Source organism: Cajanus cajan, chromosome 11 (assembly GCF_000230855.2).
Source record: "Cajanus cajan strain Asha chromosome 11, NIPB_CcT2T_4, whole genome shotgun sequence".
In the NCBI taxonomy this organism is placed as follows: Eukaryota; Viridiplantae; Streptophyta; class Magnoliopsida; order Fabales; family Fabaceae; genus Cajanus; species Cajanus cajan.
Window position 1 is genome coordinate 5,520,616 of NC_138527.1, and position 72,089 is coordinate 5,592,704.

Below are 72,089 nucleotides of genomic sequence, written 5' to 3' on the forward strand. Positions count from 1 at the left end.
AACAATTATAAAATTATTAAAAACTCTACAAGAACTATTCTCCACCCATTCCCTCATATGACTCTACACATAAATCTCCCTTTTTCTCCCGTACCTTGATAAGCAGTAGTTGAAACTAAGCATGATCTGGTTGGTCTCCTTCGCTAGGTTTCCCTCGGTCTTCAGAGAGTGTAGAAGAAAAGAAGAGAATGTAGAAGAAAAGAAGTCAGAAGTGAAAAGTGTGCTTTTTAGGAGTGCTAAAGCGCTCTATTTATAGGCATCAGGAGTCACCGAAATGACCTGTTTCAAATCCAGAACGGGCCGTTCTAGACTCTTACGTCATGTGTAAAATTCACATCTAGAACGGCCCGTTCTCAAACCAGAACGGCCCGTTTGAGAACAGCCCGTTCTGGGGTTGCATTTAACCCATAACAGCTATATTTGGAACGGCCCGTTCCTAATTAGGGTTATAGGCCTTTTTAGTAGTTTGGAACAGGCCGTTCCAGTTTGGGAACGGCCCGTTCTAGGCTACTAAATCAACCTCGTTTTAGTAGTTTGGAACGGCCCGTTCCAATTTGGGAACGACCCATTTTGGGCTACTAAATCACCCCTATAAATTTATGAAAATTACTAAATTACCCTCAATAAATGGTATGAAAATTGGGGTGTTACATCTCACATTGATAAAATGAGAGAAGAAATACCAACTTATAAAGTACACACATACTCCAATGATTGAGAGGCCTTTTGAGTGATGACCAAAAAGCAAAATCATGAGGGCTTAGGCCCAAAACGGACAATATCTCATCATTATGGAGTTGTGTGTGAAATAACCTTATAAAAATAACTCTTACAACGCTCGCAAACCTCAAAACTTGAATCAGATTGATTGGGTGGTGGTAAGCTTCCATCAATAAACTTGTATTTATTCTTCGATATAATTTCCCTTTTCATTAGTCTTATCCAAGAATGATAGTTTCCTCCATTAAGTGGTGGACAAACCAAAACAGCAGCGAGATTTTCTCTAGGACGAATATAATTAGCAAGGACTAGAGGAGTTTTGAGCTAGATCCATTGGTGGATTGTTGTTTAGATTATTTCCTAGAATGATTCAGAGTCGCACAACAGAACTCTCTATTTTAGAGAGCTTTGGTACCATAATGTGAAAACATGGGTATAAAGGAAAAAAGAAAAAGTATTTCTGAATATTGATCTCTATTCATATTATCAAGAGAGGGAGATATACAATGGTTGGAAAAGATGCAATATATACTATAGCTTCCATGGATAGTAGCACCTACTAAGGGGAAATAATAATTAACCACCTCTAGACAACTCAACATAACAAACTAAGTAAAGGAAATACTATTCCACTCAAAAAAACACCCATCATATTTCACATACACTAATAATTAATTACATGAAATATATTTATTTCTTGATAAAGATTCATCGTTAATTTCTAAGAAAAAAAAAAGAGAATTTCAATATATAAGATGTGATCGAGATTAAGGTTTTGATTACATACTAGCATGTCTAGATTTGTTATTCTAAAATTAGGTTGGTCCTCAGGTTTTGTGGATATGCAATGAAATAATAAATATGGATATATATATATATATATATATATATATATATATATATTGATAATACTGTATTATTAAAAAAATATTTATCAATTTTATTAATGATTAATTTTTGTCGGAGAGTCTTACGAGTTATCTTGATATCTTGTTTAAGAAGATCAAGTCTTATGCCATTCAAACTACTGACTTGTTAGTATGAATCCTTATATATAATCATTTTAAAATATTCAAATTTATATCATAAAAATAGATACATTATTTAATTAAAAATGACATATTTTATTACATTAAATTTACTTCTATATAATTATTTATTATAAAACACTATATATATATATATATATATATATATATATATATATCTTTAGATAGATAGATAAATATAAACAACATTAAGGATCAAAAATTGTGCATCTCCAAATTAGAAAAATCAAAATAGGACAAATTTTTTTTACAGATTAAAATCAAACTTGAAAATTTCTAGAGATCAAGAATATATTTTACTCTTCTACGAATATAAAAATAAAAAAAATTCACAATAAAAGTAATATGAATATATAATCATATCACAATTTTATATTTCAGATATAAAAAAATTATAAGTGATAACTTTTTCTTTTAAAATAATATAACAAATTTATATCACAAATACAATTTTATTTTAAAATTTTGGGTCCCTTTTAATCATGAACTAGGGGTCTAACCTCTAAATAACTTTTAAAGATAATATTGCCTAACATAAAGTTTCAAATTTGAATCTACATGAATCTTGTAGATGATAAAAAAAACTTGAGTAAAACGAGAATTTTATTAAATCAGTTGGATAGATTTTTCGATTAAAATTAATTATCAATGAAGTTAATAAATATTTCTCATATAATAAAACAATATTCAACTACATAATTATTTATCAATAATATCAAATCATATTGCAACATATAAATACTTTATTTATTCCTCACATGCTATTTTACCACTTAGAATAGTTATTGGTAAGTCCGGGTGGTAAATGCACTGAGACAAGAGTTCAAAAGAGTGAAACAAAGATGTATTTTGGATCTAATGTCTGCGGCTCAGTATTTGAATCTATGTAGTGAATGGTGTTGCTAGTGATGAGTGCAACAAAGAACTAATTAGTAACATATTTGTGTGTATTTATATGAAGGGGATCAATGGGTTTAACTCAAGGAATTTACGTTTAACTCGTCAAAATGAATAGGATTGTATTGTATTTTTTTAACTCATCCACATAACATAATTTTCATAACTCAACAACTTAGAGAATAGAAGATGGTTGAGTTAGATTGACACGTTAAATTATATTTGTGTGATTTAATCTATGCAACTAATCAATATAAAATGAACATTATAAAATTGATATTTAATGATAAATATGTATTTATAAGATATAATTTATTGATCAAATATTACTTTAACAATATCTTTGTATTAATTCTATAACATTTATTCTGTTTTAAATTATATTTCATCATAGAATTTGAAAAAAGATTAAGATAAATAAAATAAAAATGATTTATATTTGTTTTATAAAGTGACAGTTGAATCTATACCAAATTAAATTAGATTTTTAGAGTCAATGAAAAAAAAAATCTCAATCCAACTTAACTCATTTTTCATCGGATTCACATGGGGTTGTGTTAATCGTTTAATACCCTTTGCAGGCAACTCAACATACGCCAAAAACTATACCTACCCTTCAAACTCCGCTTCTGCTCTATATCCATCACATAAAAAATATTATTGTTTAATTTTTCTTTCTACCTTGGTTCATAACAATTCTTTGGTTAATGATATACCCATATCAACATTTAGGGTGAATGGAATCAATTCAATGATGTAAGATTTAAACTTCAAATTACCAACAACACCATGCATTCTTTAGAGCTAATGAAGGGAACATACATTTCTCTTCTCAAAAGCTGCAAATCCATGTCCCAATTGAAGCAAATTCAGGCCCATGTATTCTGCATTGGCCTGCAACAAGATAGAGACACCCTCAACAAGCTCATGGCCTTTTCCATGGACTCATCATTAGGGGATTTTAACTATGCAAACAGAATCTTCAACCACATTCATGACCCCTCGTTATTTATCTACAATCTCATGATCAAGGCCTTTGTGAAAAGGGGTAGTTTTTGTAGTGCCATTTCTCTGTTTCACCAATTGCGGGAACATGGGTTGTGGCCTGATAACTACACCTACCCTTATGTTTTGAAGGGTATTGGTTGCACTGGGGAGGTTAGGAAAGGGGAAAAGATTCATGCTTTTGTGGTTAAGACTGGCCTTGAGTTTGACCCTTATGTGTGTAACTCATTGATGGATATGTATGCTGAGTTGGGTCTAGTTGAGGGGTTCTGTCAGGTGTTCGAGGAAATGCCTGAGAGGGATAGTGTTTCTTGGAACATCATGATTTCAGGTTATGTCAAATGCAGGAGGTTCCAAGAGGCTGTTGATGTTTACCGGCGAATGCGAATGGAGAGCAACAAGAAGCCCAATGAAGCAACGGTTGTGAGCACCCTGTCGGCGTGCTCAGTGTTGAGGAATTTGGAGCTTGGGAAGGAAATTCACAGTTACATTGTGAATGAACTGGATTTTACTACTATAATGGGAAATGCTTTGTTGGACATGTATTGTAAGTGTGGACACGTGAGTGTGGCAAGGGAGATTTTCGATGCGATGACTGTGAAGAATGTGAATTGTTGGACCAGCATGGTAACTGGGTATGTGATCTGTGGTCAGTTGGATCAAGCTTTGGATTTGTTTGAGAAGAGTCCAAGTAGGGACATTGTTCTTTGGACAGCTATGATTAATGGGTATGTACAGTTTAATCGTTTTGAAGAGGCAATTGCGTTATTTGGAGAGATGCAGATCAGAGGTGTGAAACCAGATAAGTTTATTGTGGTTACTCTCCTTACTGGTTGTGCTCAATCGGGAGCACTAGAGCAAGGCAAGTGGATTCATAATTACATTGACGAAAACAGAATCACAGTGGATGCTGTGGTTGGTACTGCCCTTATTGAAATGTATGCCAAGTGTGGTTGCATAGAGATATCTTTGGAGATTTTTCATGGATTGAAGGAAAAGGATACTGCCTCATGGACTTCAATTATTTGTGGGCTGGCCATGAATAGAACGAGCGAAGCACTTGAGTTGTTTGAAGCAATGCAAACATGTGGGTTAAAACCTGATGATGTTACCTTCATTGCTGTTTTGAGTGCTTGTAGTCATGCAGGATTGGTTGAAGAAGGCCGCAAGTTATTTCATTCCATGTCAAGTATATATCATATTGAGCCAAATTTAGAGCACTATGGATGTTTCATCGACCTTCTTGGTCGAGCTGGACTGTTACAAGAGGCAGAGGAGTTGGTAAAGAAGTTACTAGATCAAAAGGATGAAGTAATAGTTCCACTCTATGGAGCTTTGCTAAGTGCCTGCAGAATTTATGGCAATATTGATATGGGTGAAAGGCTTGCTACAATGCTAGCAAAAGTAAAATCCAGCGATTCAAGTCTTCATTCACTTCTTGCTAGCATTTATGCTTCAGCTGACAGATGGGAAGATGTGAGAAAGGTTAGAAGTAACATGAAAAATTTGGGAATCAAAAAGGTGCCAGGATATAGTGCCATTGGCATTGAGGTATATGGAAAGGGTGGCAACAGTGGTGGAGTGGGAAACCTTTCCCATTTTGGGACCAAAATTGCCCTTCCTACACCGCATAGGTAATGAACAACAATTTCATAATCTTTTAATTTGAATCATGAAGTTTTTAAAGGATAAATGCAATATGGCAGTTTCGCGTTGAACATTTTATTTGGGTCATGCAACTCTTCAATTGCATAAAATTTTCCTACAATCCCTGAATGATGTGAAGTTGCATGTTTATGAACTAAGGAGGAAAATGAATGGCTGCTGACTATTGGGGGTGGATGGAGAACTCAAATAATCGCTCCTGTATTCCTAGGAGAATCTGATATTGTAAAGATAAGTGTCAGATTTGAACATTGACTCCAATTGATTTATACTTACTCTTCTTGCATGGAGGAAGCTTATCTCCAATTGTTGGCTTGTAGACTCACCAAATATCATCTTCAGTTCACTTTGGCATTGTAACACAGGCCCTGGTAATGAGAACTTTTTGCTAATGTATTTTTCACATGTAGTAGGCAGGATAACTTTTCAAATCTACTGCTAGTTATAGGCCTTCTAATATACATCATATTGTCAATTGTGAAATATAATTCTAATGATCGGTGGAGGCAAGTAAATAATTCAATTAGAAAAAGTTCTTTTTTAAGTTTTCTTTCAATGCTTAATATTAGCACAGGATTTTTCTTTTGTGTGTGCTTCTCATTGATATCATTTTACTTGAATGAGTTTGTATTTGAAGTGTATGTCAAGCACTAGAAAAAAATTAAACTCTGATAATGGTGGTGACTAGTAACAAGGAAAAGGTGTTTCAGGAGGTGTTAGCTTACAATATAAGCATACCCACTGCTGCAGATTTTCTTTAAATGCTATATAGTTTATGACGACAAACCAATTAAACTGTGTGCAAGCATTTTGTTGAAACCCAAAAGTTGTTACTCTACCTTTACTGCTTTACTACTACACTGCCTCATATTGGTCTCAACCTACCACTTATAGGCCTTGCATTTTATCATTTGTTTATGATTTTTTGATTATACTTTTCAAGAATTTGGGAGATTTGCATTGTTATCCATGAACTTGCCGCATGAATCTTTTTATAGGTTTTTAATTTAATATTTAATGATACATTTTACTTGGCTACATGCTCACGTGGCATTATATTCTCTATGCAGTGTTTTTTTGATACACCAGGGCTCATGTTGAATTGCGGTGGATTTCCTTATAGGGATGTCAAGGCCCGTGTTGAAAGTGCTTGGAGTTCAGTCAATCTCTATGAAGTGCTCATAGTCATTTTTGACGTTCATAGACATATTACCAGGTCATAGTCATTTGTTCCTTTGCGAACTTCAAATGCAAGGGTAAGACACACCACAGCTTTGGCATTTCACATACTGCATACCATGGTCCGGCAAAGAAGGTACACTTCATCAATTCTATTTTCCTGATTCATTGTTTATGCCTAACTTGGAGAATTAGATGCACTTGCTTTTTGAAAATGGACCTTAGCTCTTCATTTTCTTCCATTCCTATTCTCCAGTATTAAAGAAAATGTCAAAAATCATAAGATCGCAGCCTTAACATAATTAAACCCAAATTAGTGTTCATCTGAAGGAAGCCAGGAAGAAAAAATGAATTCAAAGCATGCACACTGCCTCACAGGAGATGGATAAAGGCATGCAGGTGGAAGGTAGATTCAAACATCGAACAGAAATAAAATTGGAGGCCTGTTGTCCCAACACTTAAGATGAAAAGACAATATTCTACAGAAAATGGAAATTTTCATGCACAAGAATCTTAATGATTATATTCTCGAGTTCAGAGAACCATCATCACGAACCTATCTAAATACTCATAATTTCAGATGGAAGGTGGGCAGAACTATACTTGAAAATCTCAAATATATAGCACAAAAGATGAAGGTATCCCCAGTTCTTCCCATATGCTTTGATTGAACTTACAACATTCCAATCTTGTCATATCATATTCAAAACAGGAGAAACTGCTAAAATAATAATAGCAAAATCTGTTAAGCCACATAATGGATAGGCTGAAAATACTAGTTACACAATTTTTGAGCCATTCTTCCCCACAAGAATCTTGCGTTGGCTTAATTTGTTAGTGATGAAATGTTGCTCAATCCTAAGAGAACCATCTCGTAACTCTTTCCAGTCAATCAATCGCTGTTCAACATCATATGGAATTTCCTGAATTGATAAACTTGCTGGTCAACATATAATATTTAAACAATATTAGCCAAATCCTACAACATATTTCTTACAAATTCTAGCTAGGTATTAGAAGAATGAATGGATTCAACAACTACCTGATGTACATAGTCCAATAACCTTTAACGCACAACTTCTAATGCTATCATCTTCATAACTTCCTCACTCATGGTAAATGGATCTTCTTCCCAGGGTCGTTGAACTGCCTATGCATAAGAAAAAATTAAAAATCCTGAATTAAGATGGTGAATATATAAATCAAAGATATCTAAACAAACTATAAAAGTTGTACAGTAAAAGAAAATATATGTAAATATGCATAGTAAAAAATGAAGCAATTATGGTAAAGAATGCATGGTAAACTAAGTCTTATCCCACCAGGCAGGGCAGTCTCATCCTACAACCTAAAAAACACATTGTTGATTCCTTAGAGAAACTATTAAATCATTTGTTTACACCTAGTAGACAGCAGAAGTAGAAAGACCCATGCCTGGTTCATCAAGTATTGAGTCAGATATTTAATTACTAGGTCAAAAAGTTAAAACATGTGTATGTCAGAAAAAGTACATTACTTTTTCAGATAAAGATGACGTCTCTGCAGCTATGATGACCGGTAAAGGACAAAAAATTCCTAGGTCGCAGTTAAAGTCAGTCACTGCAGCTACCAAAAACGTAGAAGACTTCACGCAATGTCTATAAACAGGAAGCAACATTTAATGCAAGATCTAGTGCATTAAATGAGAAATCGAACTAGTCATGAACGACTACATTCTGCTTCAACAGACACTTGCAAAGGGCAGATTTTACAGAGACTATAAATGTCATGACTGCAAACCTGGAAAGGTTGGCGAAGAGTGATTCCAAGCCCAAGAAGCAAAGAATACTTTTATGTGTAACTTAGGAACTTAAACCTTAGTGAGTGTAGTAAACCTTTGTATCCTCTCTGTGAGAGTAAACCACATACTCAAAATAAATTATCTATCATTTGTAAAGCCTGAAGAGGATAGGGAAAGAATACTTTTATAAGACTAGAGAGGCTTGTCGATAATCTTCACTAAGAGCCTGAAGAGACTGAACAAAGAATACTAGCGCTAATGAGTGAAATTAGTAGGCCAAGAGTGGTCGATAATCCTCACTGAGAGCCTGAAGAGGCTAAACAAAGAATACTAGCGCTAATAAGTGAAATTAGCAAACCAGGAGTGGTTGATAATACTCTGGAACTAGAAGTGGTTGAGAATACTCACTAAGAGCCTGAAGAGGCTGAACAAAGAATACTAGCGCCGACGAGTGAAGTTGGCGGGCCAAAAGTGGTCGACAATACTCGACAAACCAGAAGTGGTGATAATAATTGTACTTGATTGAAAATCTAGTGGAACCCTTTAATTGAAGGAGACTGGATGTAGCTCAGTCTGAGCGAGTCAGTATAACAATCTTTGCACTATCTTTCTCTTCTTAGACGCAAATTTATTTACTTGATATTTTATACTAAAAATCTTACTCACGGCTTATTTCAAACTACAACAGCTTTTGGACGGAAAACATCTCTTGTTTAACTTATTACTGCAAGAAACACTCTCGTGCAGATGATAAAACTTGCAGACGCAAAACACTTTTAAATGTTATCTTAAAAGTAAACAAGATATGCATCTTGAATTTGAAAACGTCAGTATGAAACATGAAAAATCCTTTTATGCAAAAAGATTTCCTTAAACCTTCGCACACATATTCAACTCCCCTTCTATGTATTTTTCCTCTAACTTCAAAAACAATAATGTTGCTACAATTATTAGTTGTTATATGTACATATATACATACATACCTATATATTTATATATACATATTTGAACTTTCCGACCTTTTAAATATTGAAGATTCCATATTAATTGTAAAAAAAATTATTAGTAGTACTTCACGCCCAACGTCAAGAGGTGTGGGACATAATGTTTTTCTTTTCTTAAAATAAGTGATATGTCAGGTTTTTAGAGCCTAAACTTATTCCTAGGTAGCACCTTACTAGCAAACCACTTAACCCATTTCTTATAAATTATTAAAAATGCACATTATATTATTTTAAAATTTCCATTTTTTTTTAGAATTAACTTAAGCTATGAGAATGATTTATTTATTCTGGAATTTCAAGATGTTATGCATGATAACAAATTATCTGATAAATATAGCATTTTAATTTATTTATTTATTCTTGATTTTTATTTATGAACATTATATTATCTATTTTAATTTTCTTTTCTGTGCTTGGTAGATAATATGCAGGCTTTGGGTTCCGACCAAGTTGGTATGTCTTTGCGTTATAGAGATGCCTAATTGTACCTTGGTGTATTATTAAAAAAGATATTCGATTTGTTGTCATGGTGTGCCCCAATTAATATATATGATTAAATTTTTAAATTATCTTAGCATATCCTACTCTTTTCTTGATCTACTCTCAAATCATATCATATCTTATCCAAACCACCAAATAAGTCTTAAGTGTGTATGGTAATTTCTATTTTGTAATTGTATAAAATTATGATTATATTAATAAATAGCTTTCGTATAAATATTTAAAGTGATGGGATTTTCACATTCTAAGTAATGTAAACGTAATTACAATAATACTTGGAGTATTACACAAACAAATTAAAACAACTAATATAAACTTTTATGTGAGGTGTTGTGATAATTGAAATTATTAATTAAATTGAAAAACACATGTATGCCACATACAAAAGACACCATCTCATGAAAATAATACACAAGACAATATACGACTTTAAATTTTAACCTTATTATTTTAATACACTCATAAATTCATTTTTTTTTTATTACTTTTGTTGATCAAATGATAAAAGTAAAATTATTATTTGTAAGTTGTTATGAAATATCAAAAGACACATTAAAAAGGATATAGACAAACAAATATGGTTCCAACATTTTGTTTTATTTTTCTATTTGAAGATAAAACTCGATAACTAATTTACATATCCTTTCAGTAAATTGTGGAGATCATTGGTACGTTTTCCACCACATGAAAATGTACATGCATCGAAACATAATGAATATGCCGGAAGACCAATAAATTTGTCGCAATTAACTTTGATACAATTCCGAAAACAATTCGGATCAAGCGCGTTGGTTGGCTTAATTTGCACGAATGGAGAACTCTCAGCATGTGTAAGGTTAAACATAATCATGCTTACAATGACAACAACAATAATCCTTATCTCATTTTTTGCCATAACTTTTTCTAATGTCTTTGTAGGTCAATGATTTCTAAAGAAAAAAATAAACGCCAATTTATAAACAAAATAAGAGGGATGCAATAGTTAATTGTATAGTAATTTTTTGGTCAAAATTGAATAATTAATTATTATTAAATATAAGAAAAAAAAATTCTTCGAGGTCAAAACTATATTGTTGCTACAATTATTAGTTTCTATATGTATATATATACATACATACCTATATATTTATATATACATATTTAAACTTTTCAACCTTTTCAAATTAAAAGGTTTCATATTAATTGTAAAAGAAATTTATCAATAGTACTTTACGCCCAACGTCAAGAGATGTGGGACATATTTTTTTTTTTCCTAAAATAAATGATATGTAATGTTTTTTAATGTTTTTTAAGCCTAAATTTATTCCTAGGTAGCAATTTACCAGCAAATCACTTAACCCATTTCTTATTCAATTATTATAAACACACATTATAATATTTTAAAATTCCCATCTTTTTTTTTTATAGAATTAACTTAAGTTATTAGAAAGATTTATTTATTTATTCTAGAATTTCGAGATGTTATACATAATAAAAAAAATATAATTATGATGGCAAATACTAGGAGAAGTGGTAGGTATTCTTCTCCTCGGATTCACCAAAGCTTGGACCTCTTCAATGGAGCTTGAAATCCGAATGTAAGACACTTGAAGGAGTGAAGATTTTCGGACTTAGGGTTCCTAGACTATGGATGGAAGCATCCAAGCTTAAGGAACAAAGGAAAGCTCACTTCAAAAGGTAGGAAACCTAGCTAGGGTTCCTAAAAAGTGATGGCTCTCTCTTGATGACTTTTGGAAGAAACTTGGCAGAATATTTGCTCTCAAATTTCATATATCAAAAGTTATTACAATGTGTGAAGGAGGTAGCTTAAATCCAGAATTAGGGACACTTGGCGCCAATGTGGAGGCTTCACATGTGGCGCCAAGTTTTGAATTCAAATTTTGAATTTTGAATTCAAAACTTAACTCACATGTACAAGTCCGGTTCACATTGATGCTAGGTGTATTTAGATTTGATTTAGTGTGCATTTAGGGTTGAATTTGAGTCACACATGTTCAGCCAAGGTGGCACCATCCATGTGACTCAAAATGCAACTTAAATGCATGCTAAATTAAACCTAGTTTTGAATTTTGAATTCAAAACTTAACTCACATGTACAAGTCCGGTTCACATTGATGCTAGGTGTTTTTAGATTTGATTTAGTGTGCATTTAGGGTTGAATTTGAGTCACACATGTTCAGCCAAGGTGGCACCATCCATGTGACTCAAAATGCAACTTAAATGCATTCTAAATTAAACCTAGTTTTGCCTAATTCACTTAAACTAATAATCCTCCTTAAATCCTAATCTAATGCCCTAAATACAATGGCCAAACATATACAAACATTAGGAAATAATAAAAGAAACAAAATGAGCCCAATATTGGGTACCAAAAGCCCAAAGGCCCATGAAGCCCAAAACTAGGCCCAATAAGCCTATGGCCCAAAAAATGCTATTCTATGTGGTCCAAAATACAAGACCAAAATATGTGAAACCTATACTAATATAATATGTACAAAATATAAGAAAAATGGATTTATCAAGAGATGGCCCATGTGAAGCTCAAAGGCCCATCAGGGCCATTGGGCCTTGATTGGCCCAAAACTTCATGTCTAGCCAACTCCTCTTGGCTCCTTCAATGTGTCACCCCTTGCCTTCCTAGGCATGATTCCATCAAATTAATGTATCATTTTAATTAATAAAATGTATAGAAATATATATTGATAAATATTAATTAATATGGTAGGATATATATATATATATATATATATATATATATATATATATATATAATATTATACATTATAATTTCATATACAGTATCTTATGTAGCATACTACCATTCTAATTTTAATGTGTAGATTTGAAATATATTATTAAATAAATAAAAAATAACCATAATTTATGTTATAAAACTTGTCTAATATATTGGATCGATATGTATTTGAACTTCAAAACATTACTAGATGAAGAAATATATAATATTTTAAAATATTTACAAATTTTGCTTTGTGTAGGTGTTGAACAAAGAAAGATTAACCACTAAACCACCATAACTGTAACGACTCGCAGTGGTCCCTACACTTAGTGAAATCGCACTAATAAACTAGTGAACTAAGAAAAGATATTAAAATTGGATAACTTATACATACAAGTATATATATAAATAATAATAACTAAGTTTCTATGAACAAAGCATAACCTCATATATGTACAGTCATCCCAAAAATAATATCACCTTAGTGTTGATCAAGCACAGAAAAAACAATTACTCAAAATGGTAACTCTAATATGAGGATAAAACTCCACGTCCCGCAATGGTCACCTCAACTCCAAGCTAGCCCTGATCTGCTCCTATACACAGTATGATCATCGCAGTCCATCCACATGGAAACAGATGGGTAAGCTAGAGTTCAATAGACAACCATACAAGTATAAAACAATAATCTATACTACACAATCATCCAATCATGAATTCAAACACCATATACTTCATCATAATAGCAATCATGCAATAAAATGCAACTCATGACAGATATCAATGCATATCAATCATCTAATGTGTCGTCACGCATACACCTAGGAGATCTCCCTAACAGTAGAGTAGTATAAGTGACATCTCAATCCTACTGAAACCAACCCAACCGTTTTCACGCCCCATACGCCTACTCGGTCACATCTAATAGGATATAAATTCTCACTCGAGTTTACTCGGATGATGTCATTTACACACTTGGAAGTCTGGTTCCACCGTCAAGTATAGCACAGCTGGGTACAGGCGTACCACAACCTTGGCATGCATTACCAAGTAACTTGTGGAGTTCGCCTACTGACTATCTACAAGGAACCACGCACCTTCCCCAGTACTTGGTTAAGGGAATAACCCTCGACCTCATACCCCGCTCCAACACTAGCTAAGGACTTAGAGGAGACTCACCCAAAGTAGTGGCTTATCCAAGCACCACTCTCACCCCAAAACCAGTGGTCTATCTAAGCACCACTCTCATTTATATCAGTGGCATATCCAAGCAACACTCTCAAGAGACTCTATGTGAGTTCTTCCAGTTCGAAAACATTTTTCCCTCTCCTCAAGTTCTAGGCTAGACACATTCCATAAGGCATCACATGCAATAATGCATCATACATCATACATGGTCAATCCACCATCATGATCAATATCATTCTCATATGAACATACACATATGTCATATCATGCTTAAACATTCATATATATCATTACAAAGCATACATATGAATAAAGTGTAAAACTAATATTCTAAAAGATCTAAACATGGCAAAAATCAAAAGCAAACACGTTCAGATCATTCTCATAATTGGGAAAATTAAAGGACCAACCTCCAGCCATTGTTGTTCGCTTGTTTCTTCAGGTTTCTGAACCCTTGCTCTCAATACGCGATGGTGTAGTATACTGAAGAGGAGAGTAGGCTCAGTGACCCAAAACAGAGATACGCGTCCAATTTTATAAAACTCTAAATCCATCGTAGAGCCTCTTTGAACGTTGGAAAAAATGTGCGGGAATCACGATACCATATCCGCAAGTTATTTGATAATGGGTTGAAAAATGGACCACATTCATGATATGTTAACCACAACAAGTAGAAGAATCAGGAACGCAACGTGAAAATCGAAAGCACGTTGTTTCCTTTTACGCGGCTGTTGCAAACGTGCTACTGTTGCAAAAACAGTTTTTCAAAACGATGTATATGCCAACATTCTCCCACTTGGTCCATTTATCCAATTATCAATCAAATAGGAAACCAAATATATGAATCATGGTGATAGGTCCTCTGATAATGAGTATTATCTCCCATGTATCACAATATATTAAGTCTCTCATCCTAAGCTCTTAACTCAAATGAATAAACCATACGTTTATTCCAGGTCACAATTAATGAGTTTTCTCAAAGTAAATAGGTATGTGCACAAGATAAATGAGAAAACATCAAACTAAATAAGAGTTTTAACAAGTAATTACAATGATTGTCACATCATGGAACCAAGTCCAATTCGATTTACATGATCCTTAAAATTCTTTGGTGGCATGCCTTTAGTTAAAGGATCAGCAATCATTAACTCAGTGCTAACGTGCTCAATGACAACTTTCTTTTCCTTAACACGTTCTCTTATGGCTAGATATTTAATGTCGATATGCTTACTTCGACTTCCACTTTTATTATTCTTAGCCATTGTAGACACCCAATTTCGTCTGGGGGGCATACAAATAACAATATAGGACATCAGAGGGCCTAAAGGCCCAAATCAACTTTTTTTAGTGGCCCGGAACGGGCCGTTCCAAAATCGGAACAGGCCGTTCCCAAGTCCGGAACGGGCTGTTCTCAAATTGGAAAGGGCCGTTCTCAAATTGGAACGGGCCGTTCCGAGGCTTCTAAAAGGCCTCAAAAATATAGGTTGGAACAGGCCGTTCTAGACCAGAATGGGCCGTTCTGAACCAATCAAAGGGGCTAAATTTTTTACCCCAGAACGGGCCATTCTCACTTCAAAACGGGCCGTTCTGGTTCCCCAGAACGGGCCGTTCTGGTTCCCGTTCTACGAAAAAGCCACATAACGTTCGGATTCGGAACGAGCCGTTCCAAATCCAGAACGGGTCGTTCCGGCCCACGTCTGATGCCTATAAATAAGAAATCTCGGGCACAGTTCAAGGGACCTCCAAAATTTCATCCAAAGCTCCATAGAGCTCGAAATTTCTCCCTTTTTTTTCTCTCTCTCTCTCCTATTGTACTTCTTGAGTTTTGTGAGGCTTATTGTAGTGTGAAAGGTTGCCACAAAGCACCTAAAACCTCCATAGTTGAATATCCAATAAAGCTTGTCACGAGGTATTACTCATCAATCTCTTGTTTTATCTTTCTCTTCATTTTATTTTACATATTACTATAATAAACGCAATTATGTAGATATTTTAGGGGTTTACCGTGTAATTTAATTTTCATGTAAATAATTATTAATAAAGGAGATTAAATATTTAAACTATTAATTCTTATTACGTTATCTTCATCATAGGGTACCGATTTAGGGCGTTGCAGGGGTGTTTAATACCTTCCCTACACGTAACCGACCCCCGAACCCAATTCTGGTTATCAAGGCCATTATTGGATTTTTAAAAATATTTTCTTTTTCCAATGTTTTAAGTAAAATATTGGTGGCGACTCCATGAACTCATTTTTCAAAACCATCAATTAAGGATTAGTCTGGTGTCCGGGCATTCCTTAATTGATGAGACTTTTAAAAGGATGTCTAAACCATTAGTCGCGAGATCGGAAATTTTTGGGTTGCGACAGCCATAAAAACAGCAGCGGAGTTATCACAATACAATTTCAATGGCTTAGCAATTGAGTCCACAACTCTAAGCCCAAATATAAAACTCTTCAACTATACACCATGTGAGGTAGCCTCAAAACAAGAAACGAACTCAGCCTCCATAGTAGAAGTAGCAGTCAAGGTCTTCTTTCTGCTGCTCCAAGATACAGCTCCACAAGCCAGCATAAAAACATAGCCAGATGTAGATTTTCTGGTATCAATGCGACCAGCGAAGTCTGAATCAGAGTAACCTATCACCTCCAAACTATCAGTCCGTCTATATATGAGCATGAAATCTTTTGTTCCTTGAAGGTATCTCATTACCTTCTTTGCAGCTTTCCAATGGTCAACACCAGGATTACTCTGATATCTTCCTAAAACTCCAACTGCAAATGCAATGTCAGGTCTAGTACAAACCTGAGCATACATAAGACTTCCAACAGTTGAAGCATATGGAATATTTTTCATGTGTTCCCGCTCGAGATTATTTTTCGGGCACTGACTCAACTCAAGTTTGTCACCCTTCACAATGGGAGCTACACTTGGTGAACAATCTTTCATGTTAAACCTCTCTAAAACCTTGTTGATATAGGTTTCTTGAGATAAACCCAAAATACCTCGAGATCTTTCTCTATGGATCTTAATGCCTATGACATAAGATGCCTCACCCATATCCTTCATATCAAAGTTCTTTGAGAGAAATTGTTTCACCTCATACAACATACCCTTGTCATTAGTTGCAAGCAAAATGTCATCCACATATAAAACAAGAAAGCAAATCTTGCTCCCACTAACCTTCTAGTATACACATTGATCCATGATGTTTTCTTCAAAACCAAATGAAGATACAACTTCATGAAATTTTAAATACCATTAGCGTGAGGCTTGTTTTAATCCATAGATGGATTTGTTAAGCTTACATACTAAGTGCTCACCATCACTAGAGAAAAATCCTTCAGGTTGTTTCATGTAAACCTCTTCCTCTAGATTACCATTAAGGAATGTTGTTTTTACATCCATTTGATGTAGTTAAAAATCAAAATGAGCTACTAATGCCATGATTATTCGTAGAGAATCCTTCTTAGATATAGGAGAAAATGTCTCACTATAATCAATTCCTTCTCTTTGAGTGAATCCTTTTGCAACAAGACTTTCTTTATGTCTTTCAATGTTACCTTGTGAGCCCTTTTTAGTTTTAAAGACCCATCTACATCCAATGGATTTTACACCATGAGGCAACTCAACAAGATCCCAGACTTGATTAGACGTCATAGAATTCATCTCTTCTTTCATAGCATTATACCACAAATTTGATTCCTTAGAATTCATGGCTTGTGAAAACGTTTCAGGATCATTTTTGGCTCCTATGTTATAATCTGATTCTTGTAAATACACTACATAATCACTAGAAATTGCTGATCTTTTGGTCAGGAACTTGTTGTTCAACATTTACTTGTTGCTCCTGGTTAACAACTTGATCTACATTATAATCTTCAGCAAATTGTGGAACTTGAATCACTGGTTGTCTAACACACTTTTGAACTGAAGAAGCATGATTGACTAGCAGTCTGTCATTTGATTGAGAGGGTTGAACTTCATAGTGATCATTTTCAAAACTAATATCTTGAATTAAATCACTCCCACTAATCAAGTCATTTTCAAGAAACTTTGCATTTCTTGATTCCACAATTCTAGTGTTATGAGATGGGCAATAGAATCTATACCCAGCATATCCAATGAAATACCCACTAATAGTCCTCGGGTCTAGTTTCTTCTCTTGTGGGTTATAAATCCTTACTTCAAACGGACATCCCCAAACGCGTACATGACGTAAACTGGGTTTCCAACCTTTGAATAACTCAAAAGGTGTCTTTGAAACAGTCTTGGTTGGAACTCAGTTTACTATATACACAACCGTTTTAAGTGCTTCAGCCCACAAGAATTGAGGAAGTTTTGCATTACTCCTCATACTTCTCACCATATCCATTAATGTTCTATTTCTTCTTTCTACCACACCATTTTGATCTGGAGAACCAGGCATAGTGTATTGGGCAACAATCCCATGTTCTTGAAGAAATCTCGCAAATGGACCAGGTGCTTGTCCATTCTCTGTGTATTTACCATAGTACTCTCCACCTCTATGTGATCTCACAATCTTAATTTGCTTTCCGCATTGTAGCTCTACTTCAGCCTTAAAAACTTTAAAGGCATCCAAGGCTTCATCCTTAGAATGAAGTAAGTAAAGGTACATATATCGTGAGTAATCATCAATAAAGGTGATGAAGTATCTTGGACTATTTGCATCCATATCCGAACAAAAAATATCTGTATGAATGATTTCTAGTATGTTTGAACTCCTCTTGGCACCTTTTTTGGACTTGTTAGTTTGCTTACCCTTGATGCAATCCACACAAGTCTCAAAATCAGCAAAATCTAAAGTACTAAGTACTCCATCATTTACTAATCGTTTTATTCTATCAATGGAGATATGTCCTAATCTCCGGTGCCACAACATAGAAGAATCCTCATTCATAAAACAACGTTTTAACCTAGAAGAAACATGCATAGAATTATAAGCAGCGTCATTATTTTGTAAATTAATAGAAGACCATCACGTAATTCACCAAAACCAATAACTTTGGATTTATTCAACAAAGTAAAACCAGAATCCATAAATTTAAAAGAAAAACCCAAAGGTGCAAGTTGCGAAATAGAAATCAAGTTTTTACTAAAACTAGGAACATAAAAGGTCTTTTCTAAATTTAAAATAAAACCACTGCTCAAAACTAAATTGCATGTCCCAACGGCCTCCACATGTGAACTCATCTTGCTTCCTGAATAGGTGCATTGCTCACTTCCCATCGGTTTCCTTAGGTTTTGCATACCCTGTAAGGTATTAGAAACATGGATTGTAGATCCAGAATCAATCCACCAAGTGTTATGATTAGTACTAGTCATATTAGATTCATAACAAACAAAAGCAAATAAATTACCTTTCTTTTCCAGCCAATTCTTAAACTTCAGAAAATCCTTCTTCATGTGTCCTTTCTTTTTACAAAAGAAGCACTTGGATTCTTTCTTAATAATTGGTTGAGCTGGAATCTTTCCCTTCTTATTATCTTGATTCTTCTTTTTCTTAAAAGTAGTTAAGAGAACCTGCTCTCCTTCTTCCACCATTAACCTTTCCTCTTCTTGAACACACATGGTCAACAATTCATTAATAGACCACTTATCCTTATGTGTGTTGTAAGAGATTTTAAAGGGGGCATAATGGTGAGGCAAGGTGCACAAAATATAGTGTACTAGGAAAGAATCAGACATGGTAACCTCTAAAGCTTTCAGTTGAGCCACAATATCCCTTATGCGCATGATATGATCACGCACTCCTTTAATCCCAGTGAGCTTTAAGGATGAAAACTGCATTATAAGGGTGCTGGCAAGAGATTTATCAGATGTGGTAAATTGTTCATCAATAGCCTTTAGTAAATCTTTGACATTGTCATGCTGGTCAACAGAACCCCGAATTCCAGCAGAAATGTTGGTCTTTATGAATGTCACAGAGAGACGATTTGACCTCTCCCATTTTTCATAAAGATCAACTGCATCTGGAGTGCTGGTCTCAGTAATACCCGGTGGTGCTGGTTTCCTAATAGCATAGTCAATGTCCATCCAGCCTAAATGAAGAAGAACTCTCTCCTTCCAAACCTTATAATTGTCACCCTTTAATTCGGGAATGCCACACTTGATATCAGAAATATTCATAGATTGAGAAACTGCAAATGTCAAAAACATGTTCATCATCATAACTTGAGACTAAAATAAATGTCATGTTTTACCAATGCAAACATGTCTCTTTTAACGAATCTAGTGACATAAAACTTGCCTGTGGGCTAAAGTCATACTCAATTAGACTCATGTAACCTTATGATAAAACTATCAAATTATGTTCCCTTTCTTAATTCCTATGGGTAAATTAAGAAATATAATATAATATTTTATCCTAATCAATCATACAAATGTAAGAAATTTCCTGTGGGTATATTTCATCACATCACATATAATTAATTACAATTAATATTTTTCTTAATGTGATCTTTAAAAAATATATAATTTTAATTAATTAAAGATGTTGTAGCTATTCTCTAACTTATTAAAATTATATGTATCACTAAACATTAATATAAAATAAATAAATCTTATTTTTATTTTAATATCAAATAAAATAAATATAAGAAAACATTAGATAAGCATATAATATTCAATACTCATTATTCTTAATTTTCAATATGCAATGCAGCCAAGAATAACACGTATTAAATTTTACTATGTAGGTGACGTGTCTCTTTACGTAATTTGTGATACTATGTAGGTGACGTGTCTCCAGCATCGTAATTACGAAACAACATGCAAGAAATCATTTGACCACGTAAAGGGAATCAAAAACAAGAGACACCAGCAGGATTCGAACCCATGCCATGACAATTATATCGCAAGTGAACAAACCACTGCACCAAGCATTTCATCTCGAAAGTGTGATACAATTTAAAAATAAAACATATGCATGTCAATAGCAAACAAATAAACAAAACGCGAAAACACAATGCATTTTAATCGTCTTCAACCTTGAGACGGGTCAGTTTTACCCATTTATGACCCGCGGACCCGAAACGAAAACCCGACTATTTTTACATGTTTTGAACATCGAAAAACACCATTTTAATTACAGAAACTTTAGAAAAATCATCCTTTTCTTCCTCTCCAGTTTTAAAAACAATTGTGGGGTTGAAAAGAGATACCCAAAATTACCCGATACAAAACAAGGCAGAGGATTAGCATGCTCTGATACCAAATGTAAAACTAATATTCTAAAAGATCTAAACATGGCAAAAATCAAAAGCAAACACGTTCAGATCATTCTCATAATTGCGGAAATTAAAGGACCAACCTCCAGCCATTGTTGTTCGCTTGTTTCTTCAGGTTTCTGAACCCTTGCTCTCAATACGTGATGGTGTAGTATACTGAAGAGGAGAGTAGGCTCAGTGACCCAAAACAGAGATACGCGTCCAATTTTATAAAACTCTAAATCCATCATAGAGCCTCTTTGAACGTTGGAAAAAATGTGCAGGAATCACGGTACCATATCCGCAAGTTATTTGATAATGGTTGAAAAATGGACTGGTAGTCAAGTAGCCTCGTGTAACTTAAGAGGGGGGGGGGTGAATTAAGTTATCTAATTTTTCTTCTCTTTATTAGTTTTTCTAACTTCTTTCTTATAAAATCAATATCATAAACAATTTGTACGTAATGATGCAAAAACTTCACAACAAAATTAAAAGTATAGGGATAGAGAATTGCAAACTTGATTTTATACTGGTTCGGCCAACCTTGCCTACATCCAGTCCTCAAGTCACCCACTTGAGATTTTTCACTATGCTTGTAAGCTTTACAAGACTCAAATTCTCCAACACCTAGGAATTCTCTTTCCCCGTGTTGAGAATCACAGACCACCAAGGAGAACAACAATTTCCCCTTTACAGATCAATAGAAAAGATGAATGAAGTAGAAAAACTCTCTTTGAAGAGTGGATTTTACACTTTGTTGATCTAGTAGAACTCTTTAGATAATATTTGCAAATGATTTTTGACCAAGTGATTGTAAAGATAATTTTTCACAATTGAGTTCGTAACCTTTTTCTGAAAAATTATTGGTATTTAAAGATGATTGTTTCATAGGTCATGACTTTTCATGAAGAGTTGTGTCTTTCTAAAATTTTTCAGAAATTAGGCTCTGGTAATCGATTACAACACTTGGTAATCGATTACAACGGTTTAAGTTCAAAAAGTTTGGAACGTTGTAAAATTTAAATTCAAACTTTGAAATTTTAAACTTCTGATAATCGATTACAATAAATTGGTAATCGATTACCAGAGCACATTTTTATAATTAAATTTTGAACATATGAGTTTCCATCCTTTGGTAATCGATTACATGTACTGGTAATCGATTACCAGACTGTTAAAACTTAAGATATAGAAAAACTTCTATTTTCAAAAACTTATTTAAAAAATTATATTTGGGTTTTCTTTGAAATTCTTTATTTTAAATGGCCAAGAATCTTATGCAATATTTCTAAAGATTTCTTTTTACATATAAAGCTAGGTTGACAAGACTTATCTAAAATACTTTGAGATTCTTGTTTCTTGATCACCTTGCTTTAACTTGACCTCTTGTTTTCTACAATTTCTTTGGCATCATCAAAATCCTTTACATACGTTCTTTCACATGGACCACATTCATGATATGTTAACCGCAACAAGTAGAAGAATCAGAAATGCAACGTGAAAATTGGAAGCACGTTGTTTCCTTTTACGCGGCTGTTGCAAACGTGCTACTGTTGCAAAAACAGTTTTTCAAAATGACGTATATGCCAACATAAAGTGCCAATTTACATCATATATAATACATATATGAACCAATATACAACATAGTATCAAGCAACTTTTTAATCCACATGATAACAACTTAACTAATGTTGACAACTTGACTCTTGTTCACTAAAACAACCATATCTTAAGTTCTAGACCTTCTTTTTGGGTGATTCCAACGCCATTGAAAAGCTACGATCCAAGGCTACAACTTTCATGAAGACCATAAAGTCCAATTCTGAAAGCACAAAAGCGCTCAGTGCCTCCAACGCGCTTAGCGCTTCCCAAGCGCTTAGCCCTTTACCTTCAGGAACTCTCCCCTGGCACATTGCCCCCAAAGGGCTTAGCCCTTCAAAATGGCTCAACCGTTTTGAAAGTGCTTAGCCCTTTAAAATGGCTCAGCCCTTTGGTTCCAGAAACCCTCCTCTGTCATGCAGCCCCTAAAGGGCTCAGCCCTTTAAAATGACTCAGTTGTTTCATGACAGAGGCACCATGTTCTTCGCCATTTTTGGACTTTCGCACTTGAAACTCAGAGAAAACCCACATGCAATGGAAGAAATAGCATCCATGCACCAACAACAGTTCAATCCAAGTCCTAGAAACAGCATGTACTCCTCTGATTCATCAAGATCGACCAAAACCCCATTTTTCCCAAAACCCCGAAAAATGAGCAATTCCTTCAATCCAACCATTGATTCTCAAAATTCATGCATCAATTGAGTTTCTAAACTCACATGCAACCAAATTCCTACATTCTAGCTTCCCTCACCTGAAAATTGGCTCAAGATAGCCAAGAACTGAGAAGAAGAAGAATTAAACAGAGAAATTTGGGAGAGAAAGGAGCTCACAGACCCAAAGTCCTTCTCTCTAAAACTCCTCTCTAAGTTTCTTTGAGAATGAACTTATGAAGTTCCCTTCTTAGAGAAACTCTTATATACTCTTCTCTCTAGAATCACGGTCATAGTTGGCCACCATCTTCATTGCAAGCTTATTTGTTATATTCCTACCTTTTTAACTCCATCTTTTACTTGAGATTTTTTTTTATCTCTCCATTTCTTTTTCCAACTTTTTGTTGTAAAAAATATCGTAAGAAAAAAAAGGAGATTAAAAATAGTGTTAAATCAAAAGATGATCCCTTAAATTCAAAGTTTTAATATTAACAAATAAAACTATTTTATATAGAAGAAATGTCTACGAAAACATCTTTGAAAAGTATCTTTGAAAGGTTTATTAGATAAAATGTAAGATGTAGATCGACTATAAGACGATTAATAATCAGCTAAAGCATACAGTATGTCTCGTATGCTTTAAATATCTTAATACATCGAATTAAAAGATTGTCTCATAACTTACAAATCGTTAAAGAGAAATCATGATTTCCATCAAAACCAAATCCCTAAACTCATGAAGAAAAACAGATGAAGTCACTACAATAGCTGCTTTGCACTAATATTGCTTCCACAAGCTCCATTTACCATGGAAAGTTAATAAGTAGCCTTTTTGATTAGATAAGAGGTACTATTTGGTAAAATGCATTTTATACTTGCATTAAATGTACCAAACAATTACCTGTCACCACAATGAAGAAGATGAAGACAAACAAAGCAAACTTGTGAGCTAGACTCAAAGTATTGCAACAAGCATCTTCTCCAAAGCTATTGTATAAGAAGTTTTGAAGATCAAGACAAAGAGAGGTTTTTGATCGAAATACAAGAACATTCATAGACACATTTCTTCTATATAACTTTTGTCTTGTAGAAAAATCTTTGCACCAAAATATTGTATTCACGTCTTGGAGAGATGATTATAATAACCTTGTAATACCTGGATAATTGTTGTTATAGGGTAGAGGTTGAAGAGGCTTGATTGTAAAAGAATGCTTTGATAGTGACTTGAAGAGGTCAATCAAAGAACACTTGTTGTAGAGCCTGGAGAGGTTTGACTATAAAAGAATACTTAGTCAAATAACATTTGTTGTAGAGCCAAAAATGACTTGGGAAAGAATATTTGTAACTTTGAGAAAGTTAATGGAACTTAATCTAGTTGGATTGAGAATTAGATGTAGCCTCTATGTTTGAGACAAATTGGCATAAAAAATACTCGATATCTTATTTGTTCTTTTGATTACTCTTCTAGTATTTCGTTTGTTGTAGATACTACTTCACTCTCTTGCAAAAAATACAAGTTTTTGATATTCACTATTCAATCCCCCTTCTAATGACTATCTTTTTTTTTTCTTCCACATAGTATTACTTTTTCTAATTAGGTTAAAATACTAATTTGGTCCCTTATAATACTTTTTTTGTTTCAATTTAGTCTCACTTTAATTTTTTGTTTCAATTTGGTCCCTAATAATTTAAATTACTGTAATGTCGGACTTCTTTCCAAATTATTTAAACAAAGTTAATTGTTGGTCATGTGGATGTCACGTAGATGCATAGGTAGATGCAAATTTTTTTTAATGTATTTGGAACGGCTCGTTCTACTTGCACTCTTTGTGTGTTAATTTTGTACCTGGAACGGGCTGTTCCTGATGCATTATTTAACAGACAGCGAGTGCAAGCAAAACGGGTCGTTCTGAAACTAGAATGGGTCGTTCTGGTTTTAGAACGAGTCGTTCTAGATTCAGAACGAGTCGTTCCAGAACACCAACCACATACATACGTTCAACAAAATGCAGCAATGTAGTTCAAAATTTAAAAACAAATTCATAACATAACATAAATTCAAAGACTAAAATATGGTTCAAAGTCTGAAAACAAAAATTCATAACATAACATATACTAAGAAAGTTTAAAGAAATTACTGAGAAGGGAAATCATCTAGATAACGCTAAAAGTGTCAATAATACATCTTATCCACCATATAATTATAGTGTTATTGGCGTTCATCCATCTCTTGCAATCGACGATCCATACATTGAATGGCTGATAGGATATCAGCATTATCTACCTCTACATGTGGTTGTGTGGTGAAATGTTGGTCCTATGTGTCCTCTTCCTCTACTTCAGGTTGTACCTCTTCAAGAATAGGTTGTTGTTGGGGTACATTGGTCAATGACTTCAAGGGAAAATACCATGTCGTTTCATCCTTGACTGTATAGTATCGATTTGGTAATAAGTGATTCACTCCAGTTTGACTGACAATGAAATAAAACCTGCCACCATTGTCCTTAGTGATACACTACATTGTCCTTAGTGATACACTATATAGCTCAAATGTTTAGCAATTGAAGTTATCAATCCCCATTGACAATATTACTAAATCTAGTGTTTGAAATGTTTTGTACCTTGGGTTTTTTTTCCTTGCACGATTCACAACCGTGATTTAGAATCACAGGCGTGAACTATAATCATCGACCTTTTGTGTTTGACATTCTGGAACCAGAACGGCCCATTCTGCTTGCACTATTGGTATGTTAATTTTGCATCTAGAGCGACCCGTTCTAGGTGCAAAATTAACACACCAAGAGTGCAAGCAGAATGGGTCGTTCTGGTTTCAGAACGGGCCGTTCTGGTTCTAGATGCATTAAAGAAATTTGGCACCTACCTATGCATCTACGTGGCATCCACGTGGCCAACAGTTAACTCCATTTAAATAATTTGGATGAAAGTCCGACATTGCAGTAATTTAAATTATTAGGGACCAAATTAAAACAATATATATATATATATATATATATATATATATATATATATATATATATATATATATATATATATATATATATATATATAACTTAACAAGTAATTCACAACTCATAGATATGTAACCAAGAAGATATTTAATAAAATGCTCAATTCATGATTCAACAAGTCAATTATATCGACTTCTCATAGATGCAATTGCCATTTGATTTCAAACTCTTCATACAAGCAACATTTACTACTCTTTTAGGATTATATGAAATCATTTCTTCATCATCATTCATTTCTTCTCTACCCTAGTCATATTTTGGAATATTATCACATTTGTTAAATTCTCCACCTTCAGCGCCGCACATTGGAATGAAGTAACGTCATTGTTGCAATTATAATCTTTTGTTGTTTAATCAATGGATATAGTCTCATCACACAAGATATGCCACCTTTTTCTTCCAAACCTTTTTCTTCCAAACTCCAATTGTTCTTTCAATGACATTCCTTAGAGAAGAATGTATATGATTAAAAATACTTCTTATAAACCTTCCGCTTGACTACCACATCTAAAATCAGGAATATATATAATATCTTTCACCCTTATATAATTCCCAGCGTCCACTATAGTACTTTACTAAAAGATGATATAAAAATGAAACTGTAGTACAGGATGCAGAGAAAAAAAAAATGTACAAGATTAGAACCGAAAGATCAAAATAAAAAAAGCAAAACCAATTTCCAATTTCATATATAACTTACCGACAACAAGATGTTTGATAACCAAACAGATGGGTATTTACCGAAGTTTGATCAACAAAATTGCAGTACATAAGATACGATTATACAATACTCAAGTCTCTTATCTCATCAAGTGGGGCGGTTCTAGGCAATTTTAAAAGCACAAAAAGAATCATACAACCATAGTTTTAAAAACCGGACCGGTCATCGAACCGGTTAAGGTACTGGGTCAGTGGGTCAAAGGTTGAACCGGTGGGTCACTAGTTAAACCGCATGACTCGGTTTTTATTTATTTTTATTAAAAAAATATTCATATTAAATATATTTTATACTTATAAATTTTAATAAATTTATATCTTATTTTAAATTTCAATTTTTCTATCTTATTTAAAATTATTTTTATTTTTATTTTGTAAAAAATATATAAAAAATTACATATTAAACTGTATATTAATACAAATTAAAAATATAAATAATATGTACATATATAATATGCTTGCAATTGATATCACAAAATAATATATGTAATATTTACATATATATTATATTATTAAATATATAATATAAAATTAATAATATACTATAAAAGTTATTTAAGTTGTATATTATATAAACAAATACATTAGAACAAGTAGTTATTGTTATATTTAATAAGAATCTTTGTTCTTCTATTAAAAGATTCAATTTTCATTATTATTTTTGTGGTTTATGGTCCCTTAAAAAATAAAATAAAATAAAAAAAATAAAATAAAAAAAAGTGGTTGAACCGGTTTGACCCACCGGTTCACCGGTTGAACCAGAAAATTGACCGGTTCAATCCGATTTGAAACGGGTCGACTGCATAACCGATCCAACTTAAGGTTCGGACCGGCTGGACCACTGGTTCCCGGTCCAACCGGTCCGACCGGCCGGTTCGGTCCGGTTTTTTAAACACTGCATACAACTATAGACCAAATGCACTAGTCGTATATTTTGATAAAAAAAAAATATATATGTATAAATCAAATTATATTTGAGTAAACAACAAAATATGGAAATTTCATTTTGAAATTCATATTTCTTACACACAATAAACTTAAATCATGGGCAACTAAACGGTAAATGGCACAAAAGTTTGCTTGCATGATCAGCAATGAACTCAACCTGTGTCACCATACCGATGATTCTCACTATGATCACCATGACATCTAGCACGGTTTTGTTCCTTTGCGAACTTCAAATGCAAGGGTAAGACACACCACAGCTTTGGCATTTCACATACTGCATACCATGGTGCGGCAAAGAAGGTACACTTCATCAATTCTATTTTCCTGATTCATTGCTTATGCCTAACTTGGAGAATTAGATGCACTTGCTTTTTGAAAATGGACCTTAGCTCTTCATTTGCTTCAATTCCTATTCGCCTGTATTAAAGAAAAGTCAAAAATCACAAGATCGAAACCTTAACATAATTAAACCCAAATTAGTGTTCATCTGAAGGAAGCAAGGAAGAAAAAATGAATTCAAAGCATGCACACTGCCTCACCGGAGATGGATAAAGGCGTCCAGGTGGAAGGTAGATTCAAACAACAAACAGAAATAAAATTGGAGGCCTGTTGTCCCAACCCTTAAGATGAAAAGAGAATATTCTACGGAAAATGGCAATTTTCATGCATAAGAAGCTTAATGATTATATTCTCAAGCTCAGAGAACCATCATGATGAACCTATCTAAATACTCATAATCTTAGATGGAAAATGGGTACAACTATACTTGAAAATCTCAAATATATAGCACAAAAGATGTAGGTATCCCAGTTCTTCCCATATGCTTTGATTGAACTTGCAACATTCCAATCTTGTCACATCATATTCAAAACAGGAGAAGCTGCTAAAATAATAATAGCAAAATCTGTTAAGCCACATAACGGAAAGGCTGAAAATACTAGTTACCCAATTTTTGAGCCATTCTTCCCCACAAGAATCTTGCGTTGGCTTAATTTGTTAGTGATGAAATGTTGCTCAATCCTAAGAGAACCATCTCGTAACTCTTTCCAGTCAATCAATCGATGTTCAACATCATACGGAATTTCCTGAATTGATAAACTTGCTGGTCAATATATAATATTTAAACAATATTAGCCAAATCCTACAACATATTTCTTACAAATTCTAGCTAGGTATTAGAAGAATGAATGGATTCAACAACTACCTGATGCACATAGTCCAATAACCTTTCACGCACAACTTCTAATGCTATCATCTTCATAACTTCCTCACTCATGGTAAATGGATCTTCTTCCCAGGGTCGTTGAACTGCCTATGCATAAGAAAAAATTAAAAATCCAGAATTAAGATGGTGAATATATAAATCAAAGATATCTACGCAAACCATGGTAGTTGAATCGAGATACACATAATGTATCGGAAAGCTTATTTTTTGAATCGTGAATCGAATCGTATCGTGAATCGTAAGATTCATGATCAATAAAAACATAGTGTATATATATGCATACAAGACATATAAAAGCACTCTAAGCACATTTTAATATAAAGAAACAGACAAAATGAAGTCATACATAAATATATAGTAATATATAAGCTTCAAAATACAAACAAAGATAGAATTATACAAATAATAACAGTCTCAAAGCCAAAAGAAATGACTGTACAGTTCAACAACAAAGCCTCCAAAAAAATCATTGTTGTTGCTAAATATATACATATACAAGGGACTGTTTGCTACTCTAATCAGCAATATAGCCACCCAAAAAAAATATTAGTGTTGTTGCTGCATAAACTCAGCAACAAGTGGACCACTAACACGAAGAACAGCAACCCAAACAGCCATCCAAACGAAGCTGCGAACCTGGACGAGACAAAGGGACCACTAAAAGTGAAACCCACTAAGTGGGTCATGTACAGGAATGGGTATCGGCATTTTCTGTCTCAGTTTCGTCTTTTTTTATTTAAAAAAAATCATTTTTTTAGGGTTTTCAGAACCGGGTCGCGCATGACCCGACCCGGTTTCGGACGCGACCCGTTTCTTCCCAGAATCGTGCGAGACCTTCCAGAATCGCGATTTTCCGATTCTAAACCCGATACAAACGATTCGAAAACGATTCAGGATCAAAAACGATACACCATGCGATTCGAATCGCTGAAGCACGGAATCGTATCGTATCGTACGATACGAATCGCGATTCCTACGATACTTACTACCATGACGCAAACTACAAAAATTGTACTGTAAAAGAAGATATTTGTAAGTATGCATAGTAAAAAATGAAGCAATTATGGTAAAGAATGCATGGTAAACTAAGTCTTATCCCACAAGGTAGGGCAGTCTCATCCTACAACCTAAAAAACACATTGCTGATTCCTTAGAGAAACTATTAAATCATTTGTTTACACCTAGTAGACAGCAGAAGTAGAAAGATTCATGCCTGGTCCATCAAGTACGCAGTCAGATCTTTTATTCCAGCCCCCTTCAGTCCTGATATCATGAAATGCCTAAATAATAATAATTAAAAATAAAGAAGGTATTAGAGGATAGCTAAAGAACTAGGGTCAATCCACACAAAGTTATTGTCATAGTGCACACCATCGTCTTCCCTAGTCTTTCTACAAGAGAACCTTACCTTTCATATCCAGGAAGATCTTTGAATTCTTCAGCAACCTTCAATAAGTCTTTCTTTTTCTCTACTAAATCAATCTTGTTCATACACAAAATTCGCCTTTGATTTGGAACAGATCGAGCTCCCATTCTCTTAATTAATTTTATCACTCTTGAATCAGGCCTATATTGATCAAACGTTTAGTAGGATGCGGATGGGATCACCAATAACAACATGAATAAAGAAAATGTGCCACCAGAACATAAGCGCCCCTTCCCCCAACAATTCGATGTAAACAATTTTAGCATGAGTTCCTGATAGAACTGGTATCATAACAGTGGAAAACAACCAATTTTATTGAATGAAACGAGGGGAAGTTTATCCACAGATTCTTATATAGAAAGAAATAGGTTGAAACTTGAAACACAAGTGTAAGACAAGTACTGAAGTTAAATAATAAACCTCTGACCTGGTAATATGTCTATGAACGTCAAAAATGACTATGAGCACTTCATAGAGATTGACTGAACTCCAAGCACTTTCAACACGGGCCTTGACATCCCTATAAGGAAATCCACCGCAATTCAACATGAGCCCTGGTGTATCAAAAAAACACTGCACAGAGAATATAATGCCACGTGAGCATGTAGCCAAGTAAAATGTATCATTAAATATTAAATTAAAAACCTATAAAAAGATTCATGCGGCAAGTTCATGGATAACAAAGCAAATCTCCCAAATTCTTGAAAAGTATAATCAACAAATCATAAACAAATCATAAAATGCAAGGCCTATAAGTGGTAGGTTGAGACCAATATGAGGCAGTGTAGTAGTAAAGCAGTAAAGGTAGAGTAACAACTTTTGGGTTTCAACAAAATGCTTGCACACAGTTTAATTGGTTTGTCGTCATGAACTATATAGCATTTAAAGAAAATCTGCAGCAGTGGGTATGCTTATATTGTAAGCTAACACCTCCTGAAACACCTTTTCCTTGTTACCAGTCACCACCATTATCAGAGTTTAATTTTTTTCTAGTGCTCGACATACACTTCAAATACAAACTCATTCAAGTAAAATGATATAAATGAGAAGCACACACAAAAAAAAAAATCCTGTGCTAATATTAAGCATTGGAAGAAAACTTAAAAAAGAACTTTTTCTAATTGAATTATTTACTTGGCTCCACCGATCATTAGAATTATATTTCACAATTGACAATATGATGTATATTAGAAGGGTCTATAACTAGCAGTAGATTTGAAAAGTTATCCTGCCTACTACATGTGAAAAATACATTAGCAAAAAGTTCTCATTTCACGATGAGATTTTTTTCTTCACTTTTCAGAATGAAATACATAAAAACAACAAAAGGTTCATTGAAAAATTTATCGTACTTATACCAATAGCAATAGAGATGGACCAGCTGATCCATTACTATCACTCTTGGAATATTTTACCAGCTGAAACATAATTTTTATAGGTCAGGAATATCATTCTCAAACTGAAATCCATATAATCAAGGATTTCAAATTATATCAAAATATGTCCATATTTTGGCTCAAATGATATAAGCACAAGTCACTCACAATTTGGGTGTCTCCTTTTGTCAACACTCCCACAACTTCATGAGTTGTAGTATTTGTCTTCCGTGAAACCGCTGCCACCTTTGTCCCAACCTATGGCAAATCAGAAAAGGACATCACATTCAGAAATCAGTCAATAAGATCATTCATCACCAAAGATACTAGAAAATTAAAAAAAAATAAAAAAACAAAAAGTTTTATCATAAGCTAAGCTTATACACAAGTTAAAAAACATATTTTGGAAAACTTTTTCATTTGCACTTGTAGGAGAGAAAAACATGAAAGAAAAATGAAATAAACTTTTTATACACTAAAATTAGCTCATGCATAAGCTAATTTGGATTTTTTTTCGCCCATTATCAACTCAAAAAAAAAAAAAAAAACTTAAGCATAAGTTAATTTTAGCTTATGCAGAAGCTTATTTTATTTTTCCTTCCTACTTTTCTCTCTTAAAACCTGGAGAAGTTACCCAGACAGGTACTTAAGCTAATTTTAGTTTTTTAAGAAGCTTATAATAAGTGATTTTAAACAAGTTTATCTAAGCAGGCCCCAACTTAATTAACTCGAGAAACCCTCAATAAAAACCGAAATTGTAGCAGCACCATCTGCATGTGTCCACAAAGTTTCACATTTGTCTACAATTTTCAGCGATCTAAAACCATGAACCACACCAGTAAAACTAATAATAACGCGTTTGGATACAAGTTAAAAGTGCTTATGAAGCCTTCAAAAGTTCTTTTACCCTTGAATTCAAATTGGCTAAAACTCAAGTAAGTTTAGAAATTGTCAACGACGGCATCATTATAGAACGAACCATATAATTAGTGAGGGCAGACTTGCCGGCATTGGGGGCACCGATGATTCCAACGGCCAAGGATTTCTGGTCTTCCTCGTTGACCACCGCCGCGCCTTTCCCTTCTGCCTCCTCGTCATCGCCGTCGTCCACGGCGGCCTCCAGCAGGGCCTTCGCGAGGGCCCTCCTCCGCCTCTCGTCCTCCTCCTCCTTCAGCCGCAGCTTCCCCTTGGGGCCGTCTTCCCCGAACACCACTCGGTCCGCGCGGGCCCGGTACTTCTCGTCCCACGTGGGCCCGGGCTCGGGCGTGGGCTTGGTGTCATGGTGGAGGGCGTAGCGGGAGCTGTCGAAGACGGCGTCGGAGTCCGCGGCGGAGGTGGTGGGATCCTCGTGGGCCTGGGCCTGGGCCTGGGCCTGGGCCGAGAAAAAGGCGCGGAAAACGGGTGTGGGAGAATAGAGAGTCCTTCTTAGGGTTCTCAATGCTTTCATTGTGGAGATTCGACCATTGACCTCTTGCAGAGTTGGAATGGGGTTTTGGGGTTTAAGGGTTCAGGTTTGCAAAGCCGTTGTTTCTTCCTAACTCCACATGTTATTGTCAATTTGTTATTCGATAAAAACAATACAACTACTATTATGCATCTGACCTCTTAAAATTATATTTTAAATTTTGTATATATAAATATTTTTAAATATATAAATTATATTTTAAATTTTTTATAAATAATTTATATTGTAGAATAATATTATTTTTATTTATTGATAATTAATTTTAAAAATATTAAAATTTAATTAATAAATAATTATGATAACTTAAAATTGAATTAGATAAAAAAATTATAAAAATTTCTAAAAATCTTTTTGTAGAAAAAATATTCATAAAGACGCTTTTACACAAAATAGAAGTTTGTGTTTAATATGTAGAGATTGATTAATTAAAATTTATTAAAATTATAAATTTAAAAAAAAATTATTAAACAGGATGTGATACTCACTAAAATTTTATGTTTTTCAATAAATTTTGACCAACGAAAGAATATTTAAAAGAGTATAAGAGATAGTGTGTTGTTAGTACTTATTTTATATATTACTGGTAGGAAAAAGAAACACTTCATGTCTCTTAAGTTTTAGAAATTATAAATAAAAATAAATAAATTTAATGGGTGGTTATGAATGGTTACTTAAAAAATACAAATTGTTATTTCATTTATTTTCTTAATAAATGAGTGATATAATGGTTCACTAAAAGTGGAGACAATAACAATTATTTATAAGTTTCGATATTGGGAGGAGAGTGAACCATAGTTATAGTATTTTTACTAAAGGGTTAAATAAGTTAAGTTTTTAAAATAGGGTTACGTCAGTTTTTTATTTTTAAGCTTATCTTTTTACTCTTGGGCGTACACTCTCAAGCACAAAAAGGAGAACAAGAGTTTGTGAGAGATTACTTTAGAGATCCACATCCTTCAACTAATACTCATTAAAGATAAGGGGGTGAGTAATCTCACTTTAGACGTGGGATAATTGTTGGGTAGTGAAGTTAATCCTAATTTGTCTTTGTTGTATGTGTTGTGAAAGGGGGAAATCCCAATTATGATTTGTGATTATTTTTTGTATGTTATATGACTCTTCAATTCTTTAATTAATGCTACTAATATATCTATATGGTTAATTTTGTATATTGAATTGATTTTGTGTAACTCGAGTTACCTGTTGATTCTTGTGGAAACCTTAAGGGAATGTGTTTGGGTGAAATTGTGTGAGTAGTTAATAAAAGTATGTAATTATGTACGTTATATGTGACGTTTGAATTATAATATATAGTAATTTCATGTTATTTGAATTGTTTGGGAATTTGTGAGTATCTATAATTCATGTAGAAAGTTGTTGATTTATAGAGCAAGATGTACTTTAACGTTAATTGTATGAATAATTGAAATTAATATTGGACTTAAGTAATTGATAGTATAACAAAGTAGTTTTAGGCTATAATCTATGGTTTTATCAATTGGATGGGGAGAAGAGAGTTTGAGTGTGAGTTATGCTTTTATTTTGAAAATTTTAGCATGAATATACTTTGGTATTTATGTGGTTTTTTCTATGTGTGATTAATAAAATTGAGTTCTAATTACTGGGTTACAAAGTAACACTTTGGGCTATAGTTTAAACTCAAGAATCATATAAAATTGTTAAGGAATGACTAAGTTATATGAGTTAAAAGATGAACATCATGTTTTGTGCGTAAAATGTAACATGCATATGTTGTACGGCTTTTGAGAAGATTTGATAGGCAAAAATAGTAGTCCAAAATTAAAAAGTAATTAATTAATCTTTTTATTTCAAGTGAATCAATTATAAAAGAATTGCACCACTTGTGACTTCCTCTATCCCACATGTCATAACACATAATATATTAAATAACTGAATAACCTCAAATATAATAAATAAACTCAAAATCCGTACAAGTAGAAAGCGTCACATTTTAACATAAACTATACTTAGTAAAAATAACAAATTACAATGGAAACAAAAAATCAAATCCTAATTAATTCCTTAGTGTCGTGTGTCCTATTAGAGCAAAACCTAACATTAAGGTCTAAACCTCATCACCAACATTCTCAGCACCATGCTGATGATTACCTGCAACAACCACAAGAAAACAACACAAAAGAAAAGAAAGTGAAAACATCTCACTTTGGCTCGCATAATAGGAATGCAATTCGACTAACCAAACACAAACAACACATATAATAAGATATAACATACATAGTTACACATCATCATATTTAACTCATTCATAGCATAATATGCAACAACATATAAGATCATAATGGATATGCAATGGACACAAACTACATGTTATCATGCATGTGACATCAGTAAAACATCACACTTGTGCATTGCCGCTAGCAACACACTAGAGTAGTTTAGGAGTACATGTCAAGTCACACCCTTTGTGCACTCTCACTAGAAGGACATACTACTAGGGTCTGGTTGGGATAATTAAGTCACGTAAGATACATCCCATGCTCATAAGGGCAGGATTAGGACTTCTAAACCGAGTTATCCCCAAGGTTGGTTCCTAAGCTTTTACACAAGAGACCTTTCCTGGTGGCGTATTCCATATTTTACCCTTTCAAAAACATTTTTATGCATATGATGCATTTCAATCAGACTCAATGTATTAATTTAGCATGACCTTATAGTTTCACATTTAACATTCTCCTCATATTGCATTACTCTTTGCACATAGTCATATGTTCATATATTAATATCAATACATATCGCATTAACATAACATTACAAGAGTTACAACATTGGGTCAAACAGTAGAACAATATAAGAATTATAGGCAAGACAACACCTAGCGACACATGCCCCACATCCGATGCGAGTCTTCTAGAGGACCACACTAGTCTTTGTTTGAACTGTGCCCGACATGACCAAGTTCATGCCCAACAAGAACATCACTGAGAGCTCTTGAGAGTGTCCATGCCTAATGAGAGTTAACTCATGCTCGACAAAAGTGTCACAAGGAAACTTTGGAGCTTCCGTGCCCAATGAAGGTCATCCCACGCTTAAGGTGAGAGACCTCAAGAGCAAACTTTGCTTTTAACCTCGATGACGCCTAGCATTCCCCAAGTAGCGTCTGATAATGTATAAGAAAACACACAACAAAAAACACATAATTTTGAGTTGAAGTTAGACAAGAAACACATAGAAGGGGGGTTGAATATGTGTGTGTGTGAACGAGAAAATTTTTAAAAATGTTTTCGCAGAGAGACTCTTGTTCGTCCAATATAACTTAATTTGAATACTTAAAGACTGTGCAGGATTGGTTTAACAAAGGATTTTCTGTCTGAAAGTTTATCGTTTGCACAAGCAAAATGTTTCTTAAGAAATATTAAGTTAAGCACATGTATTTTGCGTTTGAAAAGAGTCATAGTGAAGAATAAGCATTGGATGAAGTTTTCAATATGATATATTAGTTAAGCAAAAAAGCGTCTGAAACATAAATAAGTAGTGCACAAATTTTTATACTGGTTCGCTCAGACTAAGCTACGTCCAGTCTCCTTCAATTGAAGGGTTCCACTAGATATTCAATGAAGTACAAGTATTCTTTGTTCAGCCTCTTCAGGCTCGCAGTGAGTATTCTCGACCACTCCTAGTCCCGAGTATTATCAACCACTCCTGGTTTGCCAACTTCACTCATTGGCACTAATATTCTTTGTTCAGCCTCTTCAGGCTCGTAGTGAGTATTCTCAACCACTCTTGGTCCCGAGTATTATCAACCACTCCTGGTTCGCCAACTTCACTGATTGGTGCTAATATTCTTTGTTCAGCCTCTTTAGGCTCGTAGTGAGTATTCTCGACCACTCCTGGTCCCGAGTATTATCAACCAGTCCTGGTTGGCTAACTTCACTCATTAACCCTAGTATTCTTTGCTCAGCCTCTTCAGGCTCTTAGTGAGTATTATCGACCACTCCTGGTCCCCGAGTATTCTCAACCACTCCTGGTTGGCTAACTTCACTCATTAGCTCTAGTATTCTTTGTTCAGCCTCTTCAAGCTCTTAGTGAGGATTATCGACCACTCCTAGCCCGCTAACTTCACTCATTAGCGCTAGTATTCTTTGTTCAGTCACTTCTAGCTCTTAGTGAGGATTTTCGACCACTCCTGGCCCGCTAACTTCAGTCATTAGCACTAGTATTCTTTGTTCAGCCACTTCTGCCTCTCAGTGAGGATTGTCGACCACTCTTGACTCGCTAACTTCACTCATTAGTGCTAGTATTCTTTGTTCAACCACTTCTGGCTCTTAGTGAGGATTGTCAACCACTCCTGGCCCGCTAACTTCACTCATTAGTACTAGTATTCTTTGATCAGCCACTTCTAGCTATCAATGAGTATTCTTTGACAAGCCTCTCCAGACTTTTACAAGTATTTTTTCCCTAACCTCTTCAGGTTTTACAAATGATAGATAGATGGTTTGGTTTGAGTGTTTGGTTTACTCTCATAGAGAGGATACAAATATTTTATACACTCACTAAGGTGCATGTTCTTAAGTTTCACTTAGAACTCCTTAGTCTACAAAGATAAATACACTATGGTACATTTGACTCTATAAGCTCTGTCTTTGGTTTCATTGCTTCATGGGCTTGATGTCTCTCTTTGCCTGCTATTCTTCGCCAACCTTTCCAGGTTTGAAGTCATGACATATATATAGCCTTGTAAAATTTGCCCATTGCAAATGTTCGTTGAAGTAAGATGTAGTCGTTCATGACTAGTTTGATTTTTCATTTAATGCACAAGATCTTGCATTAAATGTTGCTTCCTGTTTATAGACATTATATGAAGTCTTTTTTATTTTGTTAGCAGTAGTGTCTAACTTTAGCTGAGACCTAGGAACTTTTTGTCCTTTTCTGGTCACGTAGCTGTAGAGCATTGTTTTTATCTGAAAAAGTGATGTACTTTTTCTGACACATGCATGCTTTTACTTTTGCCTTGTATTTCTTCTTTTTCTTTTCTTCCTTTAATCATTTGATCATGTTGAGAGCTTTTGTATGATCGTAGACAATGTCTGAGTTGTCCCTTAAGACTTGATTCTTCAAATGCTTTCTTGGCAGTCTTCGTCCTCGTCAGATAGTCCATGTACATCTCAAGTCTTGATCTTCGTCTGAGCATTAGTCATTAATGCTTTGACTTTCTTTGGTCTGGTCAACATTGTAGATGGACAAACTTTGTTTTCTGTCTGGAATGCTTTTCAATCTATGTTGTCCTTCGTCTGATATGTTGTTGACTTTCTTCTGATTCTTGACCAGCCTTCGTTTGAGTTCTTATGTTGCGCTCTAGGTTGTCCTTGACACACCTTCATCTGATATTTGATTCATTATCGTCTAACGCACATTTCATATTCCATCTACCATTTGATTTTGTTTTGTCTGATCTTCATGCTTTGCTTTGTCATGACTTATCTTCATCTGGTTGACCATTAGGCTTCATCTGATGTTTGTACGGACTTCATCCAATGCTTAACCCATTTTTGTCTTGTTCTTGATTTGACCTTATTTGATACTTGTTTTGGCCTTTTGTCTGCCTTCCTTTATCTTGGTTCTGATGTAGGAAATGTGTAACAACCCAATTTTCACCGGCCCAAGAGCCCAATTAAGGTGGTTTAGTAGCCTGGAACAGGCCGTTCCAAATTACTAAATAGACCTACTTTTGGTAGCCTGGTACGGGACGTTCCGGATTTGGAACGGGCCGTTCCAAACCATAAAATTTGCCTATGATTCTTAGTTGGGAACGAGACGTTCTAGTTTTTAGAAATGGCCTTTTCACCTAATTTAGAACGGGTCGTTCCAGAGTTGAGAACGGGCCATTCTAAAATATGACCGTTGTAAGTATTAAATGCACCCCAGAACGGGCCATTCTGGATGTGATTTTTACCCATGATTTAAGGGTCCAGAACGGGCCGTTCCGTATTTGGAACAAGCCGTTCCGGTGAAGCCTGATGCCTATACATTGAGCTCTCTACCATTTCCAAAAGGCACACCTCTCATTTTCTGATTTCTTTTCTTCTACTCTCTCTTCTTTCCCTCTACTTTCTGCTTCAGACCGAGGGGAACCCAGCGTGGGAGACCAACCAAATCTTGTGTAGGTTTAGCTTCTACATATCAAGGTACGGGGGAAAAGGGGATTATTTGTATGTAGAGTTACATGAGGGAATTGGGTAGAGGAAGAGTCCCTTAAGATTATGAGTAATTTTATAATTATTTCTGTTTGAGGAATTGTTGATCCCATTAGATTTTACATGTATTGAGGATTAGAAGTATATATTTAATTTGTAAGATTGATGATTTGGGAGAAAGAACGAAATTATAGAAAAGTGCCTGTAAGCTAGGTTTTGGAAAAATTGGATTATTTCTGTTTGAGGAATTGATGATCTCATTAGATTCTGTATGTGTTAAGGATTAAAAATATATATTTAATTTGTAAGAATGATGATCTGGGAGAGAGAACGAAATTGTAGAAAAGTGCCTGTGAGTTAGGTTTTGGAACAATTGGAGGTTTTACTATTTATGTTAAGATTATATTAAATTGATAATTCCATTGATTATTATATTAATTTATGAATGTTATTGTTATATTACTTGATAAGAATTGATGATCTAGATGTGAATTGCTTGAGGGGTGTGTAAACCCTTATTTTGTTGGACTTATCTGTTGTGTATATGGAATTGTGTATGTGATATGGAATTGAGCTATGAGATGAGATGTCGTATGGATGTGATTATGATTGTGATTGTGGTTCCTCACACATATGACCAGGGATGAGACGAACCTTGGGTAAGTGATATTACAAAGACGAGAGTGCCCCTGATATGGTGTGGGATGAGTGAGGTAATTAACATGCATCACTTATGTCAAATATGGCAGCCCTAGCATAGGGTTAATTGCAAGACTTGTGTGGATTGTAATGTGATTGTGGTTCCTCACACTAATGACCAGGGATGAGATGAACCTTGGGTAAGTGATGCTACAAGGACGAGCGTGCCCCTAGCATGGTGTGGGATGAGTGAGGCAATTAACCCGTATCACTTGTGTCAGATGTGGCGTGGCCTTGGCATAGTGTTAATTGTAAGATTTATGTGAATTGTGATGGATTGATGTAATTGTGAATTGAGATGTGAAGATGATGAATAAATGATAAATTATGATATATATATATATATATAGATGCTTGTAAATATTTCATTATGTAATGAGTTATGAAGAGATTACGTTGTGGTGTGTTTGTATGTGCTTTACATATAGATGTTTTCTTTTCTTACCGTATAATTTGTGGATGTTTTAGGTGAGATGCCAACAGTTGAATTATAGGTATGCTCTGATATTGTGACATCGGGGCAGAGGATTTCTAGGACATTAATTGTATTTGTATATGGAGTTGAACCTTGTCTTTTGAAAACAATTTGTAAACTCTTAAATTTTACCTTCCAAGTTTTATTTCTAGTTATTTTGGATATTGAAGAAAGAACAGTTATGAAGTTTTATGTGAACCCTTTTACCAACTTTGAAAGTTTATTTTTCTTAATTTAATTACATTATTACGATTTATGTGTTGGGGTAGTAAGGGTGTCACATTTAGTGGTATCAGAGCAGGTCGATCCAATTGATCGTGAGTTATGAGTCTACTATGCTTGTTTGGTAGATGAATGATGAAATGAATTATGGAACTTATTGATGTGCTAATGATGAATGACTATGTTTGTTGTTTATTTAATTGTGTGTACTCTAACAATGTTTTGCTTTATGATGAAGATAATGATAATGATGATGTTTCCCTTGCGTTGTTAGTGTTGTGCTTACACTTATATTGTTTTCTCATAATTTGGCTAAAAGACATGATATAGCTTAGTTGATGCTATTCATTATTTCTTATTTGTTTTGATACTTCTTGCTTAGGTAAGAAGTAATGGTTGAGTGGTATCGCTCGTGTTACAAGCATAGGTGCCAGTAGTAGTTGACGAAGCCTTGTGCTAGCCAATTAGGACTGTTAGAATCTTAGATGTGGGTAAGACATTCATTTGTCGAGTGTATTAAGAGTTTTTGATTGGTGGAGTTTTCAAAAGCTATAGTTGTAGTGATTGAATCCAAGATGTTATGTGTTGAGCATTAGAGCTTTGAGCGTTCTTGATGAAAGGTCAAAGTTTTGGTGATTTCCTTAAGTTTTGATGCTTGCATATTAACCTAGTTAGGGGTTAGGTTGCATGAGGATTTTATTTCAGATATAAGTCTTTTGTGTGGAATATGTGAGTTGTTTTGGTTTAGGATTGTAGTGGGAAGCTTGAATATGAGTTTGAGGTGGAAAGGAGTGAGTTAGAAAGGATTGAGTTATTTTCGTGGTTTTAGATGTAGATATAATGTTGCTGTCTAGTGTAGAGGATGTTTTCGCTGCAGTTTTGTTGTGTCGGTATGAGTATCGTAATGACAAAATTAGATTTTGTAGTATTCAGGAAAGTTGAAGCCTTGGATGTTATCTTTCCAATGGAACTGGAATCAGATAAAACGGAGGTCTAGAACTTTAGTTATAATTGGTTCAGTGATCAGAGATCTAGCTGTAAGAGTTGAATATATCTGTTGTGTTTTTTTAAATTTTTAGCTAAGAAGATGATCTTTTTGGAATCTTATGTCTTCATAAGAGTTGTAGCTTATTCTCTTAGCTTTCTTTTGAGATACGTTTGAGATCATTTGGATGAGTATAAACTCTTTGTGTGTCATTTGCTTTGACAGTTGTTGAAGGCAGGTATATGCTTTCATGATATTTTTGAGTTGTTAGGCATAGCAAGGATAAAAATAGATTTGGATATGATGTTTTGAGGTTTTGTCATTGAGAGGTTGTTTAAGATGATATGATGCTATGTGGTAAGGTTGGTTCATGTACATGCTATATGGTGTAAACGATGATTGATTCGTATATGCTTAGGGATGGTATATATGAAGGTTTATAGTAGGTATTCTAATATGATTTGATATGCATGTATGTTGATATGAGGATATATGATCTTATGGATCAATTAGCGAGTGTTTAGGTGTTTAGTAAGATTGACCTTAGGGTGTGATATCATCATATTAGAGATGAGGATGAAGATGTATCCAAGATAGTTTTAAGCTGTTATCTAAGTGTGATTTTTTGATTGTATGAAGTGAGTTTTCTAGGCCCTATAATTTCTAGCGAAGGTATAACGTAGATCTATCTAAGATAGAAGTTGTGCTTAACTGAGAGATACTTGAGTCTATTAGTGAGGTTATGAGTTTCTTGGATTAGCTCATTGTTGTTGGATATTTATTGAGTAACTTTCTAAGATAGCATTACCTTTGAACAAATTGAGTAAGAAGAGTGTTGTTTTTGTGTGAGATAGTAAGTGTGAGAGTAGTTCCCAAATTCTTAAAGAAAGATCGACTAGTGCACTAGTGTGAGCATTGGCCGATCTTAGTAAGCCTTTTGTGGTATAGGTTGATGTTTCTAAGATAGGTTTGGGTGGAGTGTTGATGCAAGAAGGAAAGGTAGTAGCTTGTGATTCTAGGCAATTGAAAACTCATTAGAAGAATTACCTTACCTATGATTTTAAGTTAGCGGTTGTAATATTTAGAGACACTGCCTATATGATTCTAAGCTTGAGGTATTTATTGATCATTAGAGCCTTAATTATCTGTTGACTGAAGGAGTTAAATTATGAGACAAAAGAAATAGTTTAAATTTCTGGAGGACTAATAGTTCAAACTTAGTTGTTATTTGAGTAAAGTCATTATGGTGACCAATGTTTTGAGTAGGAAACCTCTACATTTATCCTCCCTTATGATTAGAGAGATGAATCTTTTTGGTTCAAATTAGAGATTTAAGTTTGGCTTATAAGGTTATCCTTAGTAGTGTGAGACTAAGTATGACTTAAGTAACCAATGGATTGTTGAAGGAAATTGGAGAAGCATAATTAGTTGATTCATTTTGGTGACAAGATATGATCCTATAGGATAAGGTGATGGATAAGAGTTTGACTTGGGTGTAGATGGAGTGGTGAAATTAGAGATCTGATATGTATACCTAGTGAACTTACGCTTAGGTGCTTGATCTTTAGAGATGATCATAGAAGTAAAACCAATATTGTGGCAGATGCCTTGATTATGATGACCTTTGATATATCATTTTTGATGATTTAAGGGTTGGATTTGATTGAAGAATTTAGAGACTTATGCTTGGTGTGTGAGATTATCCTTAGGAGCATTGAATTGATTATGTTGAAAGTGACTAGTGAATTAATGGATGAGATTAGAGAAGCCTAGGAGTTAGAGCCGTTCTTAGTGAACCAAGTGAAAAAGATTGGTAGAAGTATAGATAACCTTTTCTGAGTAGAAATCGATATTGTTTTGAGGTGCAAGAACAAATTTGGGTGCTTAGTAACCTTGAATTAAGAAAGATGATTTTAGAGGAAGGACATAAGTGTACTTTTAACATTCATTTAGGAGCTACTGAGATGTATCGGGACCTTGGGAGGATGTATCAGAGTGGTGCATCAGAAGCATGGTGGCCTAAGATAAAGAGAGGAGTAGAGGAATTTGTATACTCGTGTTTAGTATGCTAGAAGTCTTTAGGAATTTTTGTAGCACTTAGACGTCCCATTTTGGAAATGAGATGGTGAGTGGATAGACCTTAGTTGTAGGTTTGTCTGAGACGCTTAAGAGATTGATTCTCTTTGGGTTATAGTGGATAGACTCGCCAAGTTTACTTGTCTTACCCTTGTTGATAATAGACATTCCTTGGTGAATTTGATAGAGTTGTACATCTATAAGGTAGTGAGGTTGCATAGGAGCTAGAAAGCAAGATGCGAGGAGTTTACCATTGCAAAAATTTCGGGGAAAAAATTTTATAAAGGAGGGGAGAATTGTAACAGCCCAATTTTCCTGGGCCAAGAGCCCAATTAAGGTGGTTTAGTAGCCCGGAACAGGCCGTTCCAAATTACTAAATAGACCTACTTTTGGTAGCCCAGAACGGGCCGTTCCAAACCATTAAATTTGCCTATGATTCTTAGTTGAAAACGGGACGTTCCAGTTTTCAGAAATGGCCTTTTCACCTAATTGAGAACGGGCCGTTCCAAAGTTGAGAACAGGCCGTTCCAAAATATGACTGTTTATTAAATGCACCCTAGAACGGGCCGTTCTGGTTTGAGAACGGGTCGTTCTGGATGTGATTTTTACCCATGATTTAAGGGTCCAGAACGGGCCGTTCCGTATTTGGAACAGGTTATTCTGGCGAAGCCTGATGCCTACACATTAAGCTCTCTACCACTCCCAAAAAGCACACCTCTCATTTTCTGATTTCTTTTCTTTTTCTCTCTCTTCTTTCCCTCTACTTTCTACTTCAGACCGAGGGGAACCCAGTGAGGGAGACCAACTAGATCTTGTGTAGGTTCAGCTTCTACATATCAAGGTACGGGGGAAAAGAGGATTATTTGTATGTAGAGTTACATGATGGAATTGGGTAGAGGAAGAGTCCCTTAAGATTATGAGTAATTTTATAATTATTTCAGTTTGAGGAATTGTTGATCCCATTAGATTTTACATGTATTGAGGATTAAAAGTATATATTTAATTTGTAAGAATGATGATTTGGGAGAAATAACGAAATTATAGAAAAGTGCCTGTAAGCTAGGTTTTGGAAAATTGGATTATTTCTGTTTGAAGAATTGATGATCCCATTAGATTTTGTATGTGTTGAGGATTAAAAATATATATTTAATTTGTAAGAATGATGATCTGGGAGAGAGAACGAAATTGTAGAAAAGTGTCTGTGAGTTAGGTTTTGGAACAATTGGTGGTTTTACTATTTATGTTAAGATTATATTAAATTGGTAATTCCATTGATTATTATATTAATTTATTGATGATCTAGATGTGAATTGCTCGAGGGGTGTGTAAACCCTTATTTTGTTGGACTTATCTGTTGTGTATATGGAATTGTGTATGTGATATGGAATTAAGCTATGAGATGAGATGTTGTATGGATGTGATTATGATTGTGATTGTGGTTTCTCACACATATGACCAGGGATGAGACGAACCTTGGGTAAGTGATGTTACAAGGACGAGCGTGCCCTTGGCATGGTGTGGGATGAATGAAGCAATTAACACGCATCACTTATGTCAAATATGGCAGCCCTGGAATAGGGTTAATTGCAAGACTTGTGTAGATTGTAATGTGATTGTGGTTCCTCACACTAAAGACCAGGGATGAGACGAATCTTGGGTAAGTGATGCTACAAGGACGAGCGTGCCCCTAGCATGGTGTGGGATGAGTGAGGCAATTAACCCGTATCACTTATGTCAGATGTGGCGTAGCCTTGACATAATGTTAATTGTAAGATTTGTGTGAATTGTGATGGATTTATGTAATTGTGAATTGAGATGTGAAGATGATGAATAATTGATAAATTATGATATATATATATATATATATATATATATATATGCTTGTAAATATTTCATTATGTAATGAGTTATGAAGAGATTACGTTGTGGTGTGTTTGCATGTGTTTTACATATAGATGTTTTCTTTTCTCACCGTATAATTTGTGGATGTTTTAGGTGAGGAAGATCCGGCTATGAGTGGTATCTAGAATGCCAACAGTTGAATTATGGGTATGCTCTGATATTGTGACATCGGGGCAGATGATTTCTAGGAAATTAATTGTATTTGTATATGGAGTTGAACCTTGTCTTTTGAAAACAATTTGTAAACTCTTAAATTTTACCTTTCAAGTTTTATTTCCAGTTATTTTGGATATTGAAGAAAGAACAGTTATGAAGTTTTATGTGAACCCTTTTACCAACTTTGAAAGTTTATTTTTCTTAATTTAATTACATTATTACAATGTATGTGTTGGAGTAGTAAGGGTGTCACAAAATGACACATGCACTTACTTTATTCTTCAACTTGCATGTACTTATGTTTTTCTGAAACACTAACACACTTGTTAGAAATAACAACATGTATTATATTTGTCTCATTCAAAACCTTGCTGGGAATTGCTTCGTCTGACTTAAGATGAGTCACACCCAAAATCACCTAAACACATAATTTAATTGGTAAAAGAGTTCTATATCATACAATTAATATTCTATATCACCCAATTTGCACGTACAACCAATAAATTTTCTCAAAGTCACCTCAAGTTCCCTTAGAGTTTCCCATGGGAACCCACGGGGACCACAAATCATACAAAATTCATGACAATTATGAGTTAGAAGAATAAGGAGTAGAACAAAAACATTAGGGGAAACCCCTCATACATAAGGACACAACATACACATGATTGGGAACCAATCCCACTACCTGGCATACAAATTCACACCTAGAGCAAGGTTTCTCACTCCCCTTACTCGGATAAGCTCTAGATGACAAGTGCACAACTCTTGGGTGATTTTCTTCCTACTCCTGTTTTTCAAGCTTTGAAGCATGTACACAAAAAAAAAGGTGTAAAAGGGTTTGATCAGAAAACTTCTATTTAAAAAAGATCTTAACCTTCATTTAACCCTCTCGTTAAAACATACTAACCACAATTACAAATCCCTTCCTTTTTTAATAAGTTATTATAGTATTCTTTAATAAAACATCATATAATATATTCTAAAATATATTACATAATTAAAACAAATATTTAACAATCCCTATTAATAAAATCAAAATAAAATATATCAAAATTATTAATAAAATACTTATTATTAGATCAAAAATCTTATCTTTAAGACAACAAATGATCCCTTAAGTGTTAATGTTGACAAAAAAAAAAGATTTTCTTTAAAGCAAAAGTCAGCATTCTTTGAAAATATAACAAATCAAACGAAATGTGAAGATAATATATATCATCTATAAGATGAAAGAAATCAGATGAAGTATACAGTTTGTCTGACTTACACTAAATGAATAAGACTGACATTGCATTTGCTTTAATGTGTTATTCCTTGACAAATCAAACAAAAAGGAACTTTGAAAGTCTCAAAGAGCATTAATGAGGAAAAAGACAAAATTTTCACGAGAAGCTAAAAGCACAATCCTAGATATCACGAAAAAGAGACTGAAAAGGACTACTCTGCACCAACCCCAATTATTCTACGTTGACACTCTCTACTATACTCAAAAGTAAAAGGAAATGATGATAAGTAACTGCCTGGATCAGATAAGAGGGACATGCATCATGATAAGCATTTAATGCTCTCATTAAATGCATCAACAGTACTCTCTACAATCAACTAAGAAGACAGACGAAGCATTTGGTAAAGAAATTTGAACGTTTAAATTTAAATGTTGCTGCAACGGTCATCTTCTCTAAAGCTACTATATAAAGATCAAGCCTTCAAACTACAAGAGAATAATTTCGAGCGAGAGAAGAATATATACTATATATACATACACGAAGAAAAAATGCTAAAAGATCGATATTTCTTGAGTAGTTCATTATGAAAAATTCATCGAAATATCAAGTTGAAGCACTACAAAGAAGATCAATTTGTAAATTCTGAATCTAGATCTTTGTAGTCTTTTTATGTTCTATCTTTGATAGTGTCACGTCTATAGAAGAGACGAACTTATACTTGTAACTCTTATCAAATCTATTTGTAAGGATTGAGCCTGAAGAAACTTATTCAAAGGAATACTTAGTTATTGAGCCTAAAGAGGCTTGTGCTAAACAATACTTGGGTTTAAGCCTAGAGGGCTTGTTGAAAGAATACTTGGATTTTAGCCAAGAATGGCTTGTAAAAAATATTTGTTGTTTAGCTAGGAGTGACTTGTAAAGAATACTTTTAGCCAAAAGTGGCTTGTAAAGAATACTTGTATCTTGCATAAGATAATGGATCTCAATATGATTGGATTGAGAACTGGACGTAGTCTCTAGATTGGAGATGAACTAGTATAAAAATACTTGTGTCATTTCGTCTATTTTATTACTTCATCTAATTACTCTCCAATACATCGTTTGTTTGTATTTTTCACTATCTCACTACAGAAAACACAAATTTTTGGATATAGACTATTAAACCTCCCTTCTAGTGTGTATCATTTTTTTCAACACTTATATTATCTTTTATGTAAAATAGGGTGTAAAATCACTTATATAAGTTCCTATTATGTCAATAATTGATCTTGTCATAAATTAATTATGCAAATATAAAGAGAAATATAAGAACTTAAACTTGTGTAACTAACTGCTTAACTAATTGATCGACTAAAAATAGTTTTAATTTGACAACACATAAATTGAGCTAATAAAAACTAAAACAAGTTAATGTAAATATGTGTTAAATGATAAATTTATAATTATTTAAATTTATTCAAACACCAACAATTTGATCATGTTGTGGTTTAAAGACATTAAACTTGTGACATTCATGTGAACTGCATTAATACAAAGAATTAATATCCAAACATTTTTTCATGGGAAGTTCTGATGGAGCCTCCATGAGGAAAAACTCCATGAGACTTGAACAAAACTCCTCCACGGATCCTTGAGAGTGACGCAAGGATGAGAAGCAAAGATGGAGAAGAAAATGTAACATAAGTTGAGCCAAGAGTCTCGGATAGAAGTAGGAATCCTAATTCTACATAGAGAAAGGCTCAAGGAGAAGTGGAGAAGAGGTTCTCCTAGGTGACTTCGGTGAGAGAGTTTATTCAAAGAATGAAATTCTCATATATGCCAAAGTGCCTGATTTACACGGACCTAAGGAAATATATAGGCTAAGAAAGTGTGTGGAACAATTTAGGCTTAACCTAAGGTTAAGTTAAACCATGGTATGGTTTAGCTAACCTTAGGCGCCAAAATTTGAATGTTTAAATTCAAATTTTGGTGCCAAAACCGGTCACCCCATGTGCTACTTAATTTACATGTAATTTAGCATGCATTTGAGAGTGAATTTCAGACACCCCATGTGCATGAGTGCACATGGCCGAAATGCTCTTTAAATGTAATACTAATTACATGTAAATTGAGATATACATGACAACCTTCTTACACCTAAATTCAATTTACAATGAAATGAATTTCCTACACTACTTGGCCAAAATACAAGGCCCAAAAACACAATACAAGCCCAATGGGCCTAAACTTAATCTACATGGGCTTGAGTTAAAGCCCAACTAAAAAGTACTATGGGCTTCTCTTGAGCATTGACCCATTTTTCATGCATCCTCTTGTTCATAGTCCTAGTAGTTGGGCCCTTAGCTCATGGGCCTCCATCAAGTTCAAATACATTGTTTTGTGAAAATTCCGACACTTAGACACAAAGAATTAATATTTAATACCGAAACCCTTTTCCATTAAAAGAAATCACTTTTAGTCTTAGAAAAAGCATTTTTATAGCCACCCAAGTCGGTACATACATTGTTGCAAAAACTCAATAAGAAAAACATTTGTAACGATTCAAATAGTTACCATTTTCTTGTTAATTAATTAATTTTTATTTTCATACATTTTATTTTATTTTTAAATTTAAAATTTTACTATTTTTTTATTATCTTTACCTTTTAATTTTATGTCATTTTTGAACTTTATTTTTAATTACTCGTATGAAATTAGGTAATCAAGGTAGCTTTTCCAAATGGTAATATAGTCAATTCCAAATTGCGTTATTTGTTAGGTGAAAAAAAATAATCAACATATAATTTGACTATTTAGAGCCAATAATTCGACCTTTTGCAAACAAAAGGATGCTAACTACCCATTTCACTGTCTATGTATATATCTATAAGGAATATAAAGTAGTTAGTACAATCTTCAAGAAAAAAAAAAGACATTATCTGTAACACCCCGTTTATAGAAAAAAGGTTATTATTATTATTATTATTATTATTATTATTATTATTATTGTTATTGTTATTATTATTATTCTTCTTATTGTTGTTGTTATTATTGTTATTATTATTATTATTCTTATTCTTATTATTGTTATTATTATTATTATTATTCTTATTCTTCTTATTATTATTATTATTATTATTATTACTATTATTATTATTATTATTATTATTATACTATTATTATTATTATTATTACTATTATTATTATTATTATTTTTATTATTATTATTATTATTATTATTATTATTATTATTACTATTGTTATTATTATTATTATTACTATTATTATTATTATTATTATTATTATTACTATTATTATTATTATTACTATTATTATTATTATTATTACTATTATTATTATTTTTACCATTATTATTATTATTATTACTATTATTATTATTACTATTATTACTATTATTATTATTATTATTACTATTATTACTATTATTATTATTACTATTATTATTATTATTATTATTATTACTATTATTATTATTGAGGATTAGGAATATGCAAACAATTTATAAAAATGATGATCTAGGAGAGAGAACGAAATTGTAGAAAAGTGTCTGTGAGTTAGGTTTTGAAAAAAAAATTGGGAGTTTTACTATTTGAGTTAAGATTCTATGAAATTGACGATTCAATCGGATTTCATATCGATTTATAAATTTGGTTGTGATATTATTTGGTAAAATTGATTATTTAGATGATGATTGGATTTATTGGGATGTTCTCTATAAGTTAGGATTCTTGTAGATTGATGAACACCCTCAATTATATGAATTGATGAGTAATTGAGAGATTTTAGTTGTGGATGTATCTTAGTATTTTTTAATATATTTCTTTGTGATTAAACAAATTAATTTTCTTTTGTTGGGTTAGAAATTAGACACTTGGGACTATAATTTAGACTTTGGAATCGTGTAAAAAGATTAAGAATTGATTGAGTTATGCGAGTTATAAGTTCAGTCTCCATTCTAGTGTGCGAAAGATTAAGTTTTGTCTTGTCAGCCATGCGAGGTGACCTTAATGAAATTTCTAGACTTTGTATTTTTCACAAAAGTTTTAGCTTTGGGTGTTATATTTTTAATGGCTTTGGAATCACTCAAAAGGATGTCTATAACTCTATATATGGCTGTTTTAGTGAACAGGGGTCAAGCTGCCAACGTGGATTATATCTGTAGCGGTTTATGATATTTTTAGCTAAGTAGATGATTTTTTTATATTTAATGTCTTCATAAAAGTTATAGATGATCCTCATATATTTCTTTTGAGATAGGTTTGAGCTTATTTGAATGAGTATAACTCTTTGTGTGTTATTTTCTTTGATAGTTGTCAAAGGGAGATATATGTTATTTTGGTGTTCTAAGGTGTTATCATGTGAATTGAAAAGTTGTTTAAAGAAGTATTATACTAGGTTGTAGAGTTAGTTCATATATGTATAATGATGAGATGTGGATTCATGGTGAATTGATTGAGGGATATGTGAACCATTATTTTGTGTGGACTTATATATATTGTGTATGTGATGCGAAATTGAGTTATGGACTGTGGTGTGATGTTTTGGCACAAATGTATGCATATTGTATCTAGTATTTTAGTATTGAATTGATAGCATGATGTGGCGAATGGTATGTTATGGCTTAATTGTTCAATTAATTATGATGTGAGTATGTTAGCATGAAATGAGATGTTGTGTTGAATGTGAATGTGATGTGATTGTGGTTCCTCACACTTATGTCGGCTTGGCACGACCTTGGGCAAGAAATGCTACAGGGGTGGCGTGAGCATGGCATAGTGTCGGATATGTGAGGCAATTAACACGTATGTCAGCGTGGCACGACCTTGGGCAATAGATGCTACAAGGGTAGCGTGAGCATGACATATTGTTAATTGCAAGATTTGTGATGATTGTGAATGAAATGTGATTGTGGTTCCTCACACTTATGTCAACGTGGCACGACCTTGGGCAAGAGATGTTGCAAGGGTGGCGTGAGCATGACATAGTGTGGGATGTGTGAGGCAATTAACACGTATGTCGGCGTGACACGACCTTGGGCAAGAAATGATACAAGGGTGGCGTGAGCATGACATATTGTTAATTGCAAGATTTGTGATGATTATAAATGAAATGTGATTGTGGTTCCTCACACTTATGTCAGCGTGGCACGACCTTGGACAATAGATGCTACAGAGATGGCGTGAGCATGGCATAGTGTTAATTGCAAGATTTGTGTGTGGCAACTAGTACTTATGTTGGCGTGGCACGACCTTGGGCACGAGGTGCTATAGGGGTGGCGTGAGCTTAACATAGTACAAATCATATGATGTGATGAATTGGTGTGATTGAGAATTGTGATGTAAAGATGATGCATAATTGATAGAATTATGATATGTAGAAATGATTGTAAATATTTCATTATGTAATGAGTTATGATGAGATTACATTGTGGTGTGGTTGTATGTGCTTTACATATATATGTTTTCTTTTCTCACCGTACAATTTGTGGATGTTTTAGGTGAGGAAGATCCGGCTTTGAGAGGCATCTAGAATGCCAACAGTTGAATAGTGGGTGTACTTTAATATTGTGACATCACGACAAAGGATTTTAAGGACATGGATTGTTATATGCATTTGGAGTTATATTTATTCTTTTGAAAACAATTTGTAAACTCTTATGTTTTATTTTTCCAACTTTTATTTTCAATTATTTTTTATATTAAAGAACATTTATGAAGGTTTTTATTTGGACCCTTTTACCAATGTTGAAAATTTTATTTCTTTAGTTTATTTACATTATTACAGTATATATGTTGAGATAGTAAGAGTGTCACATTATGGGCTTAGGAAATTGTATAGATAGAAAGCACTATGTTCTAGTGCATGGGACTTGCCATGGAGGTTGATGTTGGTATAAGCTCAAGCCACGCTTCGAATATGCAGGACACAAGGTGACAATGCTTGATCTAGCAACTTCTAGCACCAACATGGAGAACATGAAAAAAATATAAGATGTTGATACTTTCTCAGAGTAAACTGAGCCTTTGTTGAAGTTATTGGCCACATTTCCCCAAAATCAGAAGATAGTTTAAGGGACTATGTCCATGCCTTCTTCATGCTATTATGTGGTGGAATAACTTTTAAATTCTTGATTTTTGTCTTTTTGTGTGACTGAAAAATGATAATACAGAGGATATATGTGATTTCTCAAAAAGCTTTCAATTAGAAACTTTTTTCTCAAATTTTTGGCTATTAAGCTATGACACTAATACTTTAAACTCTTTGAGACATCAGTGGGCTATGTTTGAGAAGTATGATAGCTTTGTTCATTTTCAAACCATTTCACATTGTTGGCATGGTTGCCTTGGCAATGATTTAAGAAAATGGATCTTGCGTTGAGGATTGAGCATGATAGGTTATTTTTTGAACTCAAGCTTTGTTGGTGTCAATTTGTAAGATGAAGATGGCAAGTAGAGTGCTTGCCTATTTAAAAATTTAATCATACATATTAATTGAGGCACACCATGACAACAAATCGAATATCTTTTTTAATAATGCACCAAGGTACAATTAAGCATCTAAAAAATGTAAAGACATACCAACTTGGTCGGAACCTGAAGCCTGTATATTATCTACCAAGCACAAAAGAAACTTAAAATAGATAATATAATGTGCATAAATAAAAATCCATCATAAATAAATAAATTAAAAATGCTATATTTATCAGATATTTTGTTATCATGCATAACATCTTGAAATTCCAGAATAAATAAATCTTTCTAATAGCTTAAGTTAATTCTATAAAAAAAAGGAAATTTTAAAATAATATAATGTGCATTTTTAATAATTTATAAGAAATGGGTTAAGTGGTTTGCTAGTAAGCTACTACCTAGGAATAAGTTTAGGCTCTAAAAACTTGACATATCACTTATTTTAAGAAAAGAAAAACATCATGTCCCACACCTCTTGACGTTGGGCGTGAAGTACTACTAATAAGTTTTTTTTACAATTAATATGGAATCTTTCAAATTTAAAAGGTTGAAAAGTTCACATATGTATATATAAATATATAGGTATGTATGTATATATGTAGCAACAATATCATATGAAGCAACAATATCGTTTTGACCTCAAAGATTTTTTTTTCTTATATTTAATAATAATTAATTATTGGGTTTTGACAAAAAAAATTACTATACAATTAATTATTGCATGTCTCATATTTGTTTACAAATTGGTGTTTATTTTTTCTTTAAAAATCATAAAAAATATTTAGTTATTTAACAAAATTTTGTTATCTACAACGACATTGAAAAGTGTTATGGCATAAAATGAGATAAAGATTATTGATGTGGTCATTGTAAGCATGATTATGTTTAACTTTACACAGGCTGAGAGTTCTACATTCGTGCAAATTAAGTCAAACAACATGCTTGATGATCCCAATTGTTATTAGAAATTTGTTAGAGATAGATGCGACAAATTTATCGGTCTTCCAACATATTCATATTGTATTGATGAATGTCAGTTTTCTTGTGGTGGAAAACATACCAATGATCTCCACAATTGAATGAAAGGAAAGGTAAATTAGTTACTAAGCTTTATCTTCAGATAAAAAAATAGAACAAAACGTTTAAACCATATTTATTTGTCTATATGCTTTTTAAAGTGTCCTTCTTTGTTGCATAAGAACTTACAAATAATAATTTTACTTTTATCATTTGATCAACAAAAGTAATAAACAATGAATTTCCAAGCGTATTAAAAATATTAAGTTTAAAATTTAATGTTTGTATATTGTCTTGTGTATTATTTTCATGAGATGGTGTCTTATGTATGTGGTATACATATGTTTTTTGATTTAATTAATAATTTCAATTATCGCAACGTCTCATATAAAAGTTTATATTAGTTTTTTTAATTTCTTTTTGTAACATTCCAAGTATTATTGTAAGTACGTTTATGTTACATAGAACATGAAAATCTCATTACTTTAAATATTTGCACGAAAGCAATTTATTAATATAATTGTAATTTTATACAATTACAAAATAGAAATTACCATTCAAACTCAAGACCTATTTGGTGGTTAGGATAAGATATGATATGATTTGAGAGTAGATCAAGATACGACTAGGACATGTTAAGATCATTAAAAAATTTAATCATATATATTAATTGGGGCACACCATGACAATAAATCGAAAATCTTTTTTAATAATACATCAAGGTACAATTAGGCATCTCTATGATGTACAGACATACCAACTAGGTTGGAACTCTAAGTTTGCATATTATCTACCAAGCACAAAGAAGAAAATTAAAATAGATAAACACAAAACATCAATACAAAGAATGAGGTTACTAAACCAGAATTCATGCAAAATTCATCAAAACCTAAATATACATTGTATGCTTTGTATTTAGGATAGACCAAACACATACAACATAAAGTATATTCTAGTAACAATTTTTTTTGTCTTCTTAAACATTACTTATAAATTTTTTTAAAAAAAATGTTTTAATTTAATTGGTTAAATTTAAAAATTAAAATAAGATATTATGTTTCACTATATTATTATACAAATCATTTTTCATTTATGTAGTTATCGTTTTAATACTAAAATATAAATTATACTTAATTTTAAAAATGATAATATTATAAGTCTTCTACGAACTAGAAAAATGATTTACTCGATCAAAGTACTGTGTTGATATGTCACTAGTTATGTGACACCCTTACTACCCCAACACATATCTTGTAATAATGTAAATAAAACTAAAGAATAAATTTTTCAACGTTAGTAAAAAGGGTTCACATAAAATCTTCATAACTGTTCTTCAATATCCAAAATAATTGAAAATAAAACTTGGAAAATAAAACCTAAAGTTTACAAATTGTTTTCAAAATAATAAATACAACTTCAAATCCATATAAAAATACATGTCCTAGAAATCCTCTGCCCCAATGTCACAATATCAGAGCATACCCACAATTTAATTGTTGGCATTCTAGATGTCACTCATAGCCGGATCTTCCTCACCTAAAACATCCACAATTTGATCATAATTTCATCATAACTCATTACTTAATGAAATATTCACAAGCATTTCTATATATCATAATTTTATCAATCATGCATCATCTTCACATCACAATTCACAATCACACCAATCTATCACAAATCTTGCAAATAACATTATGCCAAGGTTACGCCACCCTTGTAGCATCTCTTGTCCAAGGTCGTGCCATCCTAACATAAGTGATATGTGTTAATTGCCTCACACATCCCACATTATGCCAAGGTCACGCCATCCCTGTAGCATCACTTACCTAAGGGTCATGCCATCCCTGGTCATAAGTGTGAGGAACCACAATCACATTTTATTTATAATCAACACCAATCTTACAATTAACATTATGCCAAGGTCACGTCTAATAGCCCATTTTTCGTGGGCCAAAGGCCCAATTCGTGGCCCAGAACGGGTCGTTTCAATTTTGAAATGGGTCATTCTAGAATAATGAGTATGGCCAAAATTGTAGAAGCAAAACGGGCCGTTCTGATGGGAGAACGGGCCGTTCTGGTTTGGAGAACGGGCCGTTCTGGTTTGGAGAACGGGCCGTTCTGAAAGCAGAACGGGCTGTTCTGATTTGGGAACAGGCCGTTCCAGCTGAAAAATTTACGTAGGTTTGAAGGGCCCAGAACGAGCCGTTCCGATTTTGGAACGGAACGTAATGGTAGGTGGGCGAAAAATCCTATAAATAGGCCTTAAATCCTCTCATTTCTACACACCTCTCATTCTCACTCTCTCTTCTCTTCTGTTCTCTCTTTTGTTCCTCTTCTTCTCTCTGAAGACCAAGAGGAACTCAGAGGATGAGGTTCTGCTCCAGTTTTAGTTCCGATCCTTGTTTAAGGAAAAAGAGGAGGAGGTTCTGCCCGAGTTCCTATTTATCCAGGTACGGGGGAAAAGGAGATTATTTATATGTAGAGTTACATGAGGGAATTGGGTATAGAAAGAGCCCTTAGGGTTATGAATAATTTTACAATTATTTCTGTCTGGAGGATTAATTATCTTATGTGATTCTATATATATATTTAGGATTACGAATATATGTTTAACTTGTAAAAATGATGCTCTGGGAGAGAGAACGAAATTATAGAAAAGTGTCTGTAAGTTAGGTTTTGGAACAATTGGGGATTTTACTATTTACGTTAAAATTATATTAAATTGATAATTCTGTTGAATGTTATTGTTATATTATTTAATGATCTAGATGATGAATTACTTGAGGGGTATGTGAATCACCATTTTGTGTGGATTGTGTATGTATTGTGGAATTGAGATGTGGATGTGGATGTGGATGTGAATGTGAATGTGGATGTGAATGAGACGTGATTGTGGTTCTTCACACCTATGACCAGGGGTGAGCACGGCCCGAGATTGTTACATGAGTATCGTGACCTTGGTTAACATGTCAGGGGTGAGCACGACCCTAGGTTAGGGGTAACGTGACCTTGGCACAGTGTTATATCAGGGGTGAGCACGGCTCTGGATTGTTACATGAGTATCGTGACCTTGGTTAACATGTCAGGGGTGAGCACGACCCTAGGTTGGGGGTAACGTGACCTTGGCACAGTGTTATATCATGGGTGAGCACGACTCTGGATTGTTACATGGGTATCGTGACCTTGGTTAACATGTCAAGGGTGAGCACGACCCTGGAATAGGGATAACGTGACCTTGGCACAGTGTTATATCTGGGGTGAGCACGACCTGAGATTGTTAAATGGGTAGCGTGACCTTGGCATAGTGTGAAGTGCAAGATTTGTGATGATTGGTGTGATTGAGAATTATGATGTGATGACGATGCATGATTGATTGAAATACGATATGTTGAAAGATTTATGAATATTAAGTTATAATGAGATAATATGTTGTGTTTTCTTATGTGCTATATATATAGATGTTTTCTTTTCTCACCGTGCGATTTGTGGATATTTTAGGTGAGGAAGATCCGGCTACGAGTGGCATCTAGAATGCTAACGGTTGAGTTGTGGGTATGCTCTGATATTGTGACATCGGGGCAGACGATTTTCTTTAGGACATAGATTGTTATATGGAATTAGAATTGTAAATATTATTTTTGAAAATCATTTGTAAACTCTCACGTTTCATTTTTATTGTTGTGGTTATTGAAGAATAATTTTGAAGATTCTCATTTGAACCCTTTTACCGAAACTGAAAATTGTTTTTGTTAAGTTTTCATTATTACAATACATGTGTTGGGGTAGTAAGGGTGTCACATTTAGTGGTATCAGAGCAGGTCGATCTAATCGGCCGTGAGTTATGAGTCTACTATGCTTGTTTGGTAGATGAATGATGAAATGAATTGTGGAACTTATTGATGTGCTAATGATGAACGACTATGTTTGTTGTTTATTTAATTGTGTGTACTCTAATAATGTTTTGCTTTATGGTGAAGATAATGATAATGATGATGATGTTTCACTTGCGTTGTTAGTGTTGTGCTTGCACTTATATTGTTTTTTCATAGTTTGGCTAAAAGAGATGATATAGCTTAGTTGATGCTAGTCATGATTGCTTATTTGTTTTGATACTTCTTGCTTACGTAAGAAGTAGTTGTTGAGTGGTATTGCTCGTGTTGCGAGCATATGTGCCAGTAGTAGTGGACGAAGCCTTGTGCTAGCCAACTAGAACTGTTAGAACCTTGGATGTGGGTAAGACATTCATTTGTCGAGTGTATTAAGAGTTTTCGATTGGTGGAGTTTCCAAAAGCCATAGTTGTAGTGATTGAATCCAAGAGGTTATGTGTTGAGCATTAGAGCTTTGGGCGTTCTTGATAAAAGGTCAAAGTTTTGGTGATTTCCTTAAGTTTTAGTGCTTGCATATTAACTTAGTTAGGGATTAGGTTGCATGAGGATTTTACTTCAGATATAAGTCTTTTGTGTGGAATATGTGAGTTGTTTTGGTTTATGATTGTAGTAGAAAGCTTGAATATGAAGTTGAGGAGTGAGTTTGGAATGATTGAGGTATTTTGTGGAATGTTAGTACACTATCGCTGTATGGTATACGGGATATTTTCGCTGCAGTTTCGTTGTGCCAATATGAGTATAGTATTGACAGAATTAGATTTTGTGGTCTTCATGAAAGTGGTGGCTTTGGTTATTATATTTTCAATGGAACTGGATTAAGATAAAATAGAGGTCTAGAACTTCAGTTATAACTGCTTTGATGATCAAAAGTCTAGTTGTAAGCGTTGAATATATTTGTTATAGTTTTTGAATTTTTAGCTAAGAAGATGAATTTTTTTTAGAGTCTTATGACTTCATAAGAGTTATAACTTATTCCCTTAGATTTCTTTTGATATAGGTTTGAGATCATTTTGATGAGTATAACTCTTTGTGTGTCAATTGCTTTGACATTGTTGAAGGGAGGTATATGTTGTCATGATGTTTTGAGTTATTAGGCATAGCAAGGATAGAAACTGATTTGGATATGATGTTCTCTGAGGTGTTGTCATTGAGAGGTTGTTTAAGGTGATATGATGCCATGTGGTAAGGTTGATTCATGCTTTATGGTGTAAACGATGATTGATTCATATATGCTTAGGGATGGTATATATGAAGATTTTAAAGTAGGTATTCTAATATGATTTGATATGCATGTATGTTGATATGAGGATAGATGACTTTATGGATCAATTAGTGGATGTTTGTGTATTAATGAGATTGACCTTAGGATGTGATATCACCATATTAAGAGTTAAGTGTGAAGATATATCCAAGATAAATTTAGGATAGATTATCTAAGTATGATTTTTGACTGTATGAGATGAGTGTTCTAGGCCATGTAATTTTCTTGCGGAGGTATAACGTAGATCTATCTAAGATAGAAGTTGTGCTTAAGTGAGAGATACATGAGTCTATTAGCAAGGTTATGAGTTTCTTGGATTAGCTCATTGTTGTTGGATATTTATTGAGTAACTTTCTACGATAGCATTACCTTTGAACAGATTGAGTAAGAAGAGTGTTATTTTTGTGTGAGATAGTAAGTGTGAGAGTAGTTTCCAAATTCTTAAGGAAAGATCGACTAGTGCGCTAGTGTAAGCATTGGCCGATCTTAGTAAGCCTTTTGTGATATATAGTTATGCTTCTAAAGATATGTTTGGGAGGAGTATTATGGCAAGAAGGAAAGGTAGTAGGTTATGATTTTAGGCAATTGAAAATTCATGAGAGGAATTTTCTTATCTATGACCTTGAGTTAGTAGCTTTAATATTTATACTAAGATTTGGAGACATTATGTATATGATTCTAAGCTTGAAGTATTTTTTGATCGTTAGAGCCTTAATTATCTGTTGACTGAAGTAGTTAATTATGTGACTAAAGAGATAGTTTAATTTCTAGAGGACTAATATTTCAAACTTAGTTGTTAATTGAGTAAAGCTATTGTGGTGACCGATGTTTTGTGTAGGAAACCTTTATATTTATCTTCCCTTATGATTAGAGAGATGAATCCTTTTGGCTCAAATTAGAGATTTAAGTTTGGCTTATAAGGTTACTCTTAGTAGTGTGAGACTAAGTATGACTTGAGTAACGAATGGATTGTTGAAGGAAATTGGAGAAGCACAATTTTGGTGACAAAATATGAGGCTATAGGATAAGGTGATGGATAAGAGTTTGACTTGGGTGTAGATGGAGTGGTGAAATTAGAGATCTGATATGTATACCTAGTGAACTTACGCTTAGGTGCTTAATCTTTAGAGATGATTATAGAAGTAAAACCAATGTTGTGGCAGATGCCTTGATTATGATGACCTCTGGTATATCATTTATGATGATTTAAGGGTTGGATTTGATTGAAGAATTTAGAGACTTATGCTTTGTGTGTGAGATTATCCTTAGGAGCATTGAATTGATTATGTTGAAAGTGACTAGTGAATTAATGGATGAGATTAGAGAAGCCTAGGAGTTAGAGCCTTTCTTAGAGAACCAAGTGGAAAAGATTGGTAGGAGTGTAGATAATTTTTTTGAGTAGAATCGATGTTGTTTTGAGGTGCAAGAACAAATTTGGGTGATTAGTAACCTTCAATTAAGAAAGATGATTTTAGAGGAAGGACATTCATTTAGGAGCTACTGAGATGTATCGGGACCTTAAGAGGATGTATCAGAGTGGTGCAGCGGAAGCATGGTGGCCTAAGGTGAAGAGAGGAGTAGAGAAATTGTATGCTCGTGTTTAGTATGCAAGAAGTCTTTTGGAATTTTGTAGCAGTTAGACGTCCCATTTTGGAACTGTAATGGTGAGTGGATAGACCTTAATTGTAGGTTTGTCTGAGATACTTAAGAGATCGATTCTATTTGTGTTTTAGTGGATAGACTCGCCAAGTTTACTTGTTTTACCTTAGATATCTTTTGGTGAAATTGATAGAGTTGTACATCAATAAGGTAGTGAGGTTGCATAAGGATTAGAAAGTAAGAAGAGAGAAGTCTACCATTAGAAAAATTTCGGGGACGAAATTTCTTAAAGGAGGGGAGTATTGTAACAACCCATTTTTCATGGGCCAAAGGCCCAATTCGTGGCCCAGAACGGGCCGTTTCAATTTTGAAACGGGCCGTTCTGGAATAATGAGTATGGCCAAAATTGTAGAAGCAGAACAGGCCGTTCTGATGGGAGAACGGGTCGTTCTGGTTTGGAGAACGGGCCGTTCTGAAAGCAGAACGGGCCGTTCTGCTGGATTTGAGAATGGGCCGTTCTGGTTTGGGAACGGGTCGTTCCAGTTGAAAAATTTACGTAGGTTTGAAGGGCCCAGAACGGGCCGTTCCGATTTTGGAACGGGCCGTAGTGGTAGGTGGGCGAAAAATCCTATAAATAGGCCTCAAATCCTCTCATTTCTACACACCTCTCATTCTCACTCTCTCTTCTCTTCTGTTCTCTCTTTCGTTCCTCTTCTTCTCTTTGAAGACCAAGAGGAACTCAGAGGATGAGGTTCTGCTCTAGTTTTAGTTCCGATCCTTGTTTAAGGAAAAGGAGGAGGAGGTTCTGCCCGAGTTCCTATTTATCCAGGTACGGGGGAAAAGGAGATTATTTATATGTAGAGTTACATGAGGGAATTGGGTATAGAAAGAGCCCTTAGGGTTATGAATAATTTTATAATTATTTCTGTTTGGAGGATTAATTATCTTATGTGATTCTATATATATATTTAGGATTACGAATATATGTTTAACTTGTAAAAATGATGCTCTGGGAGAGAGAACGAAATTATAGAAAAGTGCCTGTAAGTTAGGTTTTGGAACAATTGGGGATTTTACTGTTTACGTTAAAATTATATTAAATTGATAATTCTGTTGAATGTTATTGTTATATTATTTGATGATCTAGATGATGAATTACTTGAGGGGTATGTGAATCACCATTTTGTGTGGATTGTGTATGTATTATGGAATTGAGATGTGGATGTGGATGTGGATGTGGATGTGGATGTGGATGTGGATGTGGATGTGAATGTGAATGTGGATGTGAATGAGACGTGATTGTGGTTCTTCACACCTATGACCTGGGGTGAGCACGGCCCGAGATTGTTACATGAGTATCGTGACCTTGGTTAACATGTCAGGGGTGAGCACGACCCTAGGTTAGGGGTAACGTGACCTTGGCACAGTGTTATATCAGGGGTGAGCACGGCTCTGGATTGTTACATGAGTATCGTGACCTTGGTTAACATGTCAGGGGTGAGCACAACCCTAGGTTAGGGCTAACGTGACCTTGGCACAGTGTTATATCAGGGGTGAGCACGGCTCTGGATTGTTACGTGGGTATCGTGACCTTGGTTAACATGTCAAGGGTGAGCACAACCCTGAAATAGGGATAACGTGACCTTGGCACAGTGTTATATCAGGGGTGAGCACGGCCTGAGATTGTTAAATGGGTAGCGTGACCTTGGCATAGTGTGAAGTGCAAGATTTGTGATGATTGGTGTGATTGAGAATTATGATGTGATGACGATGCATGATTGATTGAAATACGATATGTTGAAATATTTATGAATATTAAGTTATAATGAGATAATATGTTGTGTTTTCTTATGTGCTATATATATAGATGTTTTCTTTTCTCACCGTGCGATTTGTGGATATTTTAGGTGAGGAAGATCCGGCTACGAGTGGCATCTAGAATGCTAACGGTTGAGTTGTGGGTATGCTCTGATATTGTGACATCGGGGCAGAGGATTTTCTTTAGGACATAGATTGTTATATGGAATTAGAATTGTAAATATTATTTTTGAAAATCATTTGTAAACTCTCACGTTTCATTTTTATTGTTGTGGTTATTGAAGAATAATTTTGAAGATTCTCATGTGAACCCTTTTACCGAAACTGAAAATTGTTTTTGTTAAGTTTTCATTATTACAATATATGTGTTGGGGTAGTAAGGGTGTCACATCACGCCTATGGCATCTTTTGCCCAAGGTCATGCTATCTTGACATAAATGATATGTGTTAATTGCCTCACACATCCCACATTATGCCAAGGTCACGCCATCCCTGTAGCATCACTTACCCAAGGGTCGTGCCATCCCTGGTCATAAGTGTGAGGAACCACAATCACATCACATTCACATTCAATACAACATCTCATTTCATGTCAACATACTCACATCATAATTAATTGAATAATAATATACCATTCGCCACATCATGTTATCAATTCAATACTAAAATGGTAGATATAATATATACATTTATGTCAAGATATCACACTGCATTCCATAACTCAATTCCATATCACATACACAAAATAGATAAGTCCACACAAAATAGTGGTTCACATACCTCTCAAGCAATTCACCATGAATCCACATCTAGATCATCAATTTTTACCATATAATATAACAATAACATTTATAAATTAATATAACACTCAATTGAATCACCAATTTAATAGAATCTTAACTCATTTAGTAAAACCTCCAATTTTCCAAAACCTAACTCACAAACACTTTTCTATAATTTCATACTCTCTCCCAGATCATCATTTTTACAAATTAATTGCATATTCCTAATCCTCAATACATGCAAAATCTAATGGGATCATCAATTCCTCAAACAGAAATAATTATATAATTACTCATAATCCTACGGGCTTCCTCCTCTACCCAATTCCCTCATGTAACTTTGCATACAAATAATTTCCTTTTCCCCCGTACCTCGATAAGCAGTAGCTGAAACTAAAGCAAGATCTGGTTGGTCTCCTCCTCTGGCTTCCCCTCGGTCTTCAGAGAGTGTAGAAGGAAAAGAAGTCAGAAGTGAAAAGTGTGTTTTTGGGAGTGTCAAAGCGTGCTATTTATAGGCATCAAGAGTAGCCGGAACGACCCATTTCGAATCCAGAACAGCCCGTTCTAAACTCATTTGTCATGTGTAAAATTCACATCCAGAACAGCCCGTTCTTAAATCAGAATGGCCCGTTCCCAACTAGGGTTACAAGCCTTTTTGGTGATGTGGATTGCCCCGTTCCAGTTGGGAACAACTTGTTCCCAACTAGGGTTTATAAGCCTCTTTAGTAGTTTGGAACAGCCCGTTCCAGTTTGGGAACAGTGTAACACCCTAGTTTTCATGCTTTTGATGAGGTTAATTTAGTAATTTTAAGTGTGACTTAGTAGCCCAGAACGGGCCGTTCCAAAATTGGAACGGACCGTTCCAGACTACTAAAACAAGCGTGATTTAGTAGCCTAGAATGGGCCGTTCTCAAATTGGAACGGGCCGTTCCAGGCTACTTAAATGGCCTACGAATTCTAGTTGGGAACGGGGCGTTCCAAACCACCTAAAAGGCTTGTAATCCTAGTTGAGAACGGGTCGTTCTGGTTTTAGAATAGGCCGTTGCAAATATGGTCGTTGTGCGCTAACACGCAGACCCAGAACGGGCTGTTCTAGTTTTAGAACGGGTCGTTCCAGATGCCAGAACAGGCCGTTCTAGTTTTAGAACGGGCCGTTCCAGGTGCCAAGTTTACATATTCCACAAGGATCCAGAACGGGTCGTTCTAGATTCGAAACGGGCCATTCTAGCCTCTTCGGAAATCTATAAATAGAGCACCCGTGCACTGTTTCTAGACACACTTTCTAGAGACCAAGGTGAACCAAGAGAAGGAGATCAACCAGATTCCGCTCTAGCTTTGTCTTCTGCTTATCCAGGTAAGGGGGAGTGAGAAACCTCGCTCAAGGTGCGGGAGTAATTGTTGGGTAGTAGGATTGACCTCCAATCCCTTGCCTGATGCATGTTTCTAGGAATAGGCAAAATATGAACGTTTTCTGTTTTGCCTTCTGATTGTTCTGTTGGGCTTCTTGTTGAATGTGATGTGTAGATATGTGATTGATTTTGAGAATGATCATGTTTTGATATGAATTAGAGTGCTCTATGGTTCCTACGGGAAACCCTATGAGAAACAGGCAAAATAAGAATGTTTTCTGTTTTGCTTTCTGATTCTTTCATTGTGTTCCTTATTGGATGTGATGTATGAATATGTATTTGATTTCAAAATCATATAAGTTTTGATATGAATTAGAGTGCTCTGTGAGTTCTTTTGGGAAACCCTATGAGGTAAAATTAGGAATATGATTTATGTATCATTTTGATGTATATGATGATGAGAAGTTTATGTATGAGACTATGGGAATATGATGTGAGAATGTGAAAGGTGAATATATGATCTATAATAAGACATTTTGACATAATGTGACATGAAATATGATGAGATGTGAAATGTGAAATGAAATGTGAAGTATTGAGTCAATGTAATTGTGAATGTGAGACATGCATCATATGCATATATGACTTATGCCAGGTATGTTGCTTAGGCCGCATACCAGTGATGTAACAGACAATGTGATGAAATGACTTATGCCAGGTATGTTGCTTAGGCCGCATACTAGTGATGTAACAGGCAATGTGATGAAATGACTTATGCCAGGTATGTTGCTTAGGCTGCATAACAGTGATGTAACAGGCAATGTGATGAAATGACTTATGCCAGGTGTACAGCTTAGGCCGCATACCTGTGATGTAACAGGCAATGTCATGAAATGACTTATTTTAGGTGTACCTTGGGTCACTAGTGATGAAAAAAGTGAAACTTCCGTATGGCGCCACATGCATGCATTTATGAGTCGAGTCCATGACATCATTCCATAATAAATGAGTGTGCAAGTGATATTGATTTTGTATGCGTAATGTTTACATGTGATTTGTACTTGTGACTTATGTTTGTTGTGTGTGTGTGTTATCTAACCTTTATTTCTGCACTTGAACCTGAGTGAGATGTTTCTCACTCCTTTGTTGTTATTTGCCTGTGTTTAAATTGTGTTGCAGGTGATCATCAACATGAGGATGTTGGTGATGAGGCTTAGGCTTCAGTTGGGCATGCTCTGATAGGATATGTGACATCGGGGTTTAGTTAGGTTTAGCATTGGAGTTTCATTACTGTTATTAGGAAAGATTGATGTTGTATTTTGTCATCATTTCCGCATTAGACTATGATTTACGAAATATGAATGTGAACTCTCTATCTATGTATTTTGAAACCTTATTTTTAAGAAAGTTTTATTTATTCTAGAATGTACTTTATATTTATCGTGTATTATGTATGTGGGGTAGAGGGTGTCACAAACAGTCTGTTCTGGGCTACTAAATCCCCCTTATTAGACTTTGGGCCTTCATATAATTTCTGAAAATTGGGATGTTATAAGTTAAACTACGTGAATTGGTATATATGCTAATTATATATTTTTTGTCTATACGAAAAACTTACTTTTGGACTGTTTTAATTTTAATGTCATGGTGGTTTAGTAATTAATCTTTCTTTGTTCAACACCTACACAAAACAAAATTTATAAATATTTTAAAATATTATATATTTCTTCATCTAGTAATGTTTTGAAGTTCAAATACATATCGATCCAATATATTGGACGAATTTTATAACATAAATTATAATTATTTTTTTTATTTAATAATATATTTCAAATCTACACATTAAAATTAGTATGGTAGTATGCTAGATAAAATATTGTATATAAATTTAAATGTATATAATATATATATATATATATATAAATATATATTAATATTTATTAATATATATTTCCATTCATTTTATTAATTAAAATGCTACATTAATTATATTTTTTTATTATGTACAACATCCTGAAATTCTAGAATAAATAAATAAATCTTTCTAATAACTTAAGTTAATTCTATAAAAAAAGATGGGAATTTTAAAATAATATAATATGTATTTATAATAATTTAATAAGAAATGGGTTAAGTGGTTTGTTGGTAAACTGCTATCTAGAAATAAGTTTAGGCTTTAAAAACATGACATATCATTTATTTTAAAAGAAAAACATCATGTCCCACACCTCTTCACGTTGGGCGTGAGGTACTGCTGATAAATTTCTTTTATAATTAATATGAAATATTTTAATTTGAAAAAGTTGAAAAGTTCAAATATGTATATATAAATATATAGGTATATATATATATATATATATATATATATATATATATAGATATAGAAACTAATAATTGTAGCAACAATATAGTTTTGACCTCTAAGAAATTTTTTCTTATATTTAATAATAATTAATTATTCAATTGTGACCAAAAAAATTTCTATACAATTAACTATTGCATGCCCCATATTTTGTTTATAAATTGGTGTTTATTTTTTCTTTATAAATCATAACAAATATTTAGTTATTTAACAAAATTTTGTTATCTACAAAGACATTGGAAAAAGTTATGGCAAAAAATGAGATAAGGATTATTGTTGTTGTCCTTGTAAGCATGATTATGTTTAACCTTATACATGCTGAGAGTTCTCCATTCGTGCAAATTAAGTCAACCAACGCGCTTAATCCCAGATGCTATCAGGATTGTATGAAAGTTAAATGCGCCAAATATTTCGGTCTTCCAGCATATTCAGTATGTATCAATTTATGTGTGTCTACATGTGGTGGAAAACATACCAATGATCTCCTCAATTTACCGGAAGGAAATGTAAATTAGTTATCGAGTTTTATCCTCAAATAGAAAAATAAAACAAATCGTTGGAACCATATTTGTTTGTCTATAACCTTTTTAATGTGTCTTTTGATACTTTATAGCAACTTACAAATAGTAATTTTACTTTTATCATTTGATCAACAAAAGTAATAAAAAATGAATTTATGAGTGTATTAAAATAATAAGGTTAAAATTTAATATCGTATATTGTCTTGTGTATTATTTTCTTGAGATGGTATCTTTTGTATGTGGCATACATATGTTTTTCAATTTAATTAATAATTTCAATTATCACAACGTCTCACGTAAAAGTTTATATTAGTTGTTTTAATTTATTTGTGTAACACTCCAAGTATTATTGCAATTACGTTTACATTACTTAGAATGTGAAAATCCCATCACTTTAAATATTTATACGAAAGCTCTTTATTAATATAACCATAATTTTATACAATTATAAAATAGAAATTACCATACAAACTTAAGACCTATTTGGTGGTTAGAATAAGATATGATATGATTTCAGAGTAGATCAAGAAAAGAGTAGGATATGCGCTAAGATTATTTAAAAATTTAATCATATATACTAATTAGGGCACACCATGACAAGAAATCGAATATCTTTTTTCATAATACACCAAGGTACAATTAGGCATCTCTATAACGCAAAGACATACCAACTTGGTCGGAACCTCATGCCTGCATATTATCTACCAAGCACAGAAAAGAAAATTAAAATAGATAATATAATTTTCATAAATAAAAATCCAGAATAAATAAATAAATTAAAATGCTATATATTTATATCAGATAATTTGTTATCATGCATAACATCTTGAAATTCCAAAATAAATAAATCTTTCTCATAGCTTAAGTTAATTCTATAAAAAAATGGAAATTTTAAAATAATATAATGTGAATTTTTAATAATTTATAATAAATGAGTTAAGTGGTTTGCTAGTAAGGTGCTACCTAGGAATAAGTTTAGGCTCTCAAAACTTGACATATCACTTATTTTAAGAAAAGAAAAACATTATGTCCCACACCTCTTGACGTTGGGGTGAAGTACTACAAATAAATTTTTTTTACAATTAATATGGAATCTTTAATATTTAAAAGGTTGGAAAGTTCAAATATGTATATATAAATATATAGCTATGTATGTATATATGTACATATAATAACTAATAATTGTAGCAACATTATAGTTTTGACCTCCAAGATTGTTTTTTCTTATGTATAATAATAATTAATTATTAGATTTTGACAAAAAAAATTACTATATAATTAATTATTGCATGTCTCATATTTGTATATAAATTGGTGTTTATTGTTTTCTTTAGAAATCATAACAAATATTTAGTTATTTAACAAAATTTTGTTATCTACAAAGACATTGAAAAGTGTTATGGCATAAAATGAGATAAAAATTATTGATGTGGTCATTATAAGGATGATTATGTTTAACGTTACACATGCTGAGAGTTCTCCATTCGTGCAAATTAAGTCAAATAATACGCTTAATGATCCCAATTGTTATTAGAATTTTGTTAGAGATAGATGCGGAAAATTTATCAGTCTTCTAGCTTATTTTTGTATTGATGAATGTAAGTTTTCTTGTGGTGGAAAACATAACATGATCTCCACAATTGAATGAAAGGAAATGTAAATTAGTTATCGAGTTTTATCTTTAGATAAAAAAATAGAACAAAACGTTAAAATCATATTTATTTGTCTATATTCTTTTTATAGTGTCTTTCTTTGTTGCGTAAGAACTTATAAATAATAATTTTACTTTTATCATTTGATCAACAAATGTAATAAAAAATGAATTTACGAATATATTAAAAATATTAAGGTCCTTATATTGTCTTGTGTATTATTTTTATGAGGTGGTGTCTTATGTATGTGGTATACACATGTTTTTTTGATTTAATTAATAATTTCAATTATCACAACGTCTCATATAAAAGTTTATATTAGTTTTTTTAGTTTCTTTTTGTAACATTCCAAGTATTATTGTAAGTACATTTACGTTATATAAAACATGAAAATCTCATTACTTTAAATATTTACAAGAAAGCAATTTAATAATATAATCAAAATTTTATAAAATTACAAAATAGAAATTACCATACACACTCAAGACCAATTTGGTGGTTAGGATAAGATATGATATAATTTGAGAGTAGATCAAGATACAAGTAGGACATGTTAAGATCATTAAAAAGCTTAATTATATATATTAATTGGGGCACACCATGACAACAAATCGAATACCTTTTTTAATAATATGTCAAGGTACAATTAGGGATCTTTATAACATCTAGGCATACCAATCAGGTTGGAACTCTAAGCCTGCATATTATCTACCAAGCACAAAGAACAAAATTAAAATATTTAAACACAAAACCTCGATACAAAGAATGAGGTTACTAAACCAAAATTCATGCAAAATTCAACAAAACCTAAATATACATTGTGTGCTTTGTATTTAGGATAGACAAAAAACATACAAGATAAAGTATATTCTAGTAACAATTTTTTTCGATCTTCTTAAACATTACTTTTATATATATATATATATATATATATATATATATATATATATATATATTAAAAAATATGTTTTAATTTAACTGATTAAAATTTAAAAATTAAAATAAGATATTTTTTTGACTATATTATACAAATCATTTTTCATTTGTGTGGTTGTCATTTTAATACTAAAATATAAATTATGCTTAATTTGAAAAATGATAATATTATAAGTCTTCTACGAACTAGACAAATGATTTACTTGATCAAAGTATTGTGTTGATTTGTCACTAGTTAAATTGTGTGAATTGGTATATACTAATTATATATTTTATATCTATACGAAAAACTTATTTTTACAATGTTTTAATTTTATTGTTATTGTGGTTTAGTGGTTAATCTTTCTTTATTCAACACCTACACAAAGCAAAATTTGTAAATATTTAAAATATTATATATTTCTTCATCTAGTAATGTTTTGAAGTTCAAATACATATCGATCCAATATATTGGACGAGTTTTATAACAAAAATTATGGTTAATTTTTATTTATTTAATAATATATTTTAAATCTACAAATTAAAATTAGTATGGTAGTATGCTAGATAAGATACTGTATATGAATTTATAATGTATAATATATATATGAGGAGGGTTCAAACGACACCGGTGTAACTTTTACTAAGTGTTACACCGCTTAATAACTTTATATTAAATGTAAATTTTGAAAATCTAACCGTTAGATTGAAAGTTCATATCTCTTAGATCATATATGTCAAATTTTGTTAAAATTGAACAACAACTTGAAGGTAATCAAAGTGTTCATATTTTAGTATATTTAGAAATGTATATATTACGTCAATTTTATTTTATGAGAATGAAGTATCAAATCATCTTAGATTAATATAAAATTTGACATATATGATCTAAGATATATGAACTTTCAATCTAACGGTTGGATTTTCAAAATTTACATTTAATATAAAGTTATTGAGCGGTGTAACACTTAGAGGAGGGTTCAAACGACACCGGTGTAACTTTAACTAAGTGTTACACCGCTTAATAACTTTATATTAAATGTGAATTTTGAAAATCTAACCGTTAGAGTGAAAGTTCATATCTCTTAGATCATATATATCAAATTTTATATTAATCTAAGATGATTTGATACTTCATTCTCATAAA

The 72,089-nt window shown here is 33.4% G+C and overlaps 2 protein-coding genes across 9 annotated transcripts; one reads left to right on the top strand and one right to left on the bottom strand.

Annotated features, from left to right (window-relative positions):
- The first annotated feature begins 3,227 nt into the window (after window positions 1-3,227).
- LOC109795081 (pentatricopeptide repeat-containing protein At1g31430-like) lies at window positions 3,228-9,868 on the top strand. 8 transcript variants are annotated; one of them, XM_083066562.1, is made up of 4 exons: window positions 3,228-5,305; window positions 5,378-5,707; window positions 6,407-7,153; window positions 9,720-9,868. In XM_083066562.1, the coding sequence occupies exons 1-2, from the start codon at window positions 3,456-3,458 to the stop codon at window positions 5,424-5,426; spliced, it is 1,899 nt and encodes a 632-aa protein (XP_082922688.1). In that variant the 5' UTR covers window positions 3,228-3,455; the 3' UTR covers window positions 5,427-5,707; window positions 6,407-7,153; window positions 9,720-9,868. The 8 variants fall into 8 exon arrangements, with proteins under 8 accessions (XP_082922688.1, XP_082922689.1, XP_082922691.1 ...); XM_083066563.1 differs by having other exon boundaries at window positions 6,407-6,651; window positions 6,772-9,868; XM_083066565.1 differs by having other exon boundaries at window positions 6,407-6,651; window positions 6,833-9,868.
- Window positions 9,869-27,894: 18,026 nt separating this feature from the next.
- LOC109792267 (GTP-binding family protein) lies at window positions 27,895-33,493 on the bottom strand. The gene is made up of 8 exons (XM_083066569.1): window positions 32,909-33,493; window positions 32,098-32,187; window positions 30,981-31,126; window positions 30,536-30,694; window positions 30,341-30,407; window positions 29,107-29,214; window positions 28,848-28,987; window positions 27,895-28,319 (listed from the first exon to the last, which is right to left on the bottom strand). The coding sequence occupies exons 1-8, from the start codon at window positions 33,374-33,376 to the stop codon at window positions 28,232-28,234; spliced, it is 1,266 nt and encodes a 421-aa protein (XP_082922695.1). The 5' UTR covers window positions 33,377-33,493; the 3' UTR covers window positions 27,895-28,231.
- Window positions 33,494-72,089: the final 38,596 nt, after the last annotated feature.

What these genes read in the sequence shown, in the direction of transcription:
- LOC109795081 (XM_083066561.1), top strand. Translation starts at nt 3,456, where the DNA reads ATGCATTCTTTAGAGCTAATGAAGGGAACATACATTTCTCTTCTCAAA. An exon ending in GCCCTTCCTACACCGCATAG is followed by an intron (nt 5,306 to 5,377) that starts GTAATGAACAAC and finishes GCAATATGGCAG; the next exon opens with TTTCGCGTTGAACATTTTAT.
- LOC109792267 (XM_083066569.1), bottom strand. Translation starts at nt 33,376, where the DNA reads ATGAAAGCATTGAGAACCCTAAGAAGGACTCTCTATTCTCCCACACCC. An exon ending in CAAAAGGAGACACCCAAATT is followed by an intron (nt 31,127 to 32,097) that starts GTGAGTGACTTG and finishes TTCTCTGTGCAG; the next exon opens with TGTTTTTTTGATACACCAGG. An exon ending in TATTGGACTATGTGCATCAG is followed by an intron (nt 28,988 to 29,106) that starts GTAGTTGTTGAA and finishes TTATCAATTCAG; the next exon opens with GAAATTCCGTATGATGTTGA.